The sequence below is a fragment of the Cryptomeria japonica genome, chromosome 8, assembly GCF_030272615.1.
Source record: "Cryptomeria japonica chromosome 8, Sugi_1.0, whole genome shotgun sequence".
Classification (NCBI taxonomy): domain Eukaryota; kingdom Viridiplantae; phylum Streptophyta; class Pinopsida; order Cupressales; family Cupressaceae; genus Cryptomeria; species Cryptomeria japonica.
In genome coordinates this window covers 508,222,223-508,294,311 of record NC_081412.1, presented here as the reverse complement: position 1 = coordinate 508,294,311, position 72,089 = coordinate 508,222,223, and the positions used below count along the sequence as shown (strand labels likewise).

General features: G+C 34.3%; 1 protein-coding gene across 1 annotated transcript; it reads left to right on the top strand.

Moving 5' to 3' along the window:
- Window positions 1–24,421: 24,421 nt before the first annotated feature.
- On the top strand, window positions 24,422–58,626 carry LOC131057230 (2-oxoglutarate-dependent dioxygenase DAO-like). Its single transcript, XM_059210464.1, has 5 exons — window positions 24,422–24,640; window positions 24,737–24,822; window positions 24,913–25,240; window positions 25,336–25,582; window positions 58,526–58,626. Exons 1-5 carry the CDS (start codon window positions 24,422–24,424, stop codon window positions 58,624–58,626), a joined length of 981 nt encoding a protein of 326 aa, XP_059066447.1.
- The last annotated feature ends 13,463 nt before the right edge of the window (window positions 58,627–72,089 follow it).

Genomic DNA, 72,089 nt, shown 5'->3' with positions numbered 1-72,089 from the left:
GTACTCTCTAAAGTAAGCCACTTGAGAGGATTTAGCAGGGATGTTTCTGAGTATTGCAACCAAAAAGCAAACAAGCACCTCAAATTGTAAACATTTGAGGATTCTTGTAATTAAAATATCCACAATCAATTACCTAAGTATTTGGTTCTTTTTTTTCTTAGAAATAATTCCACATAATCGTTATTTTTTAATATTTTTAGTCTACGAAGTACCTAATCCCTTATATTTCTTAGCATTACTCATTTTTTCACCAACTTTAACAATCATAAATAGTGTCTCATCATTTGAATCATCAAAACCCTCATCCTTAGATGAGTAAATACTCTTCTTGGGATTAAAGATTATTCTGGGCTTCTAACTAGGATTTATATCTTCTATATTAGATGAATAAATACGCTTCTTGGAATAAAATATTGTTTTGGGATTCTCTATAGGATTTCTATCTTCTTTAAAAGTATATTTAGAATAAAAATGACCAATTCTTTCACAACTAAAATAATTGAAAGGTAAATTACCCTTGTATTTGTTAGTGCCTTTCTTCAATCTTCTTACAATTTTTTCTTCAATTTCATCAAGGCTCTCACACTAATCAACAACATCTTCAATTTTCTTACTGGTTTTGAATGCAACTTCCTTGTCCAGCAGCAACTTCACTAAATTCTCTCATCTCAATGATAGTTAGAGCACCATTTAGATGATCCATTTTATATTTATCCAAATCCTTGCATTTTTCAATAGCAGATACCATACAAAAATAAGATTTAGGAAGAAATATGTGATACCATTATCACAACTTCATCTTCTTTCAATTCAACACCAAGTTCTATAAAATTGGTTACTACATTATCAACTTAGAGCATAAAGCTATCAATGTTTTTATCCTTAGATATCTTCAAATTCTCAAACTTGCACATCAAATTCTACAAGTTTATATGCCTTAACTTATCATCTCTTTCATAAATGTTGTTTAGTTTCTCCCACATTTATTTAGAAGTATCATAGTGCATTACCCTCACAAGTTTTGAATCTACTAATTCACTCTTGATTGTATTCCTTGATTTTCAATTATTTTTCGTATAACCTAATATTAGATACATTATGTGGAGGAGTAGGAGGTTATGTATTTCCATCTCAACCAAGTTCCATACTCCAAGTCCTAAGGAGGTTAAGTAACCTACCATTCTACACTTCAAAAAGTTGAAGTTTGTGCCATCAAAATTAGGTGCCTTGTGAGATCAATCTTAAGTCATCCTGGACCTTTTCTCAAGTGGTTAATCTTCCTCAAAGGAACTCAGATCTCATACCAATTTTTAGACACACCCCAAGAATTAAAGGGTGGGGTGAATCAATATTGAAAAAATATTACCACTTTGTAACTTATATAAATTTAACTTTAAACCATAGTCTAATTAGAAAAGAAACATAGGAAATAAACACACATGCACAAGAGAACACTATAGTTATGTAGAAAACCCAAGAAGGGAAAAGTCTCTGTGAGAGTTAACTCACACTATATAAAAAATTTTACAATTTGTTTCAAGGATCACTCCACAAAGAAAATCACTACTTTGGAAGGACTTGTAGACTAAGGACCACTTCCTTAAAGCAATATATAATGGACATGTTAGGGATATTCGCTATCTCCTATCAAGATACATGAATATATTAGTTATAGTGAATAAGCCTTCAAAAATACTGCATTCAACAATCTCCTTTATATGTATCTACTCTTGACTCAATGTCTTAAGAAACCATTATAAAATTAAGCTCCAATACTTCCACCACACACACTCACAACTTCATGCTCACATATTCCAAATTCCACTCTAATCCACATAGGTTATAATTTATTTGATCTTATTTATTGTAGCATTGTAAATTGTACAACTTTATTAGTGTATCTAATTTCACACTTCCCTAGCACCTATTTTCGTATTTCCCTTTCCTCTATGTATTTTGGGACCTTTATTGTAATTAATTAATATTCAATTCAATATTATGGGTCTTGTTCCACTTTATTACATCATCACACTCACATTTGGGCCCTTAATTCTAAGTGTGTCTTTTATTATTTAATCCAGATTTGTTTTTAATCTTATGCTAATTTTGACTCTTAAAGCATATTTCACATAGCTATGCATAATGTTTTTAGCCATTGAGATAGACTCTGAACTAGATTCCTATTATCTCACATCCCTATAATTTCAAAAAAAAAATTTATAATAATAGGTCGGTGGGATTCGCCCTAGTCCTCCATCTTTTCCCTTGAATTTGGGAAGGATAATTTGGTAGTCTTATCTAATTGAAATCCCACTCCATGCTAAAATATATCAATTATAAGTCAGGGTAATGATGGTTTTAATTTTGAAATCCCTATATAAGGCACCACTTTCAATTCATTTCCATAATCGTATTTTAAGTTAATATTATCATAAATCCAAGAGCAATTTTCTTCCTCAAGAGAAGACTTGATTGAAGGAGTAGCAAACTACATCATGGAATCTTCATGTTATCTTTCAATTATAATTTCATGATTGATTTTATGTTATTTATCATGTTATTAAATCAACATATAAAGGAATTATTATAAGAGCATTGCATCACCCATTGAAGGTATAACCATCTATATTTAAGCATAATTCCAATTTCAAGTCTTTCCTCTTTCCTCAAAAGGAATTCTTTAAATTCCATTTCTACTTTGATTAGGGTTAATTTCAAATTTGGGGTTTGACGTAAGGGAAATCCCTATCAATAACCCCCTTTCTTTCCTCTTATGTGCAGCTTTAGCTATTCGACGGAGCCAAAAGACTTCATATGACATAAATAGCCTGGTGTAGACTTGCTCCCAAAATTTGGACCTAATTTTTTTGGACCTGGGAACTTGGTGCTCTTCCTAGGCTAGGGTGTTATGAATCCCTGTCCTCATTGTTTTTCATCAAATTTTGTAGGCAAATTCTAGATAGGTATAGGTTCTAGACTCTCCAATAACAAGTCAAAAGGCCAAGGCACTAGGTACCCTGGTCTTGCTAGATTAGCATTAGATTTTAGTCACAGGTGCACAGTCAAATTCCCTATCCATTTCTATACCTGTTGTGAATATTTTGTTCATTTTCAGTTAGCATAATTAGTCCAAGTTTCTAGTTCATGCATGTATATATCTTCTTACCTTACATTTTGGATTTAATTTACATCTTTTCAATTACATTTTCAACTTAAACAAATAGGATATAGGAATATAATTAGCATTCAACCCTCACACTAATATAATTGAGGTTAGATCTATCTATTATATCCTCCTTTTAATTTGATACATGTGAAAGTTGGTTCATTTCCTAGTTTACAAAGCATAACTTGTGAAACCCTAATTTTTTATATATTAGATTTTGTTGAACCCAACCTTAAATTACTTTTTTTTATTTGCATTTTTATTTCAAAATAAATAAATATATAAAAAACATTTTGGTTTTATGCATTGTGTATGTTTCATTTTATATGCATTGTTAAATTAGATCACAATTGCATATTTATCTTCTTTTGCTAGCTCAATTTCATGTTTTATTCAAGATGTTCATGATGTTCGCTTTTATGAAGATGATGAAAAAAAACTATTAATTTCATTTGTAGCTATGAATTAACCTCTCTTAAGGATCCTCCTACCCATGAGGACACTTTGGTGCAAGAAGAGATTATTAACACTTCTTTTAAAACTCTCTCTTCTAAGGATGAAGTTTTGATGAATTGTTTTGATCTTTCTCCTAAAATGATCCTCTCCAATAAGGATATCCTAGAGGAATAGGATGATTTCATCAAAATGTTTATTAATATCACTTTACCTTGCATACATGATATTTCTGTTAAAGATAAAGTATTGATGGTTAATACTAATCCTTCTCCTAAGGATTGTCTTACTCATAAGTAAACCTTAGAAGATGATTACAAGTTAGAAAGGAAGAACTGTTGATGGCTAGTGCTTGAATCTCTCCCAAAAATAGTCCTATTTATGATGGCATTTTGATGCAAGAAAATATTATCAACACTCCTTTTAATAGTCTCCCTAATATAAGTAAGGTTTATATTTCTCCTAAAATGTACCTTCCTTGTAAGGATTCTCTTAGGCTACAAGGATTTGATATCACTAACAATCACTTCTATGAGGATTTCCATTTCATTCAATTTGAAGATAATCATATTCATGGAGAAGTGTTTAAGGTTGATAATCCTCTTTATGAACCACTTTATGATTTCCTCTCTACTAGATTTTCCTCACATATTCCCAAACCATCTTATATCAATATGATACATGTGAATGATCATGAAACGCCTAACAAGCCTGCAATTGTTGTTGAAGACGATAGTACTCCTCAGACCTATCAACCTCTCAATAAACCCTTTTTTATGGCTCAAGGTGGTTGTAATAATATTACTTCTTACACTCCTAACAAAACAATTATTACTATACAAGGAGGTTATGCAACTAAGAGTCCTTGTGAATATGTTAAAGAAATAACTTGGTTATTATGAAGAGGATATGGTAAGTTTTAAAAGCTTAAAATCATCAAAAGAAACTTAATAAGGTAGATTAAACCCTCCTTTCATAATATCTTCTCCTATAATAATGAATTCAAGGATCAAATCCTAAAAACCTGAGAGGAAATAGTCCAAAATGGAGCTAATATTGATCTTTCTAAGAAAGAAAAGACTCTTATAAGTGATATTCACAATCTAATTGAGAAAGAAGAAGTATTATAGAAGTAGAGATCAACAATATATTTGATCAAATAAGGAAATAGAATTAATAAATTATTACATCTCTCGGCCTTGAGACATAATTAAATAAATAGGATATCAAAAGTGTTTGGTAGTTACACAAGTATCTTCTCTCAAGACGATGATTTTTACCATAAAGTTTTAAGATTCGTCATGGATCTTCTTAACCCTCTTCTTATTTCAAAACTTTAGTTTTATAATGACTTGAAGAAGCTACTTCTACTGATCACCAACTCCCTTTCTCCTTCTAATTTTCTAGATATTCAAAGGCATTTATCTAAGGAAGTGGTGAAAAATGTGGTATTTTCCTTATGTCCCTACATAGCCCCTAGCCTTGATGACTTCCCCCCCAAATTTCTTTCAAAAGTATCGGGATATAGTTGGTCAATATATTTTCTATGTCTCTAGAGAATTTTAGTCCCTGGCTAGCTTATTAAGGGATATTAATAAAATCTACATTTCCCTTATCCCTAAGAGGGGAGGTTCTAATAGGATGTTTGAGTTTAGGCCTATCAATCTCTATAACACTATACAATTGATAATTACCAAACTCCTTGTCAATTGGCTCAAACCTTAACTTGTGAAAATAATTCATGGGAGCCAAAACATCTTTGTTCCTAGTAGACAAATCTTTGATTTTGTCCTTCTTGTTGATGAGGATATTCATTTTTTACAAAAAAGAATAAGAAACTATGGTTATTTACCTAGATATATATCCAAATCCTATTATATGGTGTCCTAGACATTCCTCTCTCAAGTTTAATAGGAATTCTCATTTAAAGGGACAATTTTGAAGTTGATTGAGATCAAAATCTCCTTTTCTAAAGATAGGAACTAATATGTGAAATCTAATTTTTGTCTCCTTTATTCTAATTGGCCTATTTTATTCAATGGTGGGATATATGGAAATCCAAAACTATCCCTCAAGCTTACTTTTTTTGGTGGATGAATTTTGATAGGAAGGTGATAATATAGATAATCTCCAAAGGAGAGTACTATATGCTTCTTATGTGAATATATGGAGAAAGTATTAATATCATCCTTTTCCATTATGCTTAGTATAAGAACATAAAAAAAAAAAAAATCATCCGGTCCCTTTCCTTGTCTTCCTTTTGTCCTAATAATTTAAAATAGTCCACTAACTAGTAGACCCCTCTTTTTCCCATCCTCTCCTAATTCAAATTTTATGGCAATATTTCTTTCATACTAGTTGGGGTATCTTGAAACACCACAAAAATAGGGTGTATTATAACAAGAAGAAGTCCTAGAAGGTTTCTTTAATACTATTATCATGAACATTAAAGATTTCTTCTCCTCTAAGCCTAAATTACATCATTCTCTCAAATCTAATGTCGTAAAATTTCATAACATTTTTGAGACACTCTCTGGCATATGCACCAATATTGTATAAAAATAGGGTTAAAAATGGTCTCTATTTTTTAAATCAGCCAAACCTAAACTTCGAGGAGTAATTTGAAATTTTTGCACTCAAAATTTGAAGATGCAAAAAGAACAAGAAATTTAGTACTTTGAATATAGTTTCTAAGATATCATTAAAAAAATAAAAATGGATAAGATTAAGAGTATCAAATGTTTCCCACACACAAAATTGTTATTATTTTTTCAGCTCGAAATATAACATAGTGTTTGGTGTGTATGGCTTCAATATTTTAGTTGCATCTAGGATTTTGAAAAACCCATTCATATAAATATAATTAAGATGGATTACTAGAATTTTAATATTTTTAATTAAAAAAAAAAATGAGTTATTTGTATGAAAAGTGGATGCGTCTTGAAAATAACATCATTGAATGTGCATGCCACATAACTTGCACGAAAAATGGCATTTACTATAATGTGTAAAGAAAGAAATCTATAAAAATATTATGTAGTTTTTAAAAAAAATTTGACATGTAGGTCAAAAATTATAAAGAAAAAAGAACACATGTTTCTCAAAAATATAGAAACATTAGTAAAAGAAATTAAAAATAAATATGTTAATGTAGCTTAATATTTTTTTTAAATATATGGTAATAAAGCTTAAAAGATGAGTGGCATTTATCATATTAATTTTATTAAATATCATCATATATTGTGTAAACCTAATAGCTTATAAGTTGAGAAACAAGAATTAGTGTCAAAAACACATCAAATAAAGGAAAATATAAATTACAAGCCTTTAGGCTCATTGTCCAAACATATCTACAACGAAAAAAGGAGGATTTTTTTAGAATAAAAGGGTACACAAATTTTATGTAACACAAAATATGCTTATGTTTTGTGAAACAAAAAATGCACTCCCATTTTGTGAAACACAAAATATGCTCAAGTTTTATAAAACAAAAAATATATTTGTGTTTTGTGTTTCATTAAATGTGCTTGGATTTTGTGAAACACAAAACTTTACTATGTTTCATAATTCACATAATGTGAATGAATTTCATGGAACATGAAATATGATTATTTTGAATTTTCTTGGATTTGATTGTGTGTGTATCTTTTATCATCTAGAAAAATTCAAAAGAACACAACATGGATTGTGGAAATCTCATAGCATTAATGAAATATGATATTTAATAAAATATAAATACATCTCTCTCCACTCTTTTCTAACATCTCTCTCTCTCTCTCTCTCTCTCTCTCTCTCTCTCTCTGACTTTATCCCTCCAATCTCTCTTTCTCTCTCTAACTCTTACCAAACCCCTCTCTTCCTTCCTCTCTCTACATTCCTACCTCTCTAACTTTCTCTCTCTATCTCTCTCTTAACAATTTTCTTCCTCTCTTGACCTCTCTACTATTTTTCTCACCTCTCTATCTCTTTCTCCATTTCTTACTCTCTCCCTCTCTTCCTCTTTATTTCTATGTCTCTCTTTATAAGTCTTTTCATCTCTCTCTATTATCTCACTCCCCTTCTGTACTCCATTTATCATCTCTCTATCTCTCCTTCCCCACTTCCCCCTCCATATCTTCTTCCCTCTCTCTCTCTCTCTCTCTCTCTCTCTCTCTCTCTCTCTCTCTCTCTCTCTCTCCTTCAATCTATACTCTATTTATCTCCTCTCTCTATCTATCTCCTGCACTAACTCTCTCTAACTCTATCTAGATATTTACCTCTCTAAATCTCTCTATATCTCTCCCTCCCTCTTGAAATCTCCAATATTTTCTTGCATCTCTCTTAGTCTACCAAACTTCCTCTCTCCCTCTCACTAGCACTCTCTACACACCTCTCCCTCCACCTACCTCTCTAACTCTCTCTAACTCCCTGAATAAATTTTCTCCCTCTTCCTCAATCTCTCTCCCAACTCTCTTTCTCTACTCTTTTTCACATCTCTCTTTATTTCTCTCTCCCTTCGTTTCCCTCTTTGTAATTCCTAAAAGAGAATTTTTCATGATTTGATATGAATAGAGAAAACCTTAAACAATTACATGTCTAAAATGATGATAAATAATGTACTTGAAGGTACCCCTTCTGCACTACTTATAAAGTAAATGAACATATTGAGGTAATTGAAGATAATTAGGAATGATTAGATATGGTAGTTTTAATAAATGTTTCATCCTCTTCCTAAAAGTCTTCAAATTATTTTGTGAAGACCAACTCTCCCAACCCTTCAACACTAAATTTAAGAGTGAGTCATCATGGATGGTGGTGTTGTTTTCAAGATACATTATTAAACTCACATCTAAATTAATCCATGAATGTGGTGTACTTTTGACAGGGATGAAATAAGTGTTAGCATAATTAGTGGACAATATTAAGTAGTGGAAAGTTAAACCTCTATGCTAGAGACTCCTAACTAGGCTTGATGGCATCTTAATATGCATGTGTGTGTTTAACATATAGAGTAATAATACCTATTCCTTTTATGATTTGTAGTCAATACCATTCACAGATGTATTAGACATGAATATTTATCAAAATCATATACTTTATGTAAACCATAAGGTGTTTGAGGTACTAGTTGATACTTGTAGGATAACAATATGTCTAGATCATCTTAGATTGATGGGATGCAATGCCATAAAATTTTGAAGCAATAACCATTATTATAATATTGGATACTTTTCATTAATTTAATAATCTTGAACTAATACATGAACATTATGTTATATAATTGACATACATGTATTCATTAAGTATACTTACATTTATATGTATGGAAATGCTTAAATTGTTTAACTAATTTCTAAACTACTGATTTACTACTTGATTTTCATTACATATATGATTTGCATATATGAAAATTAAATATGATCTCTTTATTTTTCTTTTTAATATCTATCCTTATTATATATCTCATAAATATAAAACTCTTTTTTGATGACATTAGTAAAATTGGCATATATTTCATAACCATAAAAATACAATATAAATCATCAATAATTAACTTAATTGGATGAACTACAAACAAATCAATTACATACATATTTGTTAAATAAAATGTCATTATTTTCGTACTTTAGACTAAACACTTAGTCTATCCCTGTAATTCAATTAAGGCCTCAATGTGAGTGGGTATTCTAATGCATAGAAGGAAAAGGAGTTAACTTAATCTAAGGCATCACATAAGAACCTATCCCTAGACTGAGCTTAGCCACACCTAACCAAACCCATGTTGTTAAACTCTATTCAATGCACCCTCTCGCTTCATTGTAATATTAAAAAAGGCATTAAAGATTTGGCTTGTTATTAATATTATATAAAATTTCAAGTCAGACTAATGCCTCGACCCTAGAATTGCTATGAGATAGTTGTGGATTAGAAAATGAAAAAAGCCAAAAAAAAATTAGTCACTATATTGAACTCTACCCATCACCAATAAGAAGACACACATAACAAGAAATCTACTTTATATACAATTTCAAAAACATATTACACATTGGATAAAAGTTTAGCCCTAGACACTTAATTTTCTCAACTCCATTTATCATCTCTCTATCTCTCCTTTCCCACTTCCCCCTCCATATCTTCTTCCCTCTTTACCCCCCACCACCTCTCTCTCTCTCTCTCTCTCTCTCTCTCTCTCTCACACACACACTCAATCTCTAGTCTATTTATCTCTCTCTATGTATCTTTAGCACTAACTCTCTCTCCAACTCTCTCTAGATATTTACCTCTCTAAATCTCTCTATATCTCTCCCTCCCTCTTGAAATTTTCAATATTTTCTTGCATCTCTCTTAGTCTACCTAACTTCCTCTCTCCCTCTCACTAGAACTCTCTACACACCTCTCCCTCCACCTACCTCTCTAACTCTCTCTAACTCCCTGAATAAATTTTCTCCCTCTTCCTCAATCTCTCACCCAACTCTCTTTCTCTACTCTTTTTCACATCTCTCTTGATCTCTCTCTCCCTCTATTTCCCTCTTTGAAATTCCTGAAAGAGAATTTTTCATGATTTGATATGAATGGAGAAAGCCTTAAACAATTACATGTCTAACATGATGATAAATAATGTACTTGAAGGTACCCCTTCTTCACTACTTATAAAGTAAATGAACATATTGAGGTAACTGAAGATAATTATGAATGATTAGATATGGTAGTTTTAATAAATGTTTCATCCTCTTCCTAAAAGTCTTCAAAAAAATTTACGAAGACCAACTCTCCCATCCCTTCAACACTAAATTTAAGATTGAGTCATCATGGATGGTGGTGTTGTTTTCAAGATACATTATTAAACTCGTATCTATATTAATCCATGAATGTGGTGTACACTTGACAAGGATGAAATAAGTGTTAGCATAATTAGTGGACAATATTAAGTAGTGGAAAGTTAAACCTCTATGCTAGAGACTCCTAACTAGGCTTGATGGCATCTTAATATGCATGTGTGTGTTTAACATATAGAGTAATAATACCTATTCCTTTTATGACTTGTAGTCAATGCCATTCATAGATGTATTAGACATGAATATTTATCAACATCATATACTTTATGTAAACCATAAGGCGTTTGAGGTACTAGCTGATACTTGTAGGATAACAATATGTCTAGATCATCTTAGATTGATAGGATGCAATGCCATAAAATTTTGAAGCAATAACCATTATTATAATCTTGAAGTAGTATGGGAACATTATGTTATATAATTGACATACATGTATTCATTAAGTATACTTACATTTATATGTATGCAAATTCTTTAATTATTTAACTAATTTCTAAACTATTGATTTACCACTTGATTTGCATTACATATATGATTTGCATATATGAAAATTAAATATGATCTCTTTCTTTTTCTTTTTAATATCTATTCTTATTATATATCTCATAAATATAAAACTCTTTTTTGATGACATTAGTAAAACTGGCATATTTTTCATAATCATAAAACTATAATATAAATCATGAATAATTAACTTAATTGGATGAACTACAAACAAATCGATTACATACATATTTTTTAAATAAAATGTCATTATTTTCTTTAAGTGATTCAAAGTACTTTAGACTAAACACTTAGTCTATCACTCTAATTCAATTAAGGCCTCAACGTGAGTGGGTATTCTAATGTATAGAAGGAAAAGGAGCTAACTTAATCTAAGGCATCACATAAGAGCCTATCCCTAGACTGACCTTAGCCACACCTAACATGACCCATTTTGTTAAAGTCTACTCAGTGCACCCTCTCGCTTCATTGTAATATTAAAAGAGGCATTAAAAATTTGAATTGTTATTAATATTAGATAAAATTTCAACTTAGACTAATATCTCGACCCTATAATTGCTATGAAATAACCATAGATTAGAAAATAAAGAAAAATAAAAAAAATCAATAACTATATTAAACTTTGCCCTTCACCAATAAAAAGACACACATAGCAAAAAATAAAAAATAAAAAAATCTACTTTTATATACAATTTCAAAAACATATTACACATTGGATGAAAGTTTAGCCCTAGACACTTAATTTTATCATTAAATCATAACATGAGAGATCGCTAAGAACAAAACCATATATGAAGATCCCACAATTACCACAAAGATAACCAGAACAAAAGGAAAGAAAAAAAAAAACACCGAACCGAAAGATTATGTATAAATTAAACTTATTGAATAAGGTTTCTCACGACGACGGGTCTAACAAAGACTAGCGCAAACCAGGAGTCATTGAAATTACAGATCCGGTAGCACAAGCCTAGACTTCCGACCCATCCAATGCATTATTGCTTTTTAAATTCCACCGCATTAATAGAGCCAAATGAAAATACCAAGAAAACTGGTTACACCATTGACAATATCAATGCGGTTTTAACTCTTACGAATACTACTTGACAAAGTTTTATGCGGCTTCCACGTATATTTCTACTTTTAAGCCGGCTGTTCTTAGATATAGCCGCCCTCTCTGTCTGGAATATGTTTCTTTACCTTACGAAATGTCCAAGCTATGCCAAAATATCTCACCTTGGAGAACGTTATTAAATGGACGGAACTTGAATATGAATTAATACAGCACCGCCCATTCTTCAACCGTGTTATTGCCGCAACATTCACAATGCCTTCACCCCTTGAAGCCACAGTATCCGAAGTGGTTCTCCCTGTCGTGGACATTTCCAAATTTCCAAGAGACTTCGATGCTCAGGAACTTAACCACCTGCTATATCATCCCGAGCTCGCCAAAATCAGAGAGGCCTGCAAAGAATGGGGATTTTTCCAACTTGTTAATCATGGAATTCCAATAGATCTTCTGCAAAAGGCTGAGAATGGCAGCCGAAGTTTATTATCAATGCCTAATGAGATCAAAGACAAAGCCTCCTCTGGTAAGCCATTAGATACTTACTACCGAAAAGGAAACTATGAGTCCTTTCACCTTCGAGACTCCACCAGTCCAGGTTCGTTTGAGCAAATGTATGAAAAGCTGCGTCCTCAAGGGAACCCGAATTTATGGTATATTATTCATCTTTCATTTTCTTTCTTCTAATGCCACTTGATTTGGCTATGTCTAATTACTTGAACTCATGCTTTATGTTTTGGCAGCGAAGCAATGGCAAAGTATGCTTCCTGTGTCTCAGATCTTGCACAAAAAATCACAAAAGCCATTCTGGCAAGCCTGGGATTGGATGCCCAGGTTTACTACCACAATTACTTCGAAAACTGCAGAAAAGTAATGCGTATAAATGGTTATTCATTGGAAAACATGTCCATCGAGGAGGAGGCGCTCCTAGCCCATACAGATTCGGGGTTCCTCACAATTCTTTACCAGGATGATGTGGGTGGCCTTCAGATTCGATCTCGTGAGGGCGAATGGTTCAATGTCAAACCTCTATCTCATTCATTTGTTGTCAATTTGGGGGACTCCTTCAAGGTATGAAATTTTCTCTCGCCTACCATTTTAATTGTCTCTTTTAAAATTACAGTGTGATAAGATTTAACAAAGAGTGTTGGATATGTTTGCAGGCGTGGACTAACGGCCTTTACCGCAGCGCAGAGCATCGAGTTGTCTGTAAAAGTTGTAGAGATCGTATGTCAATTGCCTTCTTCACTTCTTTTCCTGCAGAGACAGAAATCTGGGCGCCTGAGGAGCTTGTGGACAAGAAGAATCCAAGGCTTTACAAGCCTTTCATATTCTCAGATTTCATGCGTTACATAATGAGTAATAGAGAAGATAATGGAAAAACTACGGCTCTCGAACGATTCGCGAGTATATAAAGAGTTGTGTGTGCCTGCACTGTTGTGGTTCTGAAATCGTATTCTTGTTGCAGACTGTGTGGTTGTTTTTAGCAACGAAATCTAAAAGTGAGTCTATTTAAATAAAGGATTTTTCGTGTGTCTATGTAATAAGCAGGCCAAATATGCAGACTGAAATTATCTAAATTGCTAAATTATGGTTTTCTATATTGAAAATAAGAATACAAGGCAGTTTAGTCCCTGCCTAAAGTTGATTTATTTGAATTAAATGTTTGTTTTTTAAATAAGACACGACTGACGAAGAAAAATTGTGTCCAGAATTTTGCGTGCAAAAAGAGAGCTCGGTGAAATTATTTTTTTGTTCAGACAAAGTTAATTCTAGATAAGCTCAATAATCGCTTCGACTTTGAAAGAAAAATCATATTTAAAAATTGGCAATTCTTTCTATTTTCTGAAGTACAATTTTATTTTTTTAAATTATTTTCAATTGAAATTGGAATAATATTAGTTTTTATTGAATTGATATTAAGAGATTTCTTTTTATATTTATATGCTTGAACAACGAGATACAAAAATTTATTCTATGTAGGGTACTAGCATGTTGTATTAAACAATGTCTTAGCTTGGTAGGCATTTTGATGTTGATGTTTCGTGAGATGTATTTTAAAGACATATTTAGAAACATCTATAGAAAATAAATAAGATCCAATGCTTGTATTGAAAAGGTGTCTTTTCTCTTATTCTGTGTATTCTTGCAACTATGCCCTTGACTTAATTAGTTTTACTTTTACTCCTCCCTTAGGTGCTTGATTCATAGGTCATAATAAGTGTAAAATACTATCACAAGCCTTGAATTAATATTAGCCAAACAATAAATTCCATGAAATTTGATGATATTTCATAGAGGTGAGTAATTTTTTATGACCTATATATCATTTCGAAGTCAACATCAACACCATATTTATCCATGATATATCCTATGTAATGAAGCAACTCAATACCAAATGAACACATTCTATGCTAGCAAAGAGCATGTTTCTCACACAAATGAGATTACTTGTTGAATATACTATGAATGTTCCTTGATGCTCAACATTAAAAGAATTTGATTGTACGATCAATAAAAATGATTTTCTTAGTTGTAGATTCTAAAGGTATCTTTCCTAATAGTTTACCCTTAATTAATCATCATAAGGTCTCATGTATTCACATTAATTATTAATCAATTAACCTTAATTTATTAATTATTCACATCACTTATTATCACGAATTAGTAATATTGTTTTTATAATTTCTCGCATATTCATTGATTAGTTAACTTACTTTTAATCTAGAAACTCAATATTATCTTGTCATTTAACTTTGCTTCATTTTAGAAAATCAATCTTCATCCATTCATTAACTCTATCTTCAAATGGAAACTTGATGTGCACGATTACATATTGATAAAATTAAATAATCGGCTATCATTTTCTTCATGACTCAAAATGGAAATTTTCAATTAATTTTTAGATGGGTTGATCACATAGATTCTCCAAGTAACTTAAGTCATCATCGTTATTATTATTATCTCCTAATTTTTTTTCATCTAGAAGTCTATAAATAAGGTCATTCTTTCATAATTTTGATCATTTTTTCACTTCTAAGAAATTGCATTATGCCAAAATTACAAATAAAATCATAGTGTTATGCTATTGAGATTGCATCCACATTCCTATAGTAAAAGAACATCTCTCATTTTGAGTTTTACATTGAACTTTTTAGACTAAAATTCAATTTGGTTTCTATTTTGGTGGACTCAACATGAATGTTAACTTTTTATTAATCTTTTTTTGTACAAGTGTCGAGAATCAAGTATTTTGAAGTGGTTTAGAGAATCAAAATTTTATAAAAAATACTTTTGGGTCCAACAAATGTTTTGATTGCATCAAGGTTAGATGAGAAATGAAAATGACATATAATACCTTATATTATTTTCATATTTTAAAAAAAATTATTTCAATGTCTCAAAGGTTAAGATCATATAGAATAATATATGATTGTTTTAATTAGTGCTAACATATAATCCCAAAAAAAACATATCCCAAAAACTATAACATATATTATTCTAGTAATTTCTAATGAGTTTAAACATACTCATTGTAAATATGCTAAAAAGTTCCTTTTACAAGATATATAGGCTAGAGTATACACATACCATATGTTATATATATGCACTATTAAAATTCTCATCTTCCTCTCTATAGTATACATAGTATTAATTTTTAGCCCATAATATATAAATTATAGAAAACACATATAGACTCTACACATATACTATATTCCACTATCTATAGTTTAGATTCACCTATTATATATATAATCAACCTCACCTATAAAAATATCTATCATTCTGACCTTAGGCGTGCACGCGCACGCACGCACGCACGCACGCACACACACACACACACACACACACACACACACACACACACACACACACACACACACACACACACACACACACACACACACACACACACACACACACACACACACACAAACACACACACAAACACACACATTTTCTTTACAATATCTTACATTCCCATCACGCCCTATATGTTTACAAATATAATATAATCTTAGTGTTCCTTATGTGAGGAGATGGATACCAATTTCGTGGGGTTAGACTTAGAGCATATGGTTAATTAAATTGACTTAATTTGAAATTCTAATATGATTTACATCTTAAATTCTCCTCTTCTTATTAAGTATTTATTCCCTTTGATATTATAGGTGTAATCTATTCATTTTATTAAATCAATTTCTATAACTACGATACAAAATTTTAACTATAATTAGATAACCTAGCTCTAATAATTACTAAAATAAATATTTAGAGTCACAAAACCCCTACGTAAGATTTTAAGATATATAATAATTTTCATTTCTCATCCTTCCATACATATCCCAACATCTTCACATAACTAAATTACCCTAGACCTCAAGATAAAAAATTTAAAATTATCAACATAGATGAACTAGTTGAGCATAAATGTGTAATGATATGATCTATAAGTCAAGGTTTGGGATCAATAAAATATATTAATATGAATTCAAAGCCAAACACTTCATATTTTTCTTAAAAGAGTGAGGTGGTTTATTTGCTTGAAAGAATTCCAAATTGGTCATAAGATAAGTAACTAACATAAGGGAATACAAATCTACCTATCATGCATTTTGCATGATTCTCACTTCTTCAAAAATAACCTTTATTTAAAGATGTCTAGTATAAGTAAATAAATTATAGATACACAATAAAAAATACAAAAATAATAATAATTAAGCAATTCTATTTACATTTTCTATGTGAACAAATATATAGTTATATTGGTATTTATTTTTTTAATTTTCATCAAAGACTCATCATCTAATCATCAATATGAAAAAAAATGTACATAAATTAATTCATTGACTAATTCTTTTTAATTTCTAAAATTACAATTGAATAAGTTTTATTTAATTATTATAGCTAGAACATGTAAATGGGAAGAGTACAAAAAACCATATGATACTGAAATATATCCAGTATAGAACTTATTACTTATCCCAAAATTTTAATGATTCCCCATTTGACTCACATAATAATATCTTTGGATGAGGCAAGATTGTCATACACTCAGTGATGCTCTTGCATAAAATTCCGTGTTATAGGTTTAATATATTATGAGTTGAGTTAAACATTTTTTAATCTATTGTCAAATGTTGTTGATTAGGGGAAAAACAAGTTTTACATGGACCCGAAACCACAGAGTTATAGACAAAAATAAAAAAAATAGTCTAAGGTCACCAACATGGAAAAGTTGTCGTACAGAAAAAAGGAAAAAAAACTAGACAAAAAGAAACCCATTGTCAAATGTTAATAACTTAAGGGAATAAATAAGGAAACCTGTGTTTTTGATAGAGGTAAACAAGTTTTATAGGGACCTGAAACCCAAAAGTACTACAATAACCATAAAATAAGCATTAAAGTCTAAAACCAATAGCAAAAGCTAAATAAACATGGGCCAATCCCACAAAAAAGCCTATAGACCATAAACAATTAAGATGAATTCCTATTGACGGTTTTATTTTATTTCAAATTTGTCGTATACTGCTTAACCCGATGAATAGGACTGAGGTGAAAATAAGAAAAGCTAATTAAAAACCAAAATAACTAATTATAGTAAGCATTGGAAGAGATCAATGAAAAAAGAAATGATTGATATGTATTTTTGTCAAGCAATTACCTCAATTTTATCTAGGAGTAGAAAAAAGAGTTTAAATAAATACATACAAAGTTAGAATGGAATATCTAACAATTGTTAATGTTATGAACAAACATAAAAAACATAGACCTATTGATAAGAATTCACCAACTTTGCATTCTTTTGAATAACTTTCCTATTGATAGTCTCCAACTCATCCATGATAAATCTGGATCTGCCTTGCTCTAGGTTCTTTCTCTTGGTATGGGTACACGAACCTATCGTAGTATGGGAATGAGATTTTTGACCACCTACACCCTTCACTTTCTTTTTATGCTTGGAATCTGAAGGAGTCACATTGGCAATAGGATCAACCCTGCAATTCGCAATCATATTATTGACCCTTATCAAACCTTATGAACTATTTTTCATGGCGGCCTTGTTGATCTCAACTAGATTTTTCAGACTCCCTTTTATTAATAAGGAAACCTTTGTTATCAGAGCTAGTGTGTAGTTTATTTTAGATGACATTGTGAGAAGAATTGCATGTCACTTTGATAATGTTTGAAAGTGGGTAGTAGGCAATGCTTTGGGAAAAAATGGTTTTGTGACCTCAATTACATAGGGGGGGTATAGGGGAGTGACTCAAAGATGTGGGAATATTCCTAAAGGATTTAGTATGAGACTAAAAAATGGTATTAGTTGGTTATGAATTCATTAAGTAAATGTGATAACTTCTATTTAATACCTAAACTACTTTTAAATAACAAGTGAAATAAAATTAATGGTTTCTGATTTATAAATAGCAAGATAGGCCTGTACCATTATAAAGTATTACATAATAATATAAAATTTCCACCAAGGGAGCATGAGGAGGGTGCAAATAGAAAAAAATAGACCCAACTAATAGAAACCAACATAAAACCACTATCACAACAAAACTAGTGAAAACAACCAATCGCCAAAGGCACAAAGAGATGGCCTACTTAGCGGAGGCATTACCTTATTGCCAATCCTTACATAAATTAATAATTTTGTCAGAGAAGAAAATATTTTTGTTTGAAACTTTAATAGAATTAGGGGTACCATAATCTAGAGTGTCCTTAATCATGAAAGTGGGGGGCTCCATCGATGAAAAAGGAGACAAAACATGCAACTTGCGTTTGGATATCCTTTGATCAATTTCATCCTATATAGCTTTGAGACAAGCTAATTTTTTTACCATCATGTCTTGGATTTGTTTGTCCATTTCCTCAATCTTTCCCATCAAGAGCTCCTAGTTCTCTTTCAGTTCTAGAAAAATTGTGTTCTCATTTTTATGCATAACTTTCTTTGAGAGCTCATTTAATCTCCCCTCCATGTTTTCTCCATTCTCCAGCATCCTAGCCATATCGTTTGTTGCTTCCCAAACACATTCATCTTCAAAATATATAACCCATTTATCCGTTCTCACCCCCACCTCACCCACATTTCTATCCTATTAATTTTTTTGATTGCCACATCAAACTATGCAAGAAGCCATTTGATTACCATTTCCTATTTCTCCACATTCTCCTCCGAATTTAAAATTGTAACCTTAGTATCAGTGAGGACCTTTTTAGGGTCAGAGGACCCTTGATTATGGGGAAAGGGGGCCACCTCCTCAGATATGGTGAGAAACCACTTAGATTATGAATCAAAAGAATATTCGTAGTCCTCAATCTCCTCATCTTCACTAGACTCTAACACCTCCACTTTTCTTCGGGGTGGGGTAGAAGAGGAATTTGGCTTCTCCTATCTACTAGGGTTAAACTAGGTGGGGACAAGTTTGGGCTTAGAGGTAGAATCAATAGTCGAGGTTGTCTTAGTCATAGGGGCACTAGAGATCTCAATCATCAGATTTGGGTCCAACAAGGGATTAAAGGGTGTAGAAGGGGACCCACCCAAAGGGGTTAAAGAAAGATGAAAATTACATAGCCTAAGGATTAAACCTTGATGAAAAGGGAAGCAGTTCTTTGACTTAAACTCTAGCAATAGATTAGGATAAAGATGAAAATACCAAGAAAGAAAAGTTCATGTAGATTCCATACAATTGATTTAACATGGGGAAGATCTAAGCATGAAATCTTTTATAACAGTTGTCGAGGGTGAATAATTTCATTAGAAGAAGGGTTGTGTCCTTCCATTTTTTGGGGAGATCTTCTTTGTTGTAATCACTTCGTAGCTTTGACACTCCCTCAACCTCCAGGAAGGATCTCTTGAATTATTCCTTATATGGACCCTTCATCTTCTTCGGTAATGTAATACCATCATGCAGGAAACCAATAATGGATGCAATCAACTCCTGTGTGACTTTGAAGACAAATTTTGCAATCTGCACCTCTACCTTATGCCAAGCCTCCACAAAGTTTTTTGAGACCTTCAAGTTGAAACCATGTATGCTCTCCACATAACTATCTAAATTTCCCTTGATATATTTCTACCACAACTTTTTCTTTCACTTGAATTCCTCATAGTTATCAAGTTCTACTTGGATTAAGTCCTGCCCCATTTCTAGCACAAATATTTTCTTAACAAAAACTAGTAGTTTGGGTGTCACAACATTTATGAGGAGAAATGACTCTACTAATCAAAAGGGATGCTCACTAATCTAGCAAAAAATGACTTGCTAAAAAAGAAACTATGGTAAAAAAGGTGATTTTTGAATTATACCCCATCTTTATACTTTATGTCCTTACATAGAATTCCATATGAGCCAAATCTAGAAGATCAAAAGAATTAGTCTAGATTTATAAATTTTTAGAAAATGAACTTAAAGAAGCTCTTATCCACAACTTTGTTTCCCTCGCTCCTCGTGTGAATGAGGATAATAGGGATAATGCCACAAATGAGAAATTTACACTTGTCTACCAACCCTCCACATTTCCAATCTAGATAATCTTAATTTTTAACTAAAAGGATTGTGTTTCTTGAGTCACTTTTTATAATAATTCAGTTGTACTTTCTTTCATTAATGATGATTAGACCATTATAAATGGAAGTCACCTTAGCAAAGCTCGATGTTTGCACTCCAAAGTTGGGCATGTAAGCCAACACAACATTGTCTCTATGGTCATGGACAACACCACCCTCACCCACTCGACTTGGGTTCCCTTTGGACAAGCTGTCAAAGTTTAAATGTAGCCAACCAGATTTGAGGGGGCCTAAAATTAATGAGTTGAATAACTAATAATGATTAATCTATTTTTGTGTGTATCTATTGAGTAAATTACATGTTCTGTTTGACCTAAGTAATTTATATCTATTTGTGAAATTTAGCCTTTGACATTGAGGACTATATGTATTTACTCTCAAGTAATTCCATTGTGATATACTTATCTAGCTCCATTTGATATGTTGTGAATCTTGTTATGTATAAATGACACAAGCCATTAGGATATTTGATTAGTGGAAATAATTTAATATTTCATGCAAATAACCAACACCTAGCTATAGTTATAAATTACTTGGTAGTCACCTACTTTAGAAAGGTGATTTTTTAAAGGACCAACCTAGATATGATATGATAATGATTATATGGCTTGTTATCCTACCATGTGAGTAATGGTAAGTAGTGCTAACCTTTGTTTAAAGAGGGTTATTAGTTGGTCAACTCTATCATGGGGTGATTCATACCAAGTGCTAGCTATGATTGTGAAGTTTAGATATCTAACAATATCACTAAGGTTACCATATGGTATATGCTGGAAAGTACTTGTTTGTAGGTGGAGATGATTCTCACTATTGGCCTATAGCTAATTGAAGTTGAAATCCAATAGGCTATCTTGGTTCCCTAATTATAGAAATATTTGGGATGGAGGATGGATCCCTAGTGTACTATGAGATACATTTAATCATATTTCTAATTGTTAGATGATATACTTCACCTTACTAGTTTGAAGGAAACTAATAGGGCCCATGGTGTAGTGCACAAAGTGTCATCATTCAGTTTTTATCTACAATGCACTATGGCAAGATGTTAGCTATTTTTTACCAATGAGCTAGTAACTATTATACTTGTGGTGCACTTATAATCCATTCATTATTTTTGTATGATGTATTTCAAAGATAGACATTATACATTAGTGTTGTAAGCTAGAGCTAGTCATTGTATTATTGTGATGTATGTTGGATTTAGTCAATATGTATTTGTGATATATGTTAGATCTAGGCATTATGTATAGGTGATGTATATGAGATAATTAACTTGTGTATATGCGATGTAGAATAAGGTAAATCACTAAAGAAATTGATAGAATATAAAATTATATGACCTCTGTGTATTTGTGCATGTTTCTAAACTATTGATTGGTAATGTTTGGTATGGAAGTAAAATTGATGGAAAGTAGTTATCATTCTATAGTTGCATAGAGTTAATAGCCTACACTTGATGAATAAATGATTTAAAAGAAAGATGAATGATCTCATACAAAATGAGAGAATGAACTCCTAGTATTTAAAAGAAACATGAATGATCTCATACAAAAGGAGAGAATGAACTCCCACTAACGTCTGGTTTCTTTGAAGGTTATGGGTGCCTAGAAACACCCATGGTGTTGTGTGTAGGTTAAGGGAGCCTCTGTAAAACCCTTGTTCTTGTTTTTGGGGTGGTTTTTTTGCCCTATTTGTGATGTGGTTACTGGTTTACTAATGATCTCACCTTTTAGCAGCATGGTATTCTGGGTTCTAGATCCAAGTAAAACTTGAGGTTTTCGGGTCCCTTCAAAACTTGTGGGGTTTCGGGTCCCCTCAAAACCTATTGTATGGGGTTTTACATACCCTTAAAACCTGTTTATCCTTATTAAAAAACATTGGTGTTCAAGATACAAAGCATGTGATTTTCCAATGGAGTTATGTAGGAAAGTTCATCATAAATGGACTTTTGAAATTTAGGTTTGAATCTAGGGATGACATTAACCTAGAAAGATTAACAATTTCATGTGTAATCATATAAATGGGAATATTGAGTTGACACCACCATGATGAATATATTTTTTATGAAGATCACGGGGACTTCACTTAGTGAACTTGGGTTATATCATGTGTGTTCGTGGCATACTAAAGAATCGCCCTATTTTAAAAAAAATAATTTCCTAAACTCCTATTTTGTCAACCCTTGCAAATACATAGCCCGAATTAAAACCCCCCTCTTTTCACCAAATATTGTATTTTTTCATAGCTTGAATTAAAAACCCTCATATTTTCACTTGATAGGCAATATATTCTTGTCAAATTTAAGGATATTAAACCCCCCAATATGAATGCACATGACATAATATTGCCTAGCTAGTGAAGTCCCCATGATGAAGACAACAATTCTAAGCTATGTAGAAAATATTTGGGATATTAATTTGGCAATCCATTAGAAGTAAAAAAAGTGTATTGATCAAGGGGTATCTTTATACTGTTATTATTCTTAGTAAACGGTGATAGAAGGAAACAAGAGATCAACCAAAGCTATTGCAAATCATAGCTAATCAATTACACAATACAAATTATAACAACAAATTTTAACCTGCAATAAAATATGATGGCTAGTGCAATCTAAAACACATAAGGAGCTCTAACAACACATTTTAAATTTCCTAATATCATGATCTTTTACCTTAGTCTAAGATTTGTTGCTTGTCATAATTATACACATAAGTCATGCATCTCACAAGAATGTTCCATTGGTGCCATAGAATAGAAGAAGACAAATGGTTTATAAATTTGTAGATTTCATTAATCATATGGTTTTCCAGGACAACACTAAGATCAATGGTCCATATGTGACTAAAAGATACTAAAGTAGGTCAGGCGAAGGGCCCCAACATTGAACATGGATAATAGCTAGCTAAGATACATTAAGATATAGTTGTTAGACAAATAACATTACCATGATGCATGGGCCCTCAACTATAAAACGATAAATTTTCCTAAGATCATTTAGAATACCAATCTAACAATTAGAAACAAGGTGATACACGTCACTATACTAAACCCCTCCGATAGGTATCAAGCATAGTCAAACACCACAAGAAAATAGCTTCGAACCCCATTTCAAATGCATGTGATACATTGGATCAACCGTAACCTTAGACACTTAAGATAATCATTAAATCATGATTGTAGAGCACAATATGATTGTAGATAACCACACTAGTCCTCCATGACTATAACATGAGAACTGGCTGGCCAAAGACAATACATATAGATCACACAATTATCACAATGATGAAATAAAAGGATTAAGAAATGATGACGGAAGCTATATAAGACATATTGAATAAATTTTCATGCATCAATTATCAATATCAGCAAAAGAAAGACCAAGAAAAGCAAGAAGATATAGAAAATATCTTGGACCCATTAGCAATTATTCTCCTAACACAAGGCCAAGACAAAAAGAACACGAAGAAATAACGGATTCGGTGGCAGGATCCAACGCTCAGAATGGTTCTTAAATTTCATCTAAACAATGCTGCCAAACGTGAAAAACCTAAAAAATGGTTACATCATTGCCAATATAGCAATGCAATGACTTTTGTGATACTAATATACAAAATTTATGCGGCTTCTTGTATATTTATATTTTTGAACCAATCCGTTTTAGATATAACCGTCCGCTTGATATACTCTACGGGTGATGAATATTTTTAACGATGTGTCCAAGAAAACAAGAACGATAAGCCCAAGGTAGGCATAAGTAACACACCCCTGGAGAACGTTATTTAAGGGAACTTGAAGATCAAGTGATAAAACACTTAACTCTCTTCTCGTCTCCAATCCCAGCAATGTACAAAATGCCTATTCCCATTGAAGCCACTGTATCTGAAATCAATCTCCCTGTCATCGACATTTCCAAATTTCCTCTCGACTTCGATTCCGAAGAGCTGAACCATCTTGAACATCATCCCGAACTTGCTAAATTCAGATTAGCCTGCAAAGAATGGGGGATTTTCCATCTTGTCAACCATGGAATCCCTGTAGATATTCTGGATAAGGCTGAAAATGTTAGCCGATATTTATTATCCATTCCTACCGAGGTCAAAGACAAAGCCTTATCTTCTGTTCCATTCGATACTTACTACAGAAAATGAAACTATCAGTCCTTTCACCTTCGAGATCCAACCACCCCAGGTTCGTTTGACAAAATGTTAGCAATGATATGCCCAGAAGGAAATGCAAATTTCTAGTATGTTATTCATCTTTCATTTGCCTTCCTCTAAAGCTAATGGATATGGCTCTGTCTAACTATTTGAATTCTTATATTATTGTTTGGCAGCGAAACAATGGCGACATATTCTTTGTATGTCGCAGATCTTGCAAAAAAACTCGCAAAATTAATTGTTTCGAGCCTGGGATTGGATGTCAAGGCTTTCTACCACTCTCAATTTGAAAAATACTATTCAGTAGTTCGTCTAAACGGCTATTCAGCTAAAAACATGTCCATTGGTGAGTGGGCGCTTCTCTCCCATACAGACTTGGGGTGTCTCACAATTCTCTACCAAGATGATGTGGGTGGTCTTCAGGCACGATCTAAGGAGGGTGAATGGTTCGACGTCAAGCCATTCCCTCATCAATTTGTCATCAAACTGGGGGACTCCCTTAAGGTATGAATTTTTCTGTCTGCCTGAAGTTAATGATTATGTTTTTCCCAAACTACTTTTCCACGATAATTAATGATGAATGAGGGAAATGTTTACAGGCTTGGACTAACGGCAGATACCACAGCCCAGAGCATCGAGTTGTTTATAAAGGTTGCAAAGATCGTATTTCAATTGCCTTTTTCACTTCCTTCCCAGAGGAGAAGGAAATCTGGGCGCCTGAGGAGCTCGTGGACGAGAACAATCCAAGGCGGTACAAGCCGTTCACATACTCGCATTTCTGGGATTCATCTGCGATAAAGAATAAAAATGATAAAGATAAAGCCACGCTTCTTGATCGATTTGCTGGTATGTAAAGAATTGTGCTTGTGTCCAGTGTTGCGTGTGTTGAGCGTAGCTGCCCAGAAATAGTTAATATGTTGCACATTGAACTGAGGAAAAGTTTCAAAGTTCTGAAACATGTTTCCAGTCTTATGTCTAGGTGAAGGGCAAGATTTATTGCTTGGTTTGGTTATCGTATTGTTTTAGTATTTTTAGGTTGATGTTTGTTCTACTACTGTGGTATATCAACCTTTGTGTGCCGTTTATTTTTATTCGTGTTTTGATTAGTGTTGTGATGGTTATGATATGATGTCAAAGGTCTGGGATTCTAATTTCCCTACATATTTAATCAGAAAAAAAAACTAAAATATGTATCAAATAAAATTATATAAATATATAAATACTATTTTGTAATTATATAAATATGCAAATACTATTTTGTATATATGGAATAAAAGCGGTAAGGCAGTTTATTATCTGTTAAAAGTTGTACTAAAATATTTGTTTTAATAAGTGCTTGAATAGGATGAGACAAAGTTATGTGTAGATCAAGAATAATTTCGACTTTGAGTAATTTTAATTTTGGAGAAAAAAAAGATCTTTTAATTGAAAATTATTTTGTGATTTTTTTTTATAATTTTATATATGTTATTTTATTGTAGTCATATACATTTTTTTAATAAAATATAAGCAATTTTTTAGTCAAGCCGACTGTAACTAGAGGCTTGGAATTTTTAAAGAATTGGAAGAATATGGAAGAAAATATGAATTGAGAATGGATAACAACATATATGTGACAAGAACGTCTAGAGGAGCAATTTCAAGTTGACGGATTAGAAGTGATGGTTTCCTCAAAGGATGAAGCAATGGAGGCAGCAGATTGAGGTTAGCGAGTTAATTAATGGATCTAAGTCATATATTTTAAATAGATTTCTCTAAAATAGAAGATGTTTCAAGATAGTTATGAAGTTATGGAGTAGATCTCTTTTTGTTTTTTAGCTTTAAATTTATCACAAACAATTATAAGATTAATCAGTATATATAGTATGGTCAAATGATGTTTTTGTAGACTTAAGGTCTCGGGCTCTAAAACTATGGTTTCTTTTTTAATCTTCTATAAACAATGTTTAATTTTTTTTAATCAAAATGGGTACTAGCCTTACCAGTGATTTAATTATCAAAACAAAATCTAGTTTGGTTGTGAAAAAATGCTTTAATTAAAATATTTCTTTTTTTAATGAATTTGAATAATTGTACGATTGTATTTTTATTTCCAAGCATGAATATACAACTTTTTATTATACATAGGTACTTTGATATTATGTTAAAGATGACCTCATTGTGGTAGGTAATTAGAGGTTCATGTGAAGTGAGAATTAACTAAGTGCTTATATAGTTGCATTCATCTCATCCCTAGAAGATAATAGTAAATCAAGAATAACCAAACCTAGTGTTCAAAAAACCCTCTCTATTAATCTATGTAAATTCATGTTGTTGTTTTCTTTTTTTGATGCATCTTTTATTTAATCCCCCTTTCAGTTCTTGATGCATAGGTCATGCCAAGTCTCAAAATACAATCAAAAGCCTTCAATAAAAACTATTCAAGAATAAAATGTTACTAAGGTCCATAAGATTCCTAGTAGATTCTTAATATTTGATGACTTATGTCTATTAAGGTCAACATGAACAACATCTTTGTTCATGATGTGTTCCAGACAGTGAATACTATCCATACTAAAGAAACACTTTTCTTTATAAGTACAAAGAACATGTTGTTGCCAAGTTGGGATTACCTATTGAAAATGCTGCAAATGATATTTGTTGAACATAAAATACAATATCAAAATATTTAATTGCACCATAGATAGGATGAATTGTTATAATAGCGTAGGACCATTGCATGGACTACCAAGAGAGGATCCACATCTCTAAAGCACACATAGAGATTGGGAGAGGCAATATTACAATATGATATATGATGCCAATGTGATACTTACATGACATACTGCCATTTAGAAAGTGTGATACTTCATATTAAGAACTATTTAGACATCCCATCACGAATGCCCCTATCATGTGTAACTATCACACTAGTAGCATACATCATGCATAGCTATGCTTCATCTAAAGGACTATTTGTGCATCCAACTTTAAGATTCTATAAATTTAGCGACATTAAATTTATCCTAACATGTAAATAAAAGTAGAGATAATAAAATTAAATGCTATTTAATGCATCATAGAGATTGAGTGGCTATTGAGAAAGAAGAGCATTTTAATTTATGGGCTAGGCTCAAAGAGTTTCAAGAAATTTGTTCAAAGATGTTTTTGCATTGGACTAACCTATTAATTTAGCATCCACAAATAACCATTATTGAGGGAATTACGTGACATTATGTAAAAAACAAAATTATATATATATATGTGTGTGTGTGTGTGTGTGTGTGTGTGTGTGTGTGTGTGTGTGTGTGTGTGTGTGTGTGTTTTGGCACAATCGCTAAAAATATCATGTATATAGGATGGCATGGTTGCCTATATGATAATGATGGATTGCCATAATCTCAATATATTTCATACTACTATTTTTGAGACTCAAACAAGTATCAAATGTGATGCTAATAATTTCACTTATTAGACAAGGGAAGAAAATAGAAATGGGAGAGGGAACACAAATATAGGCATGTTAAACTTTGATCATGGAATTGAATTGTGAAGGATGGATCAAATTACTATTTATAAGTATGGTTTAAAATTCACACACATTGTGTTGCCAATTTAGAATATAACGATGTGAAGTGCTATCTCAAGCATGTAATAAAGGAGATAAAGCATTGACCATGTAGCCCAACAATGTTGAGGATTTAATGAATACATAAAATAATGACAAAACATTACTATATATATTATTTTTATCAAAACATACTAACCAAGAAAATAATTAATCCATCAACTATAACTAAGGTGCAACTCATTTAATACATAATATATAAACCATTATAAAAAATTAAACCTAGAATTATACTATATGGAAAATTTCTAATAGAGTGCAAAGCTAATTTAAAATGATATAATGATATTTAAAGAATACATGATCAAATAGAAGAAGAAAACATTCCTAAAAATGAATCAATTAATTGAATAAATAAAAATATTTAGAGACTATAAATGTCATTCACTAACAAGTAGGAGAATTTTAAATATCATGAATATTCAAAATAGCATTTCAACAAGGATAATGAAAAAACCATACACACACACACACACACACACACACACACACACACAGAGAGAGAGAGAGAGAGAGAGAGAGAGAGAGAGAGAGAGAGAGAGAGAGAGAGAGAGAGAGAGAGAGAGAGAGAGAGAGAGAGAGAGAGAGAGAGAGAGAGATTTATATAACTGGTGCTTTAAATGAATATATTTTTGATAATAATACACTATGATTTACAAACTTGATAAATTTATCCTACGATTTCGAAAGGTTATTTAATTGAAACATTATTAAATTATGACAACTGTTTAGATTATCCAAAGTACATAATACTATGGTTAAAACATAGAAAAAACCATATATAAATAGATTTGGAAACTAGGAGGTTTAAGCATTTGCAATAGGAAGAAAGACAATTATCCCACTATTGGGTAATTTAAGTCAAATAAGCTTCTACAAGCCATTATAAAGTTTGGGAACTTTGTTTTACTTCCTTGTATTGTGAACCTAGAATGAGAATTAAATTTCTTTATATATAATATTAAATTTACATTGCTCGATCATCCATATTAATGGCTCATGAGACTTCAATAAAAACTAAAAGGTTGTTAAAGACATAATCCCTACCATTCTCCTTAATGAAATGACATGGTGTGTTTAATATTACTTTAACAAGAACTTTTGCAACTACACCTTTTTGGTCTTGTATCTGGAATAGTTTGTTGGTGCCCAAAATTAATATTTTCTTCTGGCTCTTCATGCAGAATAAGATTATATACATCGATAATTTGTGGAAAATGTTGAAGATGTCACGCGTTTGATGCTTCATTGTTCCTTCACTTGGGATATTTGAACCTTTCTTTTACCTCTAGAGAATTATGTGGTGTTTTCCCTTGGGTTTTTAAGTTTTATAGTCTCAGTGGAGATGTCCCTTAGAAAATCCCTCTCTTGAATTTGTATGAAGCTTTATGTTGCCCCATGTGGCCTAGGGTATCTAAAAAGAAAGAAATAATCATACTTTTAGGGACAAAGAATCTTCTTCTGATTGTGTGGCTTGCCAAATCTAGAATTTGATTAAGGAGAATTTTGTGTCTTGTTATCCTTTCCGCTGACTTGATCCTGCTATCCCTACCCCTGACCAGGATTGGGATATTATTAACCGATGGAAAATCATTTGGAATATCTCTGTGTAGGGGAAAAAGTGACACTAAGCAAACATGCCCTAATTTCACTTTCAATCACACACTTGTGGAATACGAAAGAGCCTAATCACACAATTGGCTACTTCTTTTTGTGGAAGAGAGAACCATGGGCTACCTATTAGGATTTCTATTCCTTTGTTGCAAATGATAAGTAAAATGATGCAAGTTCAATTCCTAACCCCAAAGTGTAAGTATGAACTAGTAACTTTGAGCACAAGATTGTAGAATTGAGATTTAACAATGGAAAGCTGTAAACACAAGGACAAGACAAGAATGCAGATGTGTACCTGGAGTTAAAATTTGAGTGAAAATGTTCGTGACGGGGGCACAGGCGCCACTGTCCTGATTCTGCTCCTGAAACTACTGCTTTGCAACCTGAAAAGCTGTCAGAAAAATGCTGAAACTTGTTGTCTGATAGAAGGACCAGGGCGCCTAGCGCCCCTGTCCCAGGGACCAGGACACCCAGTGCCCTTGTCTTGGTAGGACCAGGGTGCCCCATGCCCCTATCCTGGTCTTTTACTCTGAAATTTGGTGTGAAGTTCTGTCTCGGTCCACTTCTGTCGGATCTACAACTTGCGGCGTCGTCCGAATCCTGAAACCTGCACTTATATCTGAAAAGGTATGGTGGGCGGCTATATAGGGTTTTGCCTTAGTCAAACCCCTGCTTCGGTGATTTCCACCTCCATGAATAGCCAAGTTGTATTGTAACAGTAATGTGTGTGTAGACCTTGTGTGGGTGCAAGATCCTAAAATGCAAGTAAGCAAACTAGAGCAACCTAGAAAGTAAACCCTAATTGCTTGTAAATGATAATGTAAATGCTCCAAATCAAGATGCAAAGTGATCTAAAGCATGAATACAAATGATATAATGAGGCTTATGCAAAGACATGAAAACAACATGACATCATACCCAACCCCAAGGGAGGGGTACAAGCCAATCTTCAGTCGGTGATCCCCTATTGTTCTTCAATGCCTTCAAAGCCCTAAATGGATGAATGATAGATGCTTGATGGATGGATGTTGAATGTTGTTGAAGTCTTCAAAGATTTGCTCTTTCGCTGCATAGAGGGTCCTTGAAACCAAAAATTCAGATCCTTTCAAATGAAGAAAGAGAGCTCTTATATATGAAACCCTAGGTCTTAATTTCAACTTTTGGCCGACCTAGAGATTGAATCTCCTGCCAATTTCTTGGGGTTAAGCTTTATTTTATGATTGGATCATGCTCCTAAAATTTCAGGAAAAATGTCCGGGACCATGTGCACGCCGGGCGCCATGGTCCCGACAACTTTTTACCAAATTTTCAGGGCCATCGGATATGATGATTTTAGAGCGAATCTCGAAGTTACAGCTGATTTCGAGATGTTTTGACCCCCAAAATCAAGCCCCCAAGTTCAAAATAGGACCTAATTAGGGTTTTTGATTAAATGATGTATTGGGAGAATAAAATGAAAGGGGCACACTTTAATGAAAAGGGCCCAACTTTATGATATGGGAGATAATAAAATAGAACCCTAGACCTAATTAATTTAATTAATTAAGTGCTAAAGGGGAAATGCAATGCAAAATGCAAAATGCGCCAAGGCGGGTGCTAAACTAGGTGTGAAATTGTACCACCCTAGCAAGTGCGTACAATTTACGACGCTACATTTAGCCCCCACTTTAGCGGTCATATGAACACTATGTGCATATGTAAGCTAAAGTATAGAAAAGTAAACATTATTTGAAAAAGGATATATCCATAAGTCTGTCGAACGAAGCCCCCAGCGGTATCTGCAGTACACAGTTAGGAACCGCACCCTACAAAACACACGTTAGATCACAAAATCACCTAATGCTTACTAAGGAAGGTGATGAAAATTCGAGGGTAGCTATATGCCCCCCCCTGTTTCGGCTTGCTAATTTTAGTGAGTTGAAACAGGGTATCATGTTTACCACTTCGAATTGTTGAAGAATATTGATGACAAATGCTCACAAGAAGATTTGATATGAGATCAAAAAATAATGGAGAATCATTTGGTAAGAAAGAGGACTAAATCTCAATTCCAACACAACAAAGAGTGTGAGGATTTGAGAGTTCTCTAACACAAGATGAAGGATGTAAATGAAAACAAAATGCAAAGAGAAGAAAAGAAAGGAAAAAAGCATGAATACACACATTGGTGATCCATGAGAAGAGAGAGAAAACATGGACTTCTTGCCCCTAAACCTTGTCTAGCTGATCCATGTAAGGGAGGAGAGTGAGAAAGTCTAGCCTTATGCCGCTAGTTCCACTCAACCTTGTGCATGTGTGTGTAAGTGAGGTTAGAAGCACCTCATAGGAGTCTATGCCCGAGTATGCTACAACCTGTATATGTATAGTACAAAAGCGTGACATCTCGCTCTAAGAGTCTGTGCTCTAGTTCCAAGAATAATCACCTTGCATAAAAGAAAAATGGAGACATCTCGCTCTAAGAGTCTGTGCTCTGGTTCCGAGAATGACCCATTGCTCAAAAAGTGTAATGTTTATGTCATAAGCAAAGTAGAACAAGGATACCTACCTTCATCACAAAAGAAGATACCCCAACAATGCAACAATGTCATAGATCCAAGCAAGAGAGTTTTTGCACTCTTTAAGCAAGGATAAGATAGTTGAAAAGGTATATCTTGTAGTATGTGTAAAGGAGATCCTTAGAGGAGAAGAGATCTTTGTACAAAAGATACCTATCCCCAAGAGGAATAACATCTTCTAGAATAAGACAAAGAAGAGAATAAGAATGCAATACTTCCTTCTTTTGCGAGGTGAAAGTGATTCTTAATGAAGGATGACGCTTTTTTAACCCAATTGGGAGAGTGAATTCATTATGGATGTATTTTACCAAGTGCAAATGAGGTTGTAGTCAAGGACTTACACCTCTTGTAAGAGAGAATCCTTGAACAAACAACAACAAGTGCATACAAGGAATAACATCAAGTAATAAAGTTCACACCATCCACGAAATAGGAAAAAGTGGATCCTTAGATAAAAATAAGGAAAGATCATTGCCTCCCAAGGATAAGGACAATGAGAATGACTTACACAATTTTCTAGGGAGAGATTTAGACATAAGCAAAATGTACTACATACTCACATGAGTTCATGCAAGCAAAACATTAGTGTATGTAAAATGCTCCTCACAAGAAGTGGGTAGGATAAGAAAGAGAATACACATCTTCTCCCATATCTAGGAAAAGAGAATTCTAAAGCAAAGATGATCAATATTTCCGCACTATTACCCCATAGGAACAAGAGATAACATAGAAAAATTAGGCTATTATGTTGCTTCAAAAATATGATTGCACTTGAAATTGTACCATCATGAATGACAATGAGCCCCCAGTAAATGAGCTACCAATGTCACATAATGATGAGCAACATAATATCCATTAATGTTATTTAGAGACATGATAGATTGGATGAGGTATTTGAATATGACATGCTAAATGCTCAACTATAAATGAGATCAAAAACATGTATAAAGTGATAAAAATTGAAGAAGGAAAGTTATGAGAAATCTTAGAAGAAAGATGAGTGTAATTTATTAGAGCCTTATCCCTAGAGGAAAGGACTTTATGATGAATAGGAGATAAAGATTCATAAGTGGATTTAGAAATTTGAGGGGAGTCATAAAGAGATTTGTTCATCACCAAGATTTCCTTATGAGGGGAATGAGAGTTGATAGAAGTAGAAGATGATTTAGTTGAAGTGAGATCATCATCACCACTAAATATAGCATTCACATTGAGAGATGGTCTTTTAGATGCTTTGGTGGGCTTAGAAAGATTATATCCAAGTCCAAATGAATATTCATGCATGTTATGTTCTAAAGGAACTTTAATTCCTTGTTCATTTGCGCCACAACCATTTCCACTATAGCCACTCTTAGCCAAAATGTGAAAACCACGACCATAACGATTAGCCATTTCAGAAAGAAAAGGTGGTTTTTCATAAGACAAAGAATTAAATTTTTCAGAATTAGAGGTGTGAGGAGAAGAAGTTTGAGAAGCGGCCACAAAATTATTGCTCATAGGTTCAGGTAAGACTGATTGATCTCTAGTTTCTTCCTTCTTTTTAACTTTAAGCTCTCTAGGAGGAACCCTATACTCACCTACAAAGGTGGGATTGAAATCAAGAGATCCCCAATCGTCTTCTACGAGAACCTTCTCAGGGTCAAAAGCCTTTTCATGTGTAGATTCAAGTTGAGAAGAATCTTCTTCAGGAACTTCAGACTCATCTAAAGAATTTTGATTATCAGAGGGTGATGATTCATCCATAGGTATCTTTTTTAACGAGTCATCACTAGAAGAGGAAGGCTTAGAAGAACTCCCTTTGGAAGTAGATGTTTGTAAACAAGCTTGGAAATTAGTATCACCTATCAAGGTATATGTCTTATTGTTATAAATAAATTTAACTTGTCTATGCAATGTAGAGGGGACAGCTTGCATACTATGAATCCAAGGTCTCCCTAATAGCAAGTTGTATGTTAGATTTCCCAACATAACATGGATAGGAGTAGGCAAAGTAACAGGCCCCACTGTGATGGGTAAGGTGATAATACCTAATGAAGTCTTAGCCACATTATCAAAGCCTTGAATAGGATGAGAGTCAGGCTCAATAAGGGATGTATCCACATTCATCTTATGCAATAGATTAATGCAACACACATTAAGGCCAGAACCATTATCTACCAGTGTTCGTCTTATAGCAGTGTCATTTATGATAACCACAATCATCAAAGGGATCATATTGATGTTGAATTTCACTAGTAGGCAACTCATCTTGAGTAAACACAATTTGAGCTTTAGGATTCATCACAGAGTTAACCAAAGACACTATATTACTAGATGTATTAGGTGGAGGAACATTCAAATCTTTCAAGGCATCTTGTAACATTCCATGATGAGCGGAAGAAGTTTGGATCAAATCCCAAAGGGATATCTTAGCAGGGGTAGCTTTAAGTTGTTCTATGAGATCATATTCCTTACCGAGAACTTGTGAAATACGTGGAGCTTGTGGAAGAATTGGTTGAGGATTAGGAAGAGACACTGGAGTAACAGGAGGAAGATTAGGCTGCCTATTATTTCTAGTATTATAAGTATGGGCAACCGCATGATAACTCTCTCTAGTCAGTTGCTTAGCATACTCATAAGGGATCTTAGTAGAATAATCTCCTTGCATAGTAATAATAGGTTTCTTCGGAGTGCAAAAAGAATCATTAGCATAACCACCTTGAACCACTAAGATAGGCTTATTTAAAGGTTGAGAATTTTGAGAAGGACAAGCACCTTGGACAGTGAAGAGAGGTTTGTTAGGTGTTTCATTCACATGTATCAAATTGAATGAGGATGGTTTAGAGGAATGAAAAAAAGTGTTGGAAGAATTACTGATAGTCTTCTCTTGCACTAAAATCTCATCACGGATTAAATCAATTTTAGGAGAGAGACAAGGGGTAGGCATTGATGTTCTAGTAGGAAAAGTCATACTAGGAAAGGTCATATCATCCTCTATCATCAGAGGATCTACATGGGGAATAAACTCTGTAGGAGAAGGATCAACATTACTCTCTAAAGTCTCACTTTTGAGAGGGAGATCTTTTAAAGAGATGTTAACCATTTTGCTTTGAACTAGGGTTTCCTTATGAGTAGAACCAAGTTGAGGAGAGGGAGAATAATTGAGATTCAAGGAAGGTGAGAAACTATCAAGGGAGTTTTCAATCTTGATTTCATCCCCTTTGGCTAGGGTTCTCTCATGGGGTAGAGAATAATCTACACCTTCTTCTAATGGTTCATCCCAAATAGTGAGGTTGTTGAAAGGAATGTTTGAAGTATTGTCAATTTCGGGGGAGGAGATAACATTGTTTATTAATTCCTCATCCTTAGGAGGGAGATCATCAATAGATGTGTTAAACTCATCCTCTTTCCTCAAAATATGTTCAATATGATCTTTAGGGGAGAGAGAATTAAGGAAATTTCTTATTATTTCATCTTCTTTCTCTAAGGGATGCTTATGGGTAAGACAAACTTTAGGAGAAGGGTAAGCATTTGTCATTAATTCATCATCTCTAGTTGGAATTTTGTTGGAAAAGGAAATGCCATCACTAGGAAATGTAGGGATAATGTCATCTTCTTGCACAAAAGGATCCTCATGAAGGGAGTGTTTTTTAGGAGGAACATGAACATATTTCTCCAAAGATTCATGCTTAGGAAGGAGATCTTTGAAAGAAGTGTTCATAACCTCTTGTTGCACTAACATGCCCCCATTGGAAGGACCAACTTTAGGAGAAAATAAGTCAATGTCCATCAATACCTTTTCACTTAGAGAGGCATCATGTAGGGAAGGTGAAGTAACATTGAGAAAGGTGTTTATGATATCATTCTCTTCCTCTAGGATAGCTAAATAGGAAGGGCAGATTTTAGGAGAATTGTCAAGATCACTCTTAAAGTCTTCATCCTTAGAGCATGGGAGAGTCTCAAAGGGATTGGTAGTAACTCTTTTAGGCACTAAAATGTTGTTATAGATGGGGGGAGGTTCTTTAGGAGAAGGAAAAATTGAAACAAGGGAAGCTAACCCATTATCACATCTATGAAATGAATGCATCATGACATCAATTTTCCTCTTCCAAATGATAACACATGCAAAATATCAGAATTTGAATTTGAAATAGCATAAACACTCAAATTTGAAAACATAAATCAGAATTAGAGAAGATTGGACTTCACGTCGGGTTCACCAAAATGTGTAGGGGGAAAAGTGACAATAAGCAAACATGCCCTAATTTCATTTTCAATCACACACTTGTGGAATACGAAAGAGCCTAGAGGTATCACACAATTGGCTACTTCTTTTTGTGGAAGAGAGAACCACAGGATACCTATTAGGATTTCTATTCCTTTGTTGCAAATGATAGGTAAAATGATGCAAGTTCAATTCCTAACCCCAAAGTGTAAGTATGAACTAGTAACTTTGAGCACAAGATTGTAGAATTCAGATTTAACAATGGAAAGCTGTAAACACAAGGAAAAGACAAGAATGCAGATGTGTACCTGGAGTTAAAATTTGAGTGAAAATGTTTGAGACAGGGGCGCAGGCGCCACTATCCTGATTCTGCTCCTGAAACTGCTGTTTTGCAACCTGAAAAGCTGTCAGAAAAATGCTGAATCTTGCTATCTGACAGAAGGACCCGGGCACCCAGCGCCCCTGTCCCAGGGACCAGGGCGCCCAGCGCCCCTGTCCTGGCAGGACCAGGGCACCCCACGCACCTATCCTGGTCTTTTACTTTGAAATTTGGTGTGAAGTTCTGTCTCGGTCCGCTTCCATTGGATCTACAACTTGCGGCGTCGTCCGAATCCCGAAACCTGCACTTATATCTGAAAAGGTATGGTGGGCGGCTATATAGGGTTTTGCCTTAGTCAAACCCCCACTTCAGTGATTTCCACCTCCACGAATAGCCAAGTTGTATTGTAACAGTAATGTGTGTGTAGACCTTGTGTGTGTGCAAGATCCTAAAATGCAAGCAAACTAGAGCAACCTAGAAAGTAAACCCTAATTGCTTGTAAATGATAATGTAAATGCTCCAAATCAAGATGCAAAGTGATCTAAATCATGAATACAAATGATATAATGAGGCTTATGCAAAGACATGAAAACAACATGACATCATACCCAACCCCAAGGGAGGGGTACAAGCCAATCTTTAGTCGGTGATCCCTTATTGTTCTTCAATGCCTTCAAAGCCCTAAATGGATGAATGATAGATGCTTGATGGATGGATGTTGAATGTTGTTGAAGTCTTCAAAGATCTGTTCTTTCACTGCATAGAAGGTCCTTGAAACCAAAAATTCGGATCCTTTCAAATGAAGAAAGAGAGCTCTTATATATGAAACCCTAGGTCTTAATTTCAACTTTTGGCCGACCTAGAGATTGAATCTCCCGCCAATTTCTTGGGGTTAATCTTTATTTTATGATTGGATCATGCTCCTAAAATTTCGGGAAAAATGTCCAGGACCATGTGCACGCCGGGCGCCATGGTCCCGACAACTTTTTACCAAATTTTCAGGGCCATCGGATATGATGATTTTAGAGCGAATTCCGAAGTTACAGCTGATTTCGAGATGTTTTGACCCCCGAAATCAAGCCCCCAAGTTCAAAATAGGACCTAATTAGGGTTTTTGATTAAGTGATGTATTGGGAGAATAAAATGAAAGGGGCACACTTTAATGAAAAGGGCCCAACTTTATGATATGGGAGATGATAAAATAGAACCCTAGACCTAATTAATTTAATTAATTAAGTGCTAAAGGGGAAATGCAATGCAAAATGCAAAATGTGCCAAGGCGGGTGCTAAACTAGGTGTGAAATTGTACCACCCTAGCAAGTGTGTACAATTTATGATGCTACAATCTCTAAACTGATTGTCAAGTTAAAGAAGATGAGACCTAATGTTACTTTGGTTGAATCCCCTAGAGGTGGATCAAAATCAATGCTGATGGAGCAACTAAAGGTAATCTTGGGCTAGTTGGTTGTGCGGGAGTTACTCGCGATCACAATGGTAGGCTTGTCTTAGCTATGGCACTCCCACTAGGCACCCAGACAAAACATTAAATGCAACCTACATTGGGTTACAACTGGCTATCTGAGGTTGTCATAAGAAATTCTGGTTAGAGAGTGATTCTCTATATATTAGTAGATGTTTGAGTAAAAATACTACACCCAGTTTGACGATCAAGCATTTAATACAAGAGTGTCATATCATGATGACCAAATTGGATGAATTTCAAATCTCTCATGTGTGTCGGGAAGGTAATATGCCTACAGACTATGTGGCTAATGTTAGTGTGGCGTATGAGGATGTAAGGTGGTGGATGACAATGGAAACATTCCCTATACATTTGTGTGAATTGCCAAGAGAGGACGTTGAAAATATTGTGGAAATTTTGAGCCCATTAATAATGAAAGCCTACAAAATGTGTAATATGCAGTTTAGATTCAAAATAGGGTTTCTAAATTGTTCCTAACCATCTTCTTTTTCATCTCTTGGTTCGAGCTTGGTTTCAATACTAGGGTTTTCCAAGTTTGTTGAGGAGGTGTTAATATGGGGGGACATAAAAATAGAATGGAACCTTCTTGTAATAAATGGGAAAAGAAAATGGAGTTGTGGATGAGTATTACTAATGGTGGCCTTGTGCCATATCTCAAGAAATTACATGGCTAGGATCAGAAAACAATAGAGGAATTTGTGAATGGTAGGAATGATGCCACCCTTACTACTTTTGGGACTGAATTCAGAATTGATGAGTCCTTTATTACTGAGATCACTAGTTTATAGATGGATGGAAATAATTTCTATAGGGAGAGGAAAGCTACGGAGGAATTCCTTTCGATCTTCTTTGATAAACAAAGTGAAAGATAGAGATTGTGGAAGATGGTGGACATAGGATAAACAAGGAAAGACCTTATGTCACTCTGGGTGGACATGGCTGAAGTCATTATGAGGTACATAACTTTGGATAACTATTTTGCTACCATATTTTCTTATGACTTGATGATTTTGAATCATTTTAGGCATGATAAAAGAATTTCATTATCCTTTTATTTGTTGTCCTCTCTTGAGACTTGTCTAGCAATTCATGCCAAGAATGGTAATAAACATGTTCTGGATGAATGTTTGATTATGTTTATTGTCAAATATGATAAATCTCATGGCGTCAAACCCTTTCGTATTGTGAAAACCCCCAAATCTTTGACTAGCCTCTATGTATAGGTGGTTTTCGACACTAAGATTGACGAAGAAGGGGATGGTATGGCAATGGACTAGCATGATCTCAACATGCTAGAGGACCCTGATTATTGCCCCTATGAGGAAGAGGTCCCCCATAGAATGTTACCCCTAGTACTAGTAGAAGTAGAATAAATATACACCCTAGACTAGCTGCCATTAAGTTTAAAACCCCTGCATCTAAGCCTCAAGGGTTGGGTTTGTCATGTTCAAAAAGGACAAAATTGGGGAAAACAAGGGAATCAGAGGGTAAAGTAGAAGAAATTAAATCTGACATCCCTCTCAATGTGGACCAATTGGACCCGGGAGAGAATAAAATTTATAGGGACTTTAAGGTGCTCCTGACAAACTCCACTAATGACCATGAAAAATGCTTTCACTGAGTTAGCAATGAAATAAATCTTTTAAAGGAAGGCACTAAAGATATAATTAGTACTTATACTAAGAATCTCATGCCAGAAAAAACCGATAAGCTTCTCAGAATGACCCAAAAACTCACTGAGGTTGTCAAAGTTATGAAATCAGAACATGAGTCTAGCATAGTTCAACTAGAAAGAGTATGGAGGAGATTAAGGGAAACCTTAGGAAACTTATTGAGATAAGAAAAGAAGCTATAAGTAGTAGCGTAGAAGGTCTGAGAAAGGTTAACAAGATGATGGATATCCAAAGAACCCAACCAATTATGAGTGTCCCACCTTCAATGGCTAAATTGAAAAAGAAGAATTTGGATTCAAATTTGCAAGGGACAGATTTGCAGGTTACAATTGGACACTCTACCAGAATGAGGAGAAGAAACCAGGAGAAGAGCACAATGAGATCTATAATGAAAGAGCTTGAGGAGATTAATAAGAATATGATATAGAAGAACTCAGAGCGCATGCATTCTTTGGTTTAGTTTTTTTTTTTTTTTGTTTTGTTTGGTATCATTGTTGGTTGTGTTGCTATGGGTATTTTCCCCTATTTTTGTTGTTGTTTAGATTTTCTTTTTGGACTAGTTTACTACTATTTTATTCTTTTGATTTTCTGTATGGATTTGGGTTTTGGGTCCTTGCAAAACCCATTTATCTTGCGCCTGAAAACTCTACAGAGGCGACTAAGGCACACAGAAGCGACTTTCAGAATCTACAAAAAAATAAAATATTTTTGAGGATGTAGGCGCGATTCTAGATGTCGCGAACGTGACACAAAATCAAAAACATGATCCAAAAGTATGCAGATGCAAAAATACCAAAATGTTGTCGGAAATGTCAGATCTGCAACTTCAAAACACAAAATCTGCAACAAAAGATGTTAAGTGCAAAAGGGACAAGAGTCCCACCGGGTGTGCCAAAATGTATATGGTGAAAATGGATAACAACAATGTTGAAAGACTAAATGAATTCAACCAAAAAACCCTAGCCTAACAACAACAAAGATCTACCATGACATATGAAGATTACCTAAGACAATAGAAATCAAATGAAATCACAAAGATTATACCATCACATGTCCAAAGGGTTTGGATCTCCATTCTTCCTATCTCCATTGATCTTTCTTGATATATTTTCTCTCAGATTTTATGTGCACAAGAGCTCAACAAAGAATGGAAATGTGGTTGCAAGTAGGATCGCATGTAAAAGGCGTAGTGTAGTCGAATAATCATCGGGGTTGAATGCATAGTGAGGGTTTGCTAATGAAGGAAGCATCTTCTTATATAGAAGACACTATAAGAAATGGAGGGATAAGATTGAGAGGTGTAAAAGATAAATGGTTAGCTATGATTAGAGGGTAGGTAGAGGAAATAATAAAATAATAAGAGGGTAGGTAGTTTAGGAATTAAGAGATGATTGACATGTGTCATAGGTGGAAAAGGTTAATGAATTAATTAAATAAATAAAGATTTATTCAATTAATAGAAGAAGTGGGATCAATTAAATAAATAAAATATTTATTTAATTTAGAAAAAGGATAATTTAAATAAATAAATGTATTTATTTAAATGAGAAATAAGGCTAGAAGAGGATAAATGAATTAATTAAATAGATAAAGATTTATTCAATTAATAGAAGAATTAGGCTTAGATAATTAATTAAATAAAGATATTTATTTAATTAGACAAGACAATTTTAGGTGTCTACACTATCATATCATTCTATCAATATCTTACAATAATATAAAAGAATGTATCCATGAGACTCCTCCTCTTGACTCTCTTCTTATGTTGGCCCTAAACAAACAAGAAGCTCCTAAAGTACATTAACCAACTATAGAATCACATGACCACCCATCTGATCTTGTTGCTTTTCCTCATGGCATTACCCTCCAGAAACCTAGGGATGAGGATTTCGTCAAGTACCCATATGACCACCATGTCCAAAACCTCTACCTCTAGCAGGCATCTTGTCTAACCAAAATGCAAATAGAACTATAAGATAAAATCTAGGGCAACTAATGCAAGAAAACTATTAGGGATAACCACATGGTTAACCCAAGCTAAAGTGTCATTATGCACAGTGGGCTCATATCGAACCAGAGTACCAAGTCTATGAACATGGGCTCTCATGCTAGATTAATGCCCACCAAAATACCCTAGATAAATATAACTATCTATCCAATGAATAGAGATAATTTTTTTAAAACATCTTTATCTAATACAATATAAGAACTTGAATACCAAAATGCATTAAACATCCATATACTAATATGCACATAATCGACTTAAAGCATGATCAACATGTGAACTCATTATGCAAGTGAAAAAAAATGCATCTCATTGATTCACTTTCCCTAAGGTATCTCAATGCCATTACTTAGTCTAACATTGAACCATGTCAATATCCTACTAATTATTTCAACATATTATATACTATCATATCCTTTTATTAATATATTACAATAATATTAAAGAATGTATCCATGAGACTCCTCCTCTTGACTCTCTTCTTGTCTCGCCCCTAAACAAATAAAGAACCTCCTAAAGTACATTAACCAATTGCAAAATCACATCACCACTTTGCTGATCCTCTTGCTTCTCCTCATGGGATGACCCTTCAAAAACCTAGGGATGTGGATTCCGTTGAGTACCCATACGACCACCATGTCCACAACCTCTACCTCTAGTAGGCATCTTGTCTAACCAAAATGCAAATGAACTTATAAGATAAAATCTAGGGAAACTAATGCAAGAAAACTAGTAGGGATAACCACATGGCTGACCCAAGCTAAAGTGCCCTTATGCACAATAGTCTCATATCAAACCAGAGTACCCAGTGTATGGACATGGACTTTGATGCTAGATTATTTCCCACCAAAATACCCTAGATAAATATAACTACCTATCCAACAAATAGAGATAATTTTTTTTAAAACATCTTTATCTAATGCAACATAAGAACTTTAATACCAAAATGCATTAAAAATCCATACACTAATATGCACATAATCGACTTAAACCATGATCAACATGTAAACTCATTATGCAAGCAAAAATAAATGCAACTCATTGATTAACTTTCCCTAAGGTATCTCAATTCCATTACTTAGTCTAACATTGAACCATGTCAACGTCCTACTAATTCTTTCAAGATATTATATACTATCATACACTTCTATCAATATCTTACAATACATAAGAGGATGTATCCATGGGACTCCTCTTGTTGAATCTCTTCCTATCTCAGGCCTAAACAAAAAAGAAGCTATTGAAGCATATTAACCAACTGCACAATCATATCACCACCCTGCTAATCCTGTTGCTGCTCCTCAAGGCATGACCCTCCAAAAACTGAGGGATGAGGTTTTCATCGAGTACCCATATGGCCACCACGTCTAGAACCTCTACCTCTAGCAGGCATCTTGTCTAACCAAAATGCAAATGAAACTATAACATAAAATTTAGGCCAACTAATGCAAGAAAAATAGTAGGAATAACCACATGGCTAACCCAAGCTAAAGTTCCATTATGGATAGTGGGCTCATATCAAACCAGATTACCTAGTGTATAAACATGGGCTCTGATGCTAGATTATTGCCCACCAAAATACCCTAGAAAATATAACTAACTATCCAACAAAAAGAGATTGTTTTTTTTTTAAACATCTTTATCTAATGCAACATAAGCAAATTTAATACCCAAATGCATTAAACATCCATATAATAATATGCACATAATCAACTTAAAGCATGATCAACATGTGAACTCATTACGCAAGCGAAAATAAATGCAACTCATGGATTAACTTTCCTTAAGGTACCTGAATGCCATTACTTAGTATTACATTGAACCATGTCAACATCCTACTAATTCTTTTAATATATTATATACTATCATATCCTTCTATCAATATCTTACAATAACATAAAAGAATGTATCCATTAATCTATCATATTAAATATAGCCAATTACTAATAGTTCTTTCTAATTATTTTTTAACACCAATCCAAATGTTCCTAGTTTCCCGACTCTTCTATGCATAATCATTCCTTCATTATTCCATTACTAAACATCATTGACAACAAATATAATCCATTACCTTTATCATTAACAATCATGTACATTAGCATAATACTGAATACATAACCTTTCCAAAGATAAATACAATAAGAAACTATACTCTTTTCTAATCTAGGAACATATATTCTAACTCCATTAAGATTAATCCATAATGCCTTAACACTAACCATTTTTTTCAACTCCTTCCTATATAGATGATCAATATCCAATGCTAGTATTAATTTAACAAGAACTACAACATCATGTTCCATTCCAAGAGCCATTTCTATAACATATTACATCATTTTACAATATATATGAGCAGAATACCCCTTTTACACCATAATACATAGTTCCAATGTACAAATACTACTATCTCATCAACCCACTAATGTAAGGCTGCATGAATCATAATACATCAATCCTCTCCAAGATTCTATCCATAGTTAATGAGAAAGAAACCACAGCTATGCACAAGAGAATTCAACAAAGAACATCCCAATGGAATAAGACATCAAACCACCCAGCCATGCAGAACCATAAGGAACAATCCCACATTCTACAAAGAATGACACAAGATCCCATACAAACTCTAGATCTAAGTTGACACCTAATAACCAGGGGATACAACCAAAATGTCTTTAAATGAAAACCACAAGAACAATACTTCAACACAGCACACGATTAAGTCAAAGATGAACATAAAAAACAAGACCTCTATAGGTTTCTCAAGAAATCATGGCTTAAGGTGTTAGGACCTACGTGTAGGGAAGGATTTTCATCGCATGATATCACCATAAATCAACAATGAGAGCTTGGGAACCTATCTCGACATCCATGATACCCATGCGGAGCCATCTCGATCTATGAGGAAGTAAGGGAGATCAGCTTACCTCGATTATGAAGGCCTTCCCAGACCCATCTTGGATCAACATTATCATACATAGGCCAAGTATTAGGGTGCCACAAGTTCATTATTTATCTTATTAGATTGAATTACTACTACCCATCCCTCTTGGATTAATTAATTAAGTTATTACTTATTTACAAGGTAAACTTCCATTAGCTATCCTGGTATTATAGACCCTAGGTAACTTGGCTATCTAATCTTCATGACCCTAGTTACTCACTTGGAAGACCACTCCATCAGACATGCACCAAGACCTTGGATAGAAATGAAAACATAACATAACCAAGGGCTCTCAATAACCCATAGCTTGACTATCCAAGGTCCTTGATCAAATAATAATTAACACATATATGCATATCATATACCAATAGTCATAGTAAATAATGCCTAACAAAGATGACTATTTGAGTTGCAAATTATTCAATCAGATCCAAATCTCTATACTCTATAGGTAGACCAGAGAAAGATATCCAAAAGGGAGCAAATTTGCATAATTCAAAGTCTGGCTTGAAATTATGGATCATTTCAAAGTGAAGAGCCCAAACCCATTGCAAAATAACCCTTAGACCTATGAACTATATATAATTTCTCTTTTGATATAGTTTATAGGTTTAAGGGTTAGTTTTTCAATGGGTTTGGGGTCTTCACTCTTAAATGTATCCCTAATTTTAAACAAGACTCTGAATTATGAAAACTTCCTCCCTTATGGATCCCTTTTCTTGGTCTGCCTCTAGAGTATAGATATATGAATCTGATTGAATTATTTACAAATCAAATAGGCATCTTTGTTAGGCATGATTTAGTACCATTTAAAATAATGAATCTTCAAGTAAGAGCATGCCTCTTTCTAGACCTCTCCAAACCCTTCCCCAAGAGGTTGTCAATCATGTCAAAATTTTGTTCTTGGGCTCAAGATATTATGGTTCAATATTCTTATATAGTTGAGGACCACTCAAATTTGTTGAGTCACTTCACTACAAAATGTTAGGGATTAAATTGCCCTCTAGTGAGGGTATGTGATAATCATTCTTCAGATCCAAAAAATTCTTTATTATCTTCTTAGTTGGTGGGAGATATTTAGGAAGTGGATTTGTGGGAAGAAACACATTCTCAGGGTTTATGAGTAAATATTGACAAAGAGGTTGGTCATCGACATGAGAAAAGGGAGAAGAGTCAACATCTCTTAACCAAACCTCATAACCATTCCAACATTTTTCTGTGTCCAATTTTCTTGAGGAAGAACACGGATTCTTTGCTACATTTTTTAAGTAAATGGTCGATGCATGCAAATCTGGGTAATCCTATAGCTCTAAGAATTACCATTCTTGTGGTTTATCATCTCTCCCAATCATTGGTACCATTTACATCAAATCTCAACACTAATAGTGATATTTTGATACAGTTTAAGCTCCCCTTCTTAAAGATCAGCAGACAATGGAACAACTCAACAAAGCATGCTCCTTATTTTTAGATGATTTGTTACAACAAGAAAGTGCTTTACTTAGTATTGAAGGTCTGAATCATTTATAACATACCTTGTTGGAGAAGAATAAATCACCACCATCTCAATCAGAGATGCCAACTCTTAGAACAAATTTGATAAAGATTAACGAATCAACTCTCAATGTTATTAATTTGAAGGGTAGTAAAGAGTAGAGGGTTCTCAATCAAGATCCTTTATTTCTACAGTTTGAACCTCCTAGAAATATTACATGCTTTGAAGATGAGGAACATAGGATTGGTTTATTATAGGAATAAAATGGTTTTGAAGATGTCAAGGATATAAAAGAAGAGTATTGTTCCTCTTGATTAGCAAAGGGAGAATACATGAATAGACATTGCAGGAATTTCCTCCATGTATCAAACAAGGTCTAAGAAAATAGTTACTACTCCTACCCCAAGAAGAAGAGGTAGGTTTCTTAAGAAGAAGAGATTGTTTAAGAAGATGAAAGAGGAAGTGCAATTGGGAGTGCAATCTACATTATATGATAAATTATGTTTTGGGAGAGCGATTAACTCTCCTATTCAATAATGAGGATTATAACATAAAATGTTAGAGGGCATAAATGCCCCTAACAAGAGACGCCTCATCAAGTCTTAGATTGATTTTTGTGGGAATGATGTTTATCTACTTCAAGAAACTAATTTCTTAGCAGATCAAGATTTGCAACCTTTTAAAAATTGGAAAGGGTGGTAGTTTGTTCCTCTTAGGCTATTGGTGCCTTAGGGGTCTTGGTGGTTCTTTGGGAAGATCAAAAAATTTAGGTGCATCCATTGGAGGTAAAGGATAATTTCATACATGTTAAGGTCATGGAGGAAAGGATTTTTTTTCATTTGATTACAGTTTATGGTCTAAACTCCACAGCATATAAAAAAGTTGTTAGGACCCATAGGAAACTGAGAGGGGGGGTGAATTAGTTGTCTAATAATTTCAAGCCAAATATAACTTAATCAAACTTGATACTTAATACTAGTAAACCAAACTTAATGCTGGTTAACAGATTAATAGTTAATATTAATACCGGTGAAGCTTAATGCATGAAATAGAAAGAGAAACAACATCCACAACACATAACACAAAGATTTGTATGTGGAAACCCTGTAAGGGGAAAAACCACGATGGGAAACCTTACCCACAATCAGATGATACTACTGCAAATAGTATGTGTGTATAAATGGGGTCTGCGCATGCAAAAAGTCCAGCTTCCTAAAGCTCACTGCTTAATTACAAGAAGGGAGTCACACTAACTACAATTGGATGATTAAATCCAATGATAATGTACTGCTTAAAGTAGCATCTCCAATGCTGGATTAAGTATCGATTAAGCTCTGATTATCTCCTTCAAACTTTCCTTGAACCTTCTCTATGGTATGCTCATATGATCTTCAATATTCACACATACCATATTACAATACCATAACCATATATAGTTATCTTTCTTCAACCTATTACATTATCTCAGAAATGAGATCTTACATATATACCAAAACCTAAGGCCAAATGTGTAGGTCATCTCACTAAGAATATTACAATAAAATCAATTATAAGTAATTCAAGATGTGATGCATCATGTCAGCTCAATATCAATATCAATTGATTAAACCATCTCCATAATGCAGCATGCTGATCTAGAATAGATAACGCATGTTGGTCCATAACCTAGACCAATTTACTTGTAACAACAAATATGTCAACCCGATTAGACCAATAACCGAATTACCAAAACCAAGTGTCCAAACCATGTCTTCAACATAACCAAGTGATCTCTAGATGATAACAAGTCATCCTTAGTGCCGATGAACAATATAACCTACCGGTGAACCAAATACTAGTGACTGTGCATAAGTCACTGAACTTGTCGATGAACATAACCAAAGATCTCCAGAAGGATAAGTGTTCATAAGTGTTGACATCAATGACAAAAGCATTGCAACATATCTGTAATACCAACAAAAGTTGTATGGGATTCTCTATCCTATTGCCTTTCTCAATTCATGGATGAACCTTTCATCTTGGGGGAAGATTTTAATGTAGTTTTGTACTCAAGAGATAAGAAAGGAGGTATCACTAGTCCTCCTAAGACCATGCAGGACTAAATAATGATTTTGTTGCCAATAATGCTCAATTCACATGGTCAAATCGAGGATAAGGTTTTCATTATATTGTAGTTAGGTTGGACAAATTTTTTGTTAACCCAATATGGTGTTCCTCTCTTGGTATTATGAATAGTCAAATTTTACCCTTGATTGGTTCTAATCATTTTTCTCTTCAAGTGGATATTCCTTTTAAGCCTATTGTCAAAAATTATACTTCCTCATTTAGGTTTCAACAAATGTGGTTTAGGGACATTTCATTTGTTCGAAATATTCAAAAATGGAGCTAAGAGAGCCACCAGTTGTAAAAGGCTCTATGATGTTCCATTTTTCTATAAAATTACAATGGCTCAAGTCCAAAATAAAGGAATCAAACTTCATGGTATTTAAAAATATCTTTGTGAAGAAGTCTCAGCTAGAAGAATCCATCAATATTTTAAATGAACACATTATTCAAAATGGCATTAATGCAAATTAATATAAGTAGAAAGTGTCTCTAAATCGACAACTCCAAGAAATTTTGTTGAGAGAGGAAGTGTACTGGAAGAAGAAATCTAGGGAACAATGGCTGAGAGAAGGAGATAGGAACACAAAAAAATTTCATGCCTCAGTCAAAATGAAGATAGTCAATAGTATGATTACCAAAAATAAAATTGGAGATGGCGAGGTTCTTCGGATAATGACAAAATATAAAATGAGGTAGTCAAGTTCTTCTCATTTATTTTTTTGAAATTAGTAATGGAAGATGAAGACCTATAATTGAAAACCCATGAAATTCTCAGTCATATTTCTATCTCGATTACAAATCAAGATAATTTGTATTTGATGAAGTCCTTCTCTCTAGAAGAAATGAAAAATGCAGTGTTCTCCATGCACTCTGATAAGGCTTCGGGCCTAGATGGATTCCCCGCAGTATTCTTTCAAAAATGTTGGTTTTCTCTAGGGTCAAATGCGTGGAGGGTGGTTGATGAATCAAGGAAAAATGGAAATGTTTTGAAACAATTCAATACTAATTTAATTGTCCTTATCCTAAAGATGGCTAATATGTCCTCTTTTGCAGAATTTAGGCCTATATCACTATGAAATACAATTTATAAGATCATCACTGAAGTCATCTCTATAAGAATTGCATCATTCATTCCAAGAATTATTTCTATTGAGTAGGGTGGGTTTGTTATGGGGAGAGAAACAATAGAGGGATCCTTGGTAGTTCACGAAATAGTGCACTCAATTATGAAACACAAAGAGGAGGCAATGTTGATTAAGATAGATCTGATGAAGGCATACGACAAAGTTAGCTGACAATTTTTGCAGAAAGTCCTCCTTAAATTTGGTTTTTCAAAATTATTGTGTAAATGGGTTTTGTCTTGCATATCTGGTGCTGAGATCTCAACCTTAGCCAATGGCTCCCCAGTGAGATTTTTCTCTCCATCTCAAGGTGTTAGGCAGGGAGATCCATTATCCTCTTCACTCTTCATTATTATGGTTGCGAGCTTAAGTTGATGGATACAATATCAACATAGTTCCTATTTATGGAAAGGTATTGTTATTATTCAAACTCAAATCAAGGTCACACACTACTTATTTACTAATGATACTATTTTTGGGGAGGAGGAGGCAAAGGTAATCAAGAAGGCTATGCAATAGTATTGTGAAGTTTCTGGACAAGGTAAATGAGATCAAATCTAAAGTGTTATTTTGCAACTATTCTTCTGCATTCTCTTCAAAAGTGAAAACAATCATCTCATTTGAAAAGGCTTGTTTCCTTGTAAGTGTATGGGAATCTCATTTTTTTCAAGAAAAAATAAGAGATGATATTGGACCTCTTTAGTTTTGGCAATTAAGAACAAAATTGCATCTTTGAAAAATAGCTGGTTGTCATTATCTAGTAGAATTTATTGATAAAATCAGTATTTTCTTTGGTTCCTAATTACATGATGTCTATTCCTCCTATGCCATTGAAAATTAGATCATAACTACAAGTCATCCTCAAAACCTTTTTGAGGAAAGGAAATAGGAGTCCTAAGAACAAGATTCATTTAATAACATGGGATAAGGTGTGCTTTCCAAAATCTTGTGGGGGTGTAGGTATCCCTGATTTTGAAGATAGAAATGTTGCTTTATGAGAAAAGCCATCTTGGAAAAAGTATACCCATCCCTCTTCATTATGGGATACTATCATAAGGAGTAAGTATCTGGATTCTGATCTCCCTGAAAGAATATCTATGATCCTAGATCCTCCCAAAGGTTCTCAAATGTGGAATTTCATAATAAAATGCAGAAATTTTTTTGCCTAAATTGTCCTGGATTGTTCATGATGGAAAATATATTAGGTTTTGCGAGGATTCATGGAATGGATTTGCACCACTAGAGAGAATGGAAGGACTAAAAGTCATCAAAAAAAAAAAGAAAAATGAATGGGGTGTTCTTCTTTGTAATTATTTTCAAGCTGACAATTCCAGTGGTAATTGGGTAGTTAACTGGAGGAACCTTGACAGGATTAATACTCCTACTGATCAGAAAGAATTGTTAAAGGAGGAATTGAATGCAAGGAATATCTTTTATAATAATTATATAGATAAGCTTGTGTGTCTCAAAAAAAGTAGGTACATATTCTATTAGGGAAGGTTATAGGTTTCGTTTATCAAAAAAGTTAGATAACTATTTTAGAAGATTATCCTTCTGTTGGAAAAATAGTGGTTTGTAGAAAGATGGAGCATTTTCTTGGCTTTCTTTAAGAGAAATAATTTTAACAATTTATAGATCAAATAGATTAGGTATTGCACACATTTTTTATTGTGTACTCTGTAACAAGGAGAATGAGTCAGTTGATCATTTTCTTTGGAACTAAGAAGTTGCAAATCATTGATGGAAATGGCTGATAGAGAAATTGGGATGGTATTCCCCTTTACAGTCAACAATCACTGTCACTTTTGATTCATGGTCAAATTTGTTCTCAAATGCATTTTTTGTCATTATTTGGGAAGTTGCACCAACTTTCTTGATTTGGAACTTATCATGGGAAAGGAATAGGCATATTTTTAGACAAGAACAAAATTAGCTGAAAGAGATAGTTAGCAAAGTTGAGTTTTCAATCTCAAAGATTGTGAATGTGTATATATATCTAAGTACAAGAAATTATACTCTTCATTCACATATTGGGATGATATGTTACTTATCAGATAGAATTTTTTGAAAATGCCTTTTAAAGGAATTTTGATGATTAATTGAAAATGTAGGATAAATAGAAAGGAGATTAGATCGAAGCCCCCTTAATTGCATTATCTAAAATTTTATTTTGGTGGAGTGGAAAGTGGAAATCCAGGTGTGCCAAGCATTGGGTGTGTGATTTGAAATCATGCTGGTAAGGTCCTTAGTGCATGATTTGCAAGACTGTCAGATGGAACAAATAATTTGGCATAATCTAGAGCATTATATTTTGGTGTCAAGTTAGGTGTTTTCTTTGGGGTAGACAAGCTCATAATTGAGGGAGATTCAATGAATATTATATCAGAAACTAAGAAGTTACAAGCTAGTTCTTGGAGTATTGATTACATAATTCAAGAGGCCAAGGAATCACTCAAAAAAAAATTGATTATATTATCCAACATTGTTTTAGAGAAGCCAATAAATTAGAAGATCTCTTTGGAAATAAAGGTTGTTCTTTAGAAGAGAGTGACCAATATTTGTCAGCCGCTCAAATAAAGAGATTAGAAGATGCTAATAGGAATAGATAGTCTATAGAAGTAGGGTTAATCTAAGCATGGGGATAAAATTCTCATGCAAGAAGTCATATTTCTTTCTCTAGAATTGGTGTCTAAAATAAATCAAGACACACCATTTGATTAATTTGTTTGTTTCTCATGGCTGCTATGTATCATGTCTATGAGAAGGTTTTCATACTCTTGGTGGCTCTCCATGTAGGTCTTGTAGGCAATATTGCATTATAACAGACAATAAAAGATTGTTGGCATTTCATAAGGATATTGAGAAGGTTGTTGATTATTATGGATATAACTGATTAAAGATGTTTACTATCTTGATATTATTATTTTGTCATTGATGTCAAGAAATTGATTTTCTAATTCAGTATGATGTTTCCATATCTTGAGAAGTATGATTTAAAAGAGTATAAAGATGTCGGTAAAAGACATAGGAAAGAATATGATGAATAAGGGGATGAATTAAGGTATTCAATGGGAAACTACTACCGAGTCAGACAATGATAAGATCATGATGTTTAGATTGTTTTAACATCATACACATGTTGTAAATTGTAAAGGTTAATACTATACTATGTTATCAAGCAAAGAACCTAGTTGGTAAACCCTAAGGAACCTAGTCGATAAACACTAAGGTTATCGCTATCGGTTAATGAAGGTGGTATGTCTTCCAAGTGAAGTTTAGTATTCATCGAGTTATAACTGAGTTGTTACCGAGTTGTAACCGAGCTATAACAAAATGCATTAAATGTTTGTATGCATTATTTAATGAAGGAAGTTGATGAGCTGGAACTAATTAAATGATTAGTGAGCTGTGGATGAAGTTTGTTAACGAACCTAAGGCAATGGAAAGTCAGCATGAAGATCTATAGTGCAGATTGAACCACAATACCCTGGCACAAGTTCCAAGACTAATATGCAAGTTCCAAGGCGGGGTAAAATGTTTTCAGATCGAAAGATGCATTGAACCTAGACAAGATTGAAGATCTGATGGCTATGATTGATCATGGGAAATGTGATCAAGGAGATTAAGCAGTTATCTAATTGTTTATAAATAGGAAATTGCTAATAAACAATGTATGTGGGCAAGTTCATGCATAGGGATGCTACATAGTGATTACCAAGCATAAAGCTTGAAGACCTATTTGAATAACAAAGTATAGAAGCCCAGTAGATAGACAAGATTAGTTCTATGTCTAGATTGTATTGAACAAATAGGAATCTGCTTTAACATTTTAGATGTGAAGTTGCAGATAGATTTTTATTACTGTTATTTTGAGAAAGTGACAGAAAATCTCTTAACCAAGTGGACTTAACAGTATTATTTGTAAAACCCTCTAGCAAGGTGACATTCTGATTGAGTGTTTGAAATCCTTTAACAAGGTCACTTCTAACAAGGTGAAGATCCTAACAGATCTGAGGGAAATCCCTTAACCGGGTCACCTCTAGCAATGTGTTTGTAATCTTTAACAAGATTTACTTTTAACTGAGCATACTCTAGAAGAGTATATTTCTTAGTGGGTCCAAAATCCCACAATGGTTTTTCCCTATTTGGGTTTCTACATTAAATCTGGTGTTATGAGGTCTATGATATTTATATGCTTTTGAGTTTTCATGTTTGATAGTTTTGGTTATATTACTGATATATATGTTACTGAGGTTGAATCTGATGTTTTAATGGAAGATTAAGTTTGTATGATTCACCCCCCCTCACCCTCTCATCTTGTTGGCTATTGGATTTGTACTTATATTAAGTATCAGAACTATCAATTGGTGTCAGAGCTTTGGACTCCAAAAGGAAAAGTTTAAAGGCAGTTGAGTTAAAGATCCAAAGATGTATAAGAGGGATGCACCAAAGTTGAACAAGTCAAGTTTCTCTACATGGCAGAAAAGGATGAAGCTACATCTATCAGGAATTGGAGAATATGTTGTATAGTATCTGGAGAATGATTTTGTTACACCAAGCACCTATCCATCGACTATGGAAGAGACAAAGGCAAAGCAAGGACATATTCAAGCAATGATTGAAATAACATCTGCATTGACCGACTCAAAGTTTAATGATCTAGAAGGCTGCAATGATGCAAAGGCTATGTGGGATAAGCTCATATCAGTATATCGAGCAGATGAACATGTTCAAAGAGAAAAAGTAGATAGTCTAAGAGGAAAACTTGAATCTATGAGGATGAATGAAGGGGAGAACATAACTCAGTACAGTACAAGACTAAATGAGATTGTGAATCAAATCAAAGGAGCAAGTGGAACTATTGAAGAAAAGGATATAACTGTTGGATTTTGCCAAGATCAAGAAGTCATTGAAATGTACAAGATAGAGACATAATATGGGACAAGAATAAACTGTATTCTCATCAATAGAAAATGATCAATAATTGTTACATACAATGTAGATGAGCCTGCTTATATAGGCAAGGCTAGGGATATGTAAGAGCACACAAACATGACATGTGGCTCAATAAGAAACAAGGGTAGGTAGGAAATAGGTGTGGGTAGGTAGGAGAAATAATATAATATTCCACATGAGGTGGATCACCCACCGAAGGTGGAATTATCACTCCACAATAAGTGGATATGATAGTGTAATAACAAGATCAACACCATAAGAGGTGGAATTTCTCCTACACACACTATCCCAATGTGGCACAAACACCGAAGTGTCTCATATCCAAACTACTATGAAATGCATTATCCTAAGTAAACTTAAGTAAGTGTAATAATATCCATGATGAATAATTATTTACACCAACACCCCCCCTTAAGTGCAACTTAGGGGAATGCACTTAAGTCTACAATGCAACTAAGCAATGCAAGATGGGTCCCGGCTACGAGGCCATGTTAGGTACCCATGCACAAATGCAAATGCATGCAAACCAATGCAATGAAATCTCTCGCAAAGTGGGGAAAGAGAGAAAAACCCAATGGGAAAAAACCCTCCCCCAAAAGAGAGATGAAAGCTATACAAGAGAACTCTCAAAGAAGTATGTGAGGAACAAAACCCCATGTGAGGAAAAAGTCCCCCCCATACGAGAGAAGAAGAGAAGTCAAACTGTGATCCTCTCTCAATGAAGAATCTGCACCAATGATAGAAGCTCGATGTATGAAGAAACTGCTCCACGAACGTCGAACAACATTCCTCCCCTTAGGAAGAAACAAAACCAAAGGTGTATCCATGAAGTCTCCCCAATCATGAAGGGAAGATGTATGAAGAAAACTCATGATGAAAGGAATCTCTGAAAACTGCTCAAATGTCCCCATGTCGATGCTGAAAGATACCCCTTCCAAAGATGGTAAACTATGCCATACTGCTGAAAAAGGAACTCCAACATCTAGTGGAGATGGATGTAGAACAATATCCAAAGACTCATGTGTCTCCTCAAAGAATAAAGAGACCTCCTCCAACTGTTGTACATAAGTATCCACAATCATGTCAACCTCGAAAGAATGATCATGTAGAGAATGAACAAGAGGGTCAGAGTGTGCCCTCGCAACAATCGAAGAAGGATCATCTTCATCAAAGAGAAGATGTATGTCATCAATGATGTCTCCCAAATCTGCAATGTAGGATTCCACAAACAAACCTGCAATGTCTGTCAAGTAATCATTCCATGAATCTGAAGCTAGAAGACAATGTATATCCTACTGCACTGAATCACATGAAGGCAAAACTATCGCACTATCTGCATCATCAGGTGCAATAGGTGATGTGATATCAATATGAGAAGATGAAATACAAGACTCAAGAACGGGGTCACATGTGAGAATCCCCAAATTCAAGTGTCCAAAGTTCTCCTCATAATCTGAACCATCACAATAAGTGTGATCAACATGTGTGAAATCATCAAATGTGAAATCATCATCATCAACAAAATCTGAAAAGGAGTATAACCGAGATGCATGATCAACCACCCAAGTTGCAATGATAGCTCTAGTCTCCATGTCTCTAATAAAAACTGAGTCAGGTGTGAACTCCACAACTCTCTTAGTTGCGCCATGTGTGATTTGATAGATAGAAAGGAGATTGTTTGTCAAGTGGGGTACACACAACACATCATTGAAGGAGTTATCCCCAATGTCAATAGATCCTTTCCCAATCACATCCATGTATGTATGATTGCCCATCAAAATCTGAGGCATGGTGCAAGGCTCAAATGTAGAGAACATAGATTGTGAAGATGCCATATGATGAGAAGCCCCTGAATCTAGAAGCCATCTCTCTGAAGTATGATTTGTTGTAGCACATAGAGCTTGTCCTTTTCTTGTTCCAAAAGAGTGAGTTTTTCCACTTGTAGAAGCCATGAATGCTTGCCCTTTTCCTTTTGAATGTGAGGAAGTGGAAGTTGATGAATCATCCTTCTTGTAGACTTTAGGCAAATCAATGTTATGCTTTTTGATGATATGTGTGAGCTCATCAATCTTCTTAGTATGGCAACGATGTTCCTCATGACCAATCTTTTTACAATAAGCACAAGTAGGTCTCTCTCTCTTTGGTGAATTATCTTTCTTGGAAGAAGATGAATCTCCTTGTTGTGGAGAAGATGATGCTTTGTCTTTAGGCTTTGATTGCCATTTCTTCTTGTTTGAGTTGTCCTCTCCTTGATTTCCTTTGTTTCCTTGAGTTGCCACTAATGCTTGAGACTTAGAAGAAGCCTTAAGAATGCCCATGCTTATCAACTTAGTTTGTTCCATCATCAACATTTCATTGAAAGCATCAAATGTAGGCATTTTGTAGCTTGAACCCATTGTCATCCTATGAGTTTGGAAACTAGAAACAAATGTTGCATATTCTTGTGGAAGCTTCCCTATCAAGTTGAATATCAATTGAGTATCCTTCTTATCAATGCCACAATCTTTGAGTTGTGCCCTCAACTCATTTGCCTTAGTGACATAATCTTGTATAGTATCAAAGTTCTTGGGATCTAACATGGTGAGATCACTATCAATTTGATATCCCCTAATCTCATCAACTTGACCATACAAGTCTTGAAACTTTTGCCAAGCATCCTTGATTAGAGTACATTTCTCAATATAAAAAATGAGATCCTTTGATACATACTTTCTTAAGGTACCAATTGCCATGATATTTTTAGTGAGCCAATCTAAGTGACCAACTGGATCAGCCTTAGGATCAGCTGGAGCAACAATAGTTCCATCAATGTAATGAGTGAGTCCTTTTTCCATAAGTTTACTCCATGCATCAATTTTCCAAGTAGCATAGTTATGTGGAGTTAAGAGAGGAAACTTAGAAGAACCCATAGCAGCAAAAAGGAAAGAACACAAGAGCAAAAAAGCACAAGAGACACCCCCCAAATTCAATCAATCAAAGTACCCCCCCAAAAGTGATGATTTTGGCACTTTATACTTAGTGCGATTACAATGAGCCACTTGCAAAACAAGGCAAAGTGGGCTTATGATGCAAATTTTACAACTTCTCAAATGAGATACAAGAGACTTCAATCAATAGTGCAATGAATCTAACTGAGATTCAAGCAAATATACAAGTACCAAGAGAGCAAAAAATGGCCAAGATCTGAAAGTACAATTTTTACTTACAATGACATCAATCTGATAGCATCATGTGAAAGTAGATCAAAAAATACGCACTTTAAAAAAAAATGGCACCTAAAAAGGAGGTCAGATGACCCCAAACGAAGCCTCTGAAGTTGCAAAAACTGGGATTACTCAGGGATAGTCACCAAAAACTGCATTTTCTGAAAAATCCGTGCATCAAAAACAAAAAATTCTCTCACCACTGCGGAGAGCACGAAATTCTAGCCCATTTCAAAAAAAATTGCACCCAAAAAGGAGCAAAAATGAGCAAGTTATGGCCATTTGAAGTTGAACTGCAAAATCAAAAATGCAAATGAGAGGGGGTCAAAAAATTTTCAAACCCTGCTGATGTGGCGCTGATGTCAGAAATTCACTGGGTTAAATTTGACGGCCATATGACCGTCGCCAAAACTTCGCTGCCTGGTTGACTGGGCGTCCGTACCGTACGGACAGACTACGTGGATAGCTGACTGTACAGTCCGTACTGTACGAAATATGATGTGGCAGACGATGTGGCTACTGATGTGGCAGTCCGCACGGATGACTGTGTGTACGGTATATCCACGTGGCATAGTACGGAAGCGGCTGCCTTGTCGTACGGAAAATGACGTGTCTGTGTTATGTCCACGGGCCACGGACGTCCTGCCACGTGGCGGGCATGGATTCGCCTGCCTGGATGCCGCGTGGCGGAGGATGCCTGAGCTCGACGGGTGCTGCGTGGAGGTACCTGATGGACGTAGCGTCGGTGTCGTATAGGCTTCGGCGGGGAGAGGCAAGGACGGAGCGAGGCGGAGGCTGCCGGCACGGGGAGCTGCGGGCGGAGGGAGGCGGCGGAGCCAGAGGCCGCAGCGGGCGCCAGGGACGGGAGGAGCCGGAGCTGAGCGCGGACAGCGGCGGCGGGACGATCTCGGCGGGTGGTCTTCGGCGCGTTGAATGGTGCTCTGCGAACAGGTACACGGGCGCTGCAGGTACGGATCTGACAGGGTACGCGCGACAGAATGGACAGGTACGTCTGCAGACCTGCAATAACGTGCAGACACGCGGGGGTACGGACGGGTACGGGGGTCTGCGGACCCCCAAACAACTTCTTTTTTTTTTTGATTTTTTTTTTATTTGCCTTTTCAATTTTTTCGATTTTTTTCGAATTTTTTTTTGATTTTCGATTTTTCAAAACAATTTTTCTGAAAAAATGAAATTTTTTTTTTTTGAAAAAAATAATGAATATTCGAAAAATCCGTACGATAAGCAAAATTGGGGAAAAAAATTTTCCTCACCAAAATAGGCCAACTTTATAACCAAAATTCATGGAAATGGCCTTCCGGACGCAATGGAGAGGTCGGATCTGGTCTAGGATGCCTCCAAATGATGATGCTCCTCAGATCTGCCTCTTGACGTCGCAATAATGCCTCTTCAAGACGAATCAATGAGACTCCAATAGCTCTGATACCATGTTGGATTTTGCCAAGATCAAGAAGTCATTGAAATGTACAAGATAGAGACATAATATGGGACAAGAATAAACTGTATTCTCATCAATAGAAAATGATCAATAATTGTTACATACAATGTAGATGAGCCTGCTTATATAGGCAAGGCTAGGGATATGTAAGAGCACACAAACATGACATGTGGCTCAATAAGAAACAAGGGTAGGTAGGAAATAGGTGTGGGTAGGTAGGAGAAATAATATAATATTCCATATGAGGTGGATCACCCACCGAAGGTGGAATTATCACTCCACAATAAGTGGATATGATAGTGTAATAACAAGATCAACACCATAAGAGGTGGAATTTCTCCTACACACACTATCCCAATGTGGCACAAACACCCAAGTGTCTCATATCCAAACTACTATGAAATGCATTATCCTAAGTAAACTTAAGTAAGTGTAATAATATCCATGATGAATACTTATTTACACCAACAATAACAAGTAAGTTGTTGAGAACCCTTCTACCAGCTTATGCAATCCGAGTCTCCACAATCAATGAATTGAGGTCTGTACCTAATATGCCAGTTTCTTTAGATGCTACTATTGGTAAGCTACATGCATTTGAATTAAGTAATTTTGATAACAGTGGATCTTTGGTAAATAAAGTTGAATCTACATTTATTTCTTTTCATCTTGATGAATCTAATGATTACAATGAAAGAAAGTATAAGTACTCTGAAGGAGATCACAATGGAGCAAGTGAAAGATTTCGTAAGAACATGGAGGAAGTACACAAACTATATGAGGAAATCAGAAAGCAAGAAGAGTTTGAAGCACTACTAGCCAAAAGGTTACTGAGAGGCAAAGGTAAGTATAAAGGAAAACTACGTTTGAAATGTTTCAATTGTGATAAAATAGGACATAAGGTTTCTAACTATCCTGACAAAGATTCTACTGAAAGGAGAGATTACCGAGGTTACAGACAGAAAGATAATCACTACAGAGGACACCGAGACTTTAGAAGAAGAGATAGAAAGACATGTTTAATAGTTGATGAGGAATCCAATGATGATAAATCAGATGATACAAATACAGAGCAAGTAGTTTATGTGGCTATCAAAGATGGATCAGATGAAGAAAGGTATGAAGAAAAATCCCTAATATCTCACATAACCACTAATGATTCTTGGATCATAGATAGTGGATGCTCACATCATATGACAGGAGATAAACACAAGTTTGTTATATTAGAAGATTATGATGGAGGCTATGTTAGATTTGGTAATGATGCACCATATCCGGTGAAAGGTAAAGGATCTATAACACTTCTTGACAATGAAAGATGCAATGATGTTTATTGGGTTGAAGGTCTGAAATACAATTTGTTGAGTGTAGCATAGCTAAACAACACAGGTTACCGAATAGAATTTCAGAAAGGAATTGTCAAAGTTCATGACAAGAATGGAAAGTTAGCTGCTATCGGAACACAAACGAAAGGTAACACATTTCATCTTGACTCAACTCGTAACAAGTGTTTGCATGCAAAGATAGATAATACCTGGTGTAGATGTATAAAAATGACCATATCCTAAATGAATATTTTATGTTCATTTCTCTATTTTAATTAAATCCAATTTAATTAAATAACCCACATTCCTCTATTTAATTAAGTAAATTACTCAATTAAATTCACTATACCATTTAATAGGATAAATTTATTTTATTCAATTAAAGCCCCTATCCAATTTTTAATTAAATTCAAATTTAATTAAAATAGTTATCCTAAATTAAATAAATCCAATTTATTTAATTGCAACCAAATTGAATTAAATTCAATTAAAACCTATTTTCCCTCACCCACTTGCAAAATCCTACACCTCCCACTTGCATCCTAAACCTCGTTCTAACCTCTTCTAGATTCTTCTAAACCTAATTAATTAACCCAAACCCATCCATTATCCCTTTTCCCTAAATTTGAGGAGGTCACTTCTCAAATTTGGAGTAAAGTCTTCAAAATACATTAAAGCCTTTATCCCCCAAATTTGGAAGGACTCTTACAAATTTGTCCCCAAAGTCTTCATAACCATTAATGGTTAACTCAACCCTCTTACATGATTAAAGAATTTCCATAAACTCAACCTCCATCTAACCCAAGGGTCTCATCAAGCATTTATTGCTTTGACCATGGTTATCCTTAAACCTTTGCACAAGAGTTTATCCTTTGGGTAAAAGCTTTATCCAATGGATAACCCTAACTTAACCTTAACCCTTACCCCTAGGGTAACCATGAGGTCTTCTCAAGCATTTAATGCTTCTTATATCTCCTCTCAACCAACCTTATGTTGACAATTGTCACCATTTCATTGGTGCCAATTGCAAACATGGATTCCCAACTTTCAAACTTGTCCCTTGATTGCCTCTTCCAATCCTAACCATCCATCGCCCTATTTTTGCTATAAATAGAGCTCTCATTCCTCCATTTTTCATCATCCAAGTCTTTAGCATCACATTTATACTTAAATTAATTCAAGCTTTCATATCTCATTTTATGTTCATCATTTAGCTTCTCTTTTAAACAAGAATTAATCTAAATATGCTAATTTAGAGTATGTTCTTTATCATTTAGCTTAATCATAGACTAATATAGTATGCTAGGATAGTATTGTTTACTAACCTTGTCATCTTATAGCTAGTTTATTGCATTTGTAGCATCATGCATAGCTTAGGATGCATCTCATCTTAAAATCAACAAAAGCATCCCTCGTTCTTGAGTTTGCCATCCCTAAACCATTTTGTTCAGTGATCTGAAAGCAAAAACATTGGTTTGAGGGACCGTGCAAGATAGAGAACCATGGAACCATCCTTGGGAAGCTGAGCCATACTTCTTGACTCAATAGCTTGCACCAAGAAGTCTTGTGGGTGTGTGAGCAAGGCTACTTAGAGCTCCATTTTTCACATATTGAGTTCTATCGACCCGCTTTTCCCGCATACACCTGGTTATGGCATAAAAGGTTTTGTCATGTCAATTTTGATAATCTGATCAAAATAAGTAAGAAGCACTGAGTAAGAGGTCTATCGAGTCTTGAAAAACCTGAGAATACTATGTGCCGAGGATGCTAGATGGGTAAGATGATAAGATCAAGATTTACAAGTAAGTCTTACACTTCTAAGGGAATTTTAGATCTAGTGCACACTGATCTTTGTGGTCCTATGAAAGTTCAAAGTTATTATGGTGATAAATATTTCATATTATTTGTGGATGACTATTCAAGGATGATGTTAGTAATGTTTTTAAAAGAAAAATCAGAAGTTTTTCAAATGTTTAAATGGTACAAGGCAAGAGTTGAAAATGAAACAGGAAGACAACTTAAATGTCTTAGATCAGATAGAGGAGGAGAGTTCATATCTGATGAGTTCAACTTATTTTTCAATGATCATGGTATTAAAAGACAAGTCTCTGCACCGAGAACTCCACAGCAGAATGGAATAGCTGAGAGAAGAAACAGATCTATTGTGGATTGTGATAGAACACTGATGATTGAAAAGAAGGTGCCACACACATTTTGGAGAGAAGCAATAAGCACAGCAGTTTACACCCTGAACCAAGTTCAATTGAAGAAAGGTACTTTGAAGGCACCATATGAAATCTAGTATGATAAGAAACCTAATATAAGTTATTTTAAAATCTTTGGAAGTAGATTCTAGTTCACAAAGATGATAGAAATGACAAGTTTGATTAGAAAAGTGAAGAAGGAACATTTCTAGGTTATTCTTCTAGAAGCAAAGCATTTAAATGTTTGATGAAATCATCTAACAAAATAGTAGAAAGTGCAAATGTGAAAATTGATGAATTTGCAAAACGAAATGATGAAGGAAATTCCAAGGAACCAGAAGACTATGATGAATTTGTCTATGTTCAACCGAGAAGTCTTACCGAGAAGACCGTTGAAGAAAATGAAGAGAATATCTAGTTATCGAGTGATGAAGAAGATCATATAGAGCCTACCGAGCCTATATTAGCCAAGTATGTCAGAAGACATCATGCACCAAGTCATATTATAGGAGATAAGGATGATCCAGTGATGACAAGGAATAAACTGAGACAGAACACATGTTTGATATCTGAATTTGAATCAAGAATAGTGAAAGAGGCATTTAATAGTGAAGATTGGATAAATGCTATGACAGAAGAGATTGATCAAATCAAGAAGAATGACACATGGACACTAATCCCAAGACCTAAGGACAAAAATGTAATCGGTACAAAGTGGATTTTCAGAAACAAGCTGAATGAAAAATGAGAGGTCATTCAAAACAAAGCAAAACTAGTTTGCAAAGGTTATGCTCAAGAAGAAGGAATTGATTATGGTGAAACTTTTGAACCTATTGCTAGACTGGAAGGAGTAATAACATTGTTGGCCTATGCTTCTTTCAAAAATTTCAAGGTATATCAAATGGATGTCAAATCTGCATTTCTGAATGGAATATTAGAAGAAGAAGTTTTTATTGAACAACCTGAAGGATTTGTTGAAGACAATAATAAAGATTAGGTATGTAAATTGAACAAAGATTTATATGGTTTGAAACAAGCACCTAGAGCATGGTATGAAAGATTGCACTCTTATTTGATTAAGATTGGTTTTATAAGGACAAGTGAGAACAACAATATGTACATGAAGAATGATGAAAATGGAATACTGATCTCAGGCATATTTGTTGATGATATTATATTTTGTGGAAATGACTCTTAATGCAAGACTTTTGGAAATGAAATGAGTAAAGAATTTGAGATGTCATTAATCAGTGAGATAAATTATTTTATAGGTTTACAGATATTGCAAATGAAAAATGAGATTTTCATTACTCAATCCAAGTACATAAAGGAAATCTTGAAGAAATTTGGGATGGAAGACTCAAAACCAGTAAGTACTCCTATGACTACCAACTGTAAATTATCAAAGAATGATGAATCTGCATCTATTGATGAGACACTTTACCAATCCATGATTGGAAAGATACAATATGTTGTTCACAGTAGACCAGACATAGCACATGCAGTAGGTATAGTTGCAAGATTCTCTGCAGATCCTAAGGAAACACATATGATAGCAATCAAAAGAATTTTTAGATACTTGAAAGGAACAAAGGATTATGGCTTAGTATATCAGAAAGGAAATGATTTTGATTTACAAGTTTATATTGATGCTGATTGGGCAGGCAACATTGAAAAAGCACAAGTGGAGGAGCTTTCTTTTTAGGAGAAAGACTAGTGAGTTGGCTTAGCAAGAAACAAGGATGTGTTTCACAGTCAACAACAGAAGCTGAATACGTTGCTACAACATTGAATTGTACCAACATTGCATGGATCAAACAACTGTTGGAAGGTATAAATGAGAAAGTTACCAAGCCAGTAACTATATTCTATGACAATACTAGTGCCATTAATATTTCAAAAAACCTTGTTATGCACTCTAAGACAAGGCACATCTCTATCAAATATCATTATCTTAGAGAAGAAGCTCAAGAGAAGAAAGTGGTGTTGGAGTATGTTAGCACAAAGGAACAAATAGAAGATATCTTCACCAAGCCACTATGAAGGGACACTTTTGAATATCTCAGAAGTAAGTTAGGGGTCCTACCCCTATCTTCTACTCACTGACCGAGTTTGGTGAAAGAATCAATCTGATGACTTTATTGAATATCTTTTAGGAGTTGATGCTGCATTATACACTTTAGGATGTTTTCTAAAGGTGTATAGGAATTATTACAAGGAATGGGAATTAAAGACAAAATGCTCTGACTGAGACTTAGTTGATACACAATAGAAGGAAAATCACTTCATACAGGAAGAAATTCTGTTTTAGTTCTTTACTTTTTGGCATTGTTGTCAAAGCGGGAGAAGACTAAGAGAAAACTGAGCAGACTACAGATTGGAAAGAAGACTGAAGAAAAGAGGAGAAGCCTAATGTATGGGGCAGAGCATTTCAGCATTTCAGAATCACAACAATCCAAATCTTTTTAAAGTCAAATCAATTGGTTTTGCCATCAATGCCAAAGGGGGAGATTGTTGGCAATATTGCATTATAACAGACAATGAAAGATTGTTGGCATTTCATAAGGATATTGACAAGGTTGTTGATGATTATGGATATAATTGATTAAAGATGTTTACTGTCTTGATATTATTATTTTGTCATTGATGTCAAGAAATTGATTTTCTAATTTAGTATGATGTTGCCATATCTTAAGAAGTATGATTTAAAAGAGTATAAAGATGTCGGTAAAAGACATAGGAAAGAATATGATGAATAAGGGGATGAATTAAGGTATTCAATGGGCAACTACTACCATGTCAAACAATGATGAGATCATGATGTTTAGATTGTTTTAACATCATACATATGTTGTAAATTGTAAAGGTCAATACTATACTATGTTATCAAGCAAAGAACCTAGTCAATAAACCGTAAGGAACCTAGTAGGTAAACCCCAAGGTTATCTCTATCGGTTAATGAAGGTGGTATGTCTACCAAGTGAAGTTTAGTATTCACCGATTTATAACCGAGTTGTTACCGAGTTGTTACTGAGTTGTTACCGAGCTGTAACCAAGCTATAACAAAATGCATTAAATGTTTTCATGTGTTATTTAATGAAGGAAGCTGATGAGCTAGAACTGATTAAATGATTGGTGAGCCATGGATGAAGTTTGTTAATGAATCTAAGGCAATGGAAATTTGGCATGAAGATCTACAACATAGATTGAACTGCAATACCCTAGCACAAGTTCCAAGACTAATATGCAAGTTCCAAGGTAGGGTAAAACATTTTCAGATCGAAAGATGCATTGAACCTAGACAAGATTGAAGATCTGATGGCTATGATTGATCATGGGAAATGTGATAAAGGAGATTAAGTGGTTATCTAATTGTTTATAAATAGGAAACTCATGATAAACAATGTATGTGAGCAAGTGTATGCATAGGGATGCTACATAGTGATTACTGAGCATAGAAGCTTGAAGACTTGTTTGAATAACAGAGTATAGAAGCCCAACAGATAGACAAGATTAGTTATATGTCTAGATTGTATTGAACAAATAGAAATCTTCTTTAGCATTTTAGATGTGAAGTTGCGGATAGATTTTTATTACTATTATTTTGAGAAAGTGACAGAAAATCTCTTAACCGAGTGGACTTAACAGTCTTATTTGTAAAACCCTCTAGCAAGGTGACATTTTGATTGAGTGTTTGAAGTCCTTTAACAAGGTCACTTCTAACAAGGTGAAGATCCTAATAGATCTGAGGGAAATCCCTTAACCGGGTCACATCTAGCAATGTGTTTGTAATCTTTAACAGGATTTACTTTTAACCGAGCATACTCTAGAAGAGTATATTTCTTAGTGGGTCTGAAATCCCACAATGGTTTTTCCCTATTTGGGTTTCCACGTTAAATCTGTTGTTATGAGGTTTATGATGTTTATATGCTTTTGAGTTTGCATGTTTGATAGTTTTGGTTATATTACTGATATATATGTTACCGAGGTTGAATCTGATGTTTTAATGGAAGATTAAGTTTGTATGATTCACCCCTCCCCCCCCTCTCATCTTGTTGCCTATTGGATATGTACTTATATTAAGTATCAGAACTATCAGGTCTTCGTACTTTGGTGGAACTCTTTTTATTCTAAATTGGTGGTCGACATATTTGCTCATCCCTCTTTATTTTCCTAGGATGAGATGTTTTCCCAGTTGGCTTCTTACAATGTGTTTGAAGGAGATGGGTGGATTGGTGTCTTCTTAAACAAGATGGATCTTCTTGAAGACTCATACCTAGGTCGGTTTTCTTGTCTTTCATAAATAGTCCACATTTTGGCTCCCCTACGCCATTCATAGATTACACCTTTAATCATGCATCTCAAGTTGGTGAACCTCTCTTCTCAATTGTAGTCATCAAATTCATGGCCATTTGGGAACCTTTTTCTCATACACTGGTGGACCCACATGGCCACCCTGCATCCTTTCCTCTCCCTATAGATATTGAAGAATCCAAAGAATCTTCTAATGGTCTCTAATCTATTGGTAGCCATGACAGTTTTGGTTTATCAAGGTTTTCTCTCCTTTTTGGTGCTTTTTGGCCACTCCTTCTATAGACTTCTATGCTTCTGGTGACTATCTCCCTACCTCTCCTCATATCATCTTCAGTCTCTAATAATTCTCTTTACTATGGACCTCTAGTTGTTGGCAACATCCTCTCTAGAATATACTACTCTATCTATGTTTTTTAGATCGGTCTTGGAGTACTCATCTTCTATCTTCTCTATGAGGGGGTTGATTAGGGTTCTCTATCTTTGGCAACTATGGTTCATGTTTTGGGAATTCCACCTTGGAATTCATTTCAGGGTATTGACCTCAATGGTGGTCTTTCTTACATCGGCCAATGTTTCATTTTGATACAAGTGGCTTTAAAATCTCTTTTGAATTTGAGAGACTAGCTTTCATTTTTTATTATCTACTCTATGGTTAGTCTTGATATGAAAATAAAATTCTATGTTGGAATTACCTATGGGAGTTAGTGTCAACTTGATGGAGGGTGTGGTCTTTCGCCTCACCACATGACACCACATGACACCACGAGACAACTCTGACCAAGATACAATGACTACCAGGATACCAACTTAAATATAGAGTGTAGAATGGGATCGCATGTCACCTCTAGTCAACTTCCCTTTGGGATGGAGACATTCTCATACCCATGAAGCTAGGTGGAGTCAATGTCTAGTACTACAATAACACATATCATGGAATAGAAAAGAAAGTTAAAGGGAATCATGACATCATATCATGCTCATGAATGAGTGGTATGACATCATCTGTAACACAACCACAGTAGAAGACAATCATAACAACCAAGAACTATCATAATCATCACATCAATTATAGAAATGAAGTGAAGTTGGCACATAATATGATAACTCCAAACCATCATAACAAATATAAACCCCTTATGAGTAACAAGTGCATGTAAATTATCAAATAAGAGTCAATCATAATGATCCATAAATAATATCATCCATATGAAACCATAATGTCAACTACAATATGATATGTCTATCATCAATAATAAAGTATCTAAGTCATAGATAAATCCATAAGTATCTATCAAAGCATAATAAAATAGTCTAAGCTATATCAATATAGTCTATCGATACACAAAAGGAAAGATGAATTAGGTAGGGGCACTACATGCAGGAAATGATTTTTTTAAATGAATAGGGCAATTAAATGTTTAATAAATAGAGGAGATGGAAAGCTAGGTCATTAAGTAAGCTATCAGATCTTTAGGAGGTTTTGTGATAATATATGATTTAAGAAAGGTATTTGTTGAGATTATTGGTGTCAAAAAATGGTGGATGTTAGTAATGGTTTCCTATTTTTAGTACATCATTTAAATCATACCCATTTATAGGCCTAATATGTAGGCAATGCAATTCTAGCCTATGGTTTCAAAATAAGATCTCAAATATCCATGGAATATCATTGTATCAAAAATAAGGTTGAGTTACATTCATAATAGAAGGGTCCAACACTTTGATCAACGTTTCTTTGTTGTAATATTTTGAGATTATGAAGTGTATGTATGTGAAATAGATTAAATGATAGAAAAATGGTAAGTTTAAAAAAAATACCAAAATCCATAACTAGAAATAAATATGCTAGCTTAGCTCTTAAAAGAATAGATAGAGAAGAACCTTTAGCTCTAGTCTATAGTTGAAAATACTGGATAGGGTTGGAGGGTTCCCCAAACTAAGAGTCTATATACCAACTAAAAGTCATAGATTCTAGATTAGGATTACTTATTGTTGGCATTTGCATAAAGATTACATTAATGATGTGTTATGTTATCATTGATGTCAATTAAACTGGTAATGATATTATTGATATTGCTGTAATATTGTTACTATAACCAGTAGGAAGAATTTGTGGAGTGAACCGGTAACTAGTGTAAACCTTATCTATTGGTGTAATAGGTAATCCCTACCTATTGTTTTTGATAAACCCTAACTAATTAAATTTGATGAATTGGTTATATTGGTTTATGATCTGATGATGAGCAGTAATGATGATGACATGCATGATTATTGTATGAAGATAATTCCAAGAGATCTTGACGAGTTGTTGTAACGGCTTTTGTCTAGGGAATGAGAAAATGTATTGCATCTAATGTAAAGCGTGTGATGAGTTACTAAGTTCAATGAAGCAGTGATCAAGGAGTGATCAAGGTTTTCTTGATAGATGTGAAGAGATTTCTATGTAATCCAATGGTCATCCTTGAACAAAATTTGTTTGTAATCTCGATGAGAATTAGGTTTTTTTTGTGTTATCGACTTGATTGTTTTGTTTATAAGGTTGATGAAGTTGTTTAGTTTTAGAGAGTTGGCAAAGAGATAGGCATAGTTCAGTTGAGTGTGTGGTTGCCAAACCAAATGATGTATCTACTGTTTGAGTAAAGGCGGATAGGAGCATGAAATGGATCTGATCAAGCAAGTGTAGTGCTATTCAAATAGATCAAGAAACTCCTATTGTTTCCTAACATTTACAACAAAATTGAAATCCCCTAACTGGGTAAGCTCTAACAAGCTTGGTGCTATTCAAATCCTCTAACAAGGTGGTACATTAGATTGGATTTTTAAATCCTCTGTCGTGGTTACTCCTTACAGGGTATTGCTTCTAACAAGGCATTTGTAGTCAATCCCTTAACTTGGTGATTCCTAACAGGATCAGTTCTTAACAAGACTTTTTGTAAAGTTTTAATGGCCTAGGCTCCTAACAGGGCAAAATTCAGAAGAGTTCATATAGTTATCTTGTGAGTCTCATCTCACCATGGTTTTTACCTATTTGGGTTTCCACGTCAAAAATATTTGTGTCAAGTGGTGAATGTTTTTGTGGTTATATTTTCATGGTTTATTTACTTAACTACTCAACTATTTTTGATAAGTCATGATAAATGGAAGCATTGAGATATGAAGAAGTTGTTTACTGTTAATTTGTTGTAACAGTCAACCGATTTATCTTATAAGTTTATATCTTGACAAAGTTATTATTTTAAATTTACTTTGAGAGATTGATTTTTGAGATTGGTGAAGTTTGTATCAATTTTTCTATCTACTGATTCAACCCCTCCCTCTCAGTAGTTGACGAGATACTTATTCTTTCATCATACCATCAATTGGTATCAGAGCATTACAGGTCCTCTAAAGGTCTAAGCCTAATAGCTTGAGGTAAAGATCTGTTGATCATGATGTAGTAGGAAGGTCTGAAGTTTAATAGAGAGAACTACAAGATATGGAGTGACATAATGAAAATTTATATCAAGAGTTTGGGAGTTCAATATTGGGAACATGTTGATACTAAGTATGTTTCACCTACTAGGATGTTGACTGATGATTAGAAGAAAGAGAAACAAGAAAATCATCAAGCATTGGAGGCTATTATTAGTTCTTTGTTTGATGCAAAGTATGTACATGTTCATGGTATTGAAACTACATATGAGATATGGAAAAAACTTGAATAGATTTATAGTGGTGATGAACATGTTAAGATTGCTAAAGAGGAAAGTCTAAGAGGAAAATTTGATGACATGCGGATGGTTGAAGTTGAGAATATCCAGCAGTATGGTAAAAGGATAAAAGAGATAGTCGTTGAAATTAAGAGTGCAGGGGATAAAGTGGAAGATTCCATAGTGATCAGTAAGGTATTGAGAACCTTGCTACTAGAATATGCTATCCGAGTTGTAGCTATTCAGGAGCTAAAGTCCATTGACAAAACTAAGGTAACTGTTGACTCCATCATTGGCAAGCTTATTGATTTTGAATTAAATGGTTATAATGGCAGTGTACAAAAATATGAGTTTGCATTTAGAGCTTTATTTTCTAACCCATGTATGAGGAAAAGTAGAGATGCCAGTCATAGTTATGAATCTAGATCCAGCCAAGAAGCTGGTGATGAAGACAGTTTAATTAAGCTTGAAGCATTGTTGGCCAAGTGGTTTCCAAGAGGTACAAGTAAATATAGAGGCAAATTACCTTTGAAATGTTTTGCATGCAAGAAGATTGGACACATTGCTGCTAATTGTCCTAATGGTGATAATGAGCACAAACGAGAGAAATTCAAGAAGTACAAGGGTAAAGGCAAAAGAGATTGTCTTATTATTGTTGATGGTGGTATCACTGATGAGAAATTTGATGGTGATGGTAATGAAGATATTGTGTTTGTAGCCATTAAAGAAGATATGTCAGACTAGAAGGAATTAGTATCTAGGATGGATAGCTCTGATGATTGGATAATTGATAGTGGTTGTTCACATCACATGACCAGTGATCAGAGAAAATTTCTTTCTCTAAAGGAATTTAATGGTGGGGTTGTAAGATTTGGTGATGACTTACCCTGCATGGTTATAGGTAAGGGAACTATTTCTTTTAGTGGAAAGATTAGTTCATATGATGTCTACTGGGTTGAAGGTTTAAAGCATAATCTTTTGAGTGTGGCACAACTAAATGACAAAGGATACCCATTGCAATTTAAAAATGGTACGTGCAAAATCTATGACAATAAAGGTGAACTAATTGCAACCGCGAAA

What these genes read in the sequence shown, in the direction of transcription:
- LOC131057230 (XM_059210464.1), top strand. Translation starts at nt 24,422, where the DNA reads ATGTACAAAATGCCTATTCCCATTGAAGCCACTGTATCTGAAATCAAT. An exon ending in GAAGGAAATGCAAATTTCTA is followed by an intron (nt 24,823 to 24,912) that starts GTATGTTATTCA and finishes ATTGTTTGGCAG; the next exon opens with CGAAACAATGGCGACATATT. An exon ending in AACTGGGGGACTCCCTTAAG is followed by an intron (nt 25,241 to 25,335) that starts GTATGAATTTTT and finishes AAATGTTTACAG; the next exon opens with GCTTGGACTAACGGCAGATA.